We start from the raw sequence: 72,089 nt of genomic DNA, 5'->3' as shown, positions 1-72,089 counted from the left end.
CCCCGGCAATTAATGGATTTTCCCCCTCTTATTTCTTCTCGGTTTCCTTTGTTCTCGATCCTCCTCCCTTCGTTACGAACTGCCCCCATTTTCTCTCACAGCATGGGCCTTGACGTCAACTTTTCCCCCGTCTCTTTCTACTCCCTCGCGGCCTCTCCAAGTCCTCATTTCCAGCCCATGTACCCTGAGAGAAACCCGAAATCGCCTGAGTGCCGTGACCCCCTCTGAGCGAACATCTACTCTTATTACCCTCCGTCTCCATCTTCACATGCGCCATTCCGAAGATACTTCACAATGGTTTCTTTTCCTTAACTGCCTCCCAACTTCCATTCATGTGGCACCGCATCTGCTAACTCAGTATCTTTATAGATATCTCGCCTACGGAGCGACGTTTGTCGAAACATCATATTTGGTACTGAGAAAAATAACCGGCGTGAGATGCGTATTTTTTTCTCTCTCTCCGGACTCCTCCAAATATGTTCTTAAAGATTTTTCAACACTTGGATCGAAATTGAGATGGTGTTTAAAGATCGAATTACGTGTTCTAACCTTGGTGAATAATAACCGCGAGTGATACTTACATTTAACCTTAACCCTAATGAACCTGGGACTATGAAGTGCTCCAAATGTGAGGGTTCATGGGTTAAAACAATTTATTAGGTTCTTATTAAAGCAGAAAGCTGGACCCCGAGCTCATTATTTTTTAAATCTCTTGCAAAGATAGTTACGCATTCGAATGTTAACTGTATTGAAAATTTGTGAATGGTTTATAAAGTATTTAATTATGGAAAATGTTTATTTTTTTCCATTGCGGAAGTTTAAAAAGGTGTTTCATATAATTTGACCAAAATTTGATTACGCATAAATCCCGGAAAGTTCATATTTGTAATAGACTATCAAATGTTCTCAAATACTTTTGGTTTCATACCTTACTTACCCATTAAACACATGTATGATTCACTCGGATATACTACCTTGATCAAAAAGTTCCCGGAATAACCACCGTGTGGCGCTCCCATCGTTCCGATTTGAGTTCTGTTTTTTTTGTTAAATTGGTACATCTGTTGTTGATATTCCCTTTAAATCTTAGTGTCATAACTTGACATTTGCAAAAGTTACGTAGCCAAGAGTACATCTATCTCTGTGTGTGTTGGCGATTTTTTACAATTTCAGAAATGGATTTAAATTTGCAACAACGAACTTGTATTAAATTTTGCGTAAAAAACGGATTTAGTGGCGCACGGACGTTGGAAATGTTGGAAAAGTGTTTCGGCAACGATTCTCTAAAAAAAACGGTCGTTTACCAGTGGCACGAGCGGTTCAGAAGTGGTCGTGAGTCAATCGAAGATGATGAACGCAGTGGCAGACCATCGACATCGAAAGTCGGTGAAAAAATTGATAAAGTAAAAGAAATGTTGGTCAATAACCGCAAATTAACCATCAGAGAAATAGCGGAGGACTTGAACATTGCCTATGGATCCGCCCAAGACATTGTGGTTAATGATTTGGGTTTCCGTCGTGTAGCATGCCAAAAGACCTCAATTTCATGCAAAAAAGAGACCGTGTTGACGTCGCAAAAGACATGATTTGCGAGGCTGAATCCGATCCCACATTCATCAAAAGGATCATTACTGGAGACGAGACGTGGGTTTATGAGTACGACACGCAATCCAGACATCAGGCAAGTGAATGGCGTTCACCAAATGAGCCGAGACCAAAAAAACCACGTCGTTTTCAGTCAAAAAAGAAGGCAATGCTGACGGTTTTCATGGATTACAACGGTGTAGTGCATCATGAATTTTTGCCAGAAGGCCAGACAGTAAACAAAGAGTATTATTTGGGCGTTATGAGACGTTTGCGTGAAGCAATTCGCCGAAAGAGACCAGAAATGTGGGCAGAAAACTCGTGGATTTTGCACCATGATAACGCACCGTCGCACAGTGCTATCATTATTCGTAATTTTTTGACGAAAAATGCAACAAATACCATCCAACAGCCACCGAATTCACCTGATTTGGCTCCCTGTGACTTCTTTCTGTTCAATCGAGTTAAAAAACCATTACGGGGAACGCGTTTTAGCAGCCGAGAGGAAGTAATGGAAAAATCGCAGGAAGCACTGATGGACATACCGAAAACCGAATATAAAAAATGTTTCGAGGATTGGATCAAGCGCTGGCATAAGTGTGTTGCAGTCGATGGGGATTACTTTGAAGGGGACAATATAGATTTAGATGAATAAACTTGTATTTTTAATTTTCTGAATAAATTCCGGGAAATTTTTGATCAAGGTAGTATATTGCTTATTAAACAGGAAGCAAAAAGAGATGAAGAATAAGGAATATAGAAGTCTTAAAATTGGCAAATTGAAATTTGATATTTAAAAATTTAAAAATACGTCGTCAAACCAATGATCTAATTGATGAAAAAAACCGTAATTGACTCATTATAAATTAAATAAATTATATTTAACGCACAACTTCAAAAATTGTTTAGAAATATTAACTCAACGCTATGAAGTCCAGTTTATTGTGTTTTGATCTGACACGTGTTAAACTGTGTGTGTTATACGCATACGTAGTCAAATAGTATGCTTGTAGATTGAACCAATGCCGTAGCATAATAGTGGAAATAAAAAATAGACAGCACCCATTGTATGTACTTTTCATAGTACGGCTCTGACTTTCGTAATTTGTAAACAAAGCGCCCCACATTAATTCTTTGTTTTACGAGGAAGTTAATATGAAGAAGTATGAAGTGGTGAGATAATGATATGCCGATTCCGATGATAAACTTAGCATGACATAAATGCTAGAGTCAAGCTCTATTCTTCCTTTTCAAGGGAAGCTACTATCTCAATCGGCAGCTACCGTCTCGTTTCTCTGGATCTCTCTTACTAGTGAGTTAAATCTATTCTGCATAACTATGTAGACCAATGCGCATATCTTTTTTAGTGAAAAATATCCATATCCCCTCATGAAAAGTCAGTGAGACCAGAAATGAGATCGAACTGTAATTCAATATGTAACCGACGCAATACTTATCCTGCGTAGTATTCACATGAGAAACAAAATATTAAGAAAAATTCAACCCAGCATAGCCTTTCATTGGATGTAGAAAATACTTTTAGCACCTTTGATTTAATGAAATTTCGCCTCCGTTATGTATTCATTTCCAGAGATTTTCTCGGGAACTAGACGGGATATGGGTTGTATTCGCTTCTGCATATATTTCAAGAGTAGAGCCGAGATTTGATAGGTGTGGCCAAAGTTTTGGGATCATGATCGTCTCTCTATGACAGAAGCGATCTTGTATTCACCTCAGGTGAATTTATAATTACCAGATCCCCGGGGGTGCCCATATTCTTAATTATCATTAATGTATGAAATTAATGGTGGGAAACATTTTTATTAATTTAATCGAATATCGAGCCATTCACTGGAAATTCGGCCCCACGGCCGTAATTAATGACCAGTCATCTTGTTACACATTGCTCCATAGGTGCATACAAATAAAAAACTTTTATTGCTGTTTTTATTTTATAGACACTAAGTACAGGGTTCTTTAGGATATATGAAGAGCCTTGAAATTTCGCTTTGGAAAGAAAAAAATCCAGGATATCGAGGCTCATCATGATTCTTATTTAAATATTTGCATGTGTATAAGTGACTTGATGCAACGATTGTGTCTTGAAATTTTATATTTAATATTTACTTAATTTCTTCGGGGCACCAATGATCACCTAGCACTCATAGCAATATGGTAGAGCCTCAAAAAAAAAGACTGGCAAAAAACTAAAACAGTGCAAGTAGCATATAAATATGTTCTTTTTCTTTTGTTGAATTTTTGTAAATAATGAGTCCAGATTTTTAATAATGAAAGTATTTGAAATATTAAAGTATGACTGATATTCAACCCAAAAATTCTGACTATTATAGTTAAGAACTAACGTCCATTTTTAAGAGTAATCACGTAATGTTTATCTATATTATACATAATTCTCTATGTGTCAGTGTGTGCATTTTAAAATTCTAAACCATAAATATACGGTTTTCGTGGCAAATTTTTAAGTAAAATCAGTGACCAGAAGCTCCAAGGTTAATACGCTGCTCCTATGTACTCCGTTTTTTTGGAGCAAGTATCTTCAGTCCGTGGCAAGTCTTTGAACTCGAACAGAATGGCTGTAAGTATTCCATACCCTATTGTTCACATCTTATTTTCAACCTTCCTTTGGATTTGTTAGAACCATGGTTTCGCTCTTAATGTGTTAGTTAGACGAATGTTCAATAAAGTGGAAAATATTTGGAACTTATTTCGACTAAAATTAAACGTGATGTACGGTTCGAGGATTAGGTGTACATTTTGAAGTCAATAAATCAATTTTTATTATTATTCACGCCAAAAAGAGGAATTTTTTACTTCAAAGGAATGCCACAGGATTTTCCGTTTTGGGTTTTCACTAGCATTTACTTGAGCGAAAAGAGTAGACCCGAATCAAACAAGGATAAAAATATTCATGAGCAATCTCTTTTCTATCCTGCTTTCTGAGAGTGCCATTGAATTTCATGCGATATCAGAGGACCTTTTTTTATATATCCCTGCTACAGATGGTGTTCCCATTCTCGAATATTCTCAAAATGGAGATTTGCAAATATTGATTTCCACTTACTCGTAATTTTTTCAAGAGTAGTTTCTGTTGTTTTCCACTGCGCTCACATTTTTGGTCCCGTGTCCTTCGACCCAGGTTTATATGGTTTTTCGTCTGATTTGCCCAGTGTGAGAATTATGAAGGCAAAATATAGCGGCTGCTTCCGTTTTTGCAGGGAATATATGGATTCAGAAAACTGGCATCTAAAAGTGTATTCAACGTTTTCAGGCTTAACTTTGTAAAATCCATTATCACTGAAATAAAAAAAACAATATACAGGGAGCACCCAAAGTGGTAGGACTGATTTTCTCTGGCGCGAACGGAGCAGTGGAGGGGGGTCTGCCTGGCAGGGTAAGGTGGAGGGGGCTCTTAGCAACAGACCGACACCAACCTCAGTCGCCTGCGGGCTGTCGTTGAGTGAGGACACCGTTTTTAGGGAAGTAAGTTTTTTGTCCGCGTCGAAAAACAAAATGAATCTGAATTTAGAGCAACGTTATTCCGTGAAGTTTTGTGCGAAACTCGGGAAGACGGCAACTGAGACCCTCGATATGATCGAGCAGGCTTATGGGGACACTGCCTTAAGCCGTTCCACAGTATTTGAGTGGTAAAGAGGGTAGGGAGCTCGTTGAAGACGACCATCGGTCCTGACGGCCGTCGACGGCAAGAACCGACACGAATGTGGACAGAGTGAGGACACTGCTGAACACAGACCGACGCTTAATCAGTGAAGAAATTGCAGACCAGTTGGGTGTGTCTGCATCCAACATCCAACGCATTATTTCACAGGATTTGGCCATGCGCAAGGTGTGCGCCAAGATGGTGCCGAAAATTCTGCCATGGCGCGCTCGTCGTCAGACAGCTCCTGGCCAAATACGGCGTTGCCACGTTGCCGCACCCGCCCTATTCTCCCGGTCTGGCACCACCGGAGTTCTTCTTCTTCCCCCTGATGAAAAGACAGCTCAAGGGACGACGTTTTGACTCGATAAAGGCCGTTCACGAGACTTGGACGAGGGTCATCAACGGCATCCCCAAAGAAAATTTCCAGCGGGCGTACGGGGAATGGGAGCAACGTTATACTAAGTGTGTAGCAGCTCAAGGAGCATACTGGGAAGATTATTAAGTCGATGTAAGTATATCTTCAATAAAATTCTTGTAAAAAATCAGTCCTACCACTTTTGGGTGCGACCCTGTATATCTCTCCACCAATTTTATTAAGTACGATAGTTTCAATGCATCGGTGTCATCCTCAGGTAGCTCGTACGTACGTAGTAACTGAGGATGACGCCGATACGTTGAAACTAGTCGTACCTAATAATGTTGGTGGAAAGATACATTGTGGTATCCACAAGTAGAAAGTGATATATTTTATATATATCACCCGTCGAGGTGAATATAATCCTGTGTTCGTCCTTTAAACATGTTCCTGTCCCTTTTCCTTACATCTATTTCCATGTGAAGTAATATAAATATGTATATATATATATATATATATATATATATATATATATATATATATATATATATATATATATATATAAACACGATATAGTGGGTCGCGGTAGTCCAGGGGGTAGAGCACCTGCAGCTCCACCCAAGCCATGTGATTTTTCGGGTACCAGGTCTTCCTAGGAAGCCAAACCGGCACGGGGAAAGGAACTGGCTCCCCTACCCTGATGTGTGGATTCCACACGTCATCAGGCTTAGTACTGGGTGAACTCTACCACCACCAACCAAACCGACCTTCGAGTTTCGCAGAATAAAATTATATATATATATATATATATATATATATATATATATATATATATATATATATATAAGTTGTGATCAAAAAAAGACCGTACTGATTTTATTCAGCGAAAACCGTTTAACGGATCGAAACGAGACACAGCGCGCCATCTAGCGAAACATTTGACTACTAAAACGAAAGGCGTTGCGTTTGTTTACGTCTAGTCAATGCGCAGCAGCAGCGGTATGTGTCTTAACCTGTTCGTCGCCGCGTGCAACAGTAGCAATGAAGAAGTTAGAGGAACAGCGTTTGTCCGTGAAATTTTGCTTCAAACTTGTCGAAAGTCTAGTTAAAGTGCTACGAAGACATTTTAAATAATTCAACAAGCCTCCTTTAATGAAGCTATGAGTCAAATCCAGTGTTTTGAGTGGTGCAGTTGTTTTTAATCGGGCAGAACCTCGACAGATGAAGATTCGCGAACGGGGCGACCATCCACTTATACCCCAACCATGTCATGTTGGTGAACGATTTGGTGTGGGCTAATCGTCGTTCAAGTGTTAGGGAGATAGCCAAGGAATTGAACATTAGTTTTGGATCCTGTCAGATAATTTTGACTGGCATTTTGGGCATGACGCTCGTCCTATCGAAATTCGTCCCACGGGTGCTGACGCGGGTGCGGCGTTTTTCGCCAGAACGGGAACTTCCGTGATCCCGCAGCCCCCCACTCTCCAGACGTGGCTCCACCAGACTTTTTATTGTTTCCCAATTTAAAATCAACCTTAAAAGGACGTCAATTCGACTCTGTCCGTACATTAAAACTAATTATACGGAGGACCCGAAGAGGATCCCTAAGGCGGGTTACCAGGCAGGGTTCAAGAGCTGGAAGAAAAGTTGGTAAAGGTGTGTCGTCATCCAAGGCATGTAATTTGAGGGCGACAAGTTCGATTAAGCTATATCCGTCGAAATAAATAAGTTATAAAATCTGTTCTGTTTCTTTATGATCACACGTTGAACACAAAATCCAGCATCCTACTCTTCATCAGGTCCCTCTTCATCTCTGAGTACTTTCTTCCTCCCTTCATTCCGTCCAACATCCCTATCCTGTTCCTTCCCTTTCCTCGTTTGCCTAACATTCTCCCCTCAATTACAGTCTTCAACATCCCACTGCCGGTCAATACCCCCTTCATCCACTTTTCCTGCCTCCATAGGATTGCTCCCAACAAACCCCTCTCTTCGCCCACCGTACCAAGTACTTCCTCATTTGTTTTCTTCTCAGTCCATTTCACCTTCTCCATTCTTCTCCACACTCACATTTCAAAAACCTCCAGTCTACGTCTATCCTCCTGCTTCAATGACCACGTTTCCGTGCCGTGTATAGCTACGCTCCATATCAAAGTTTTTACGAGTCTTTTCTTAACATCCTTACTCAACGTCCCTATCATCAACTCCCTCCTCCTTGTGAAAGCCTCCTTGCATAGCGCAATTCTTCTCCTTACGTCCCTACTACTTTGACCGTGTTGGTCCCAAACACTTCCGAGATACGTAAACTGTTCTACCTGCTCTAGTTTTTGCCCTCCTATTTTCATGTTTAGCTAAGCCTTTTTCTTTTTGGTGAATTGCATAACTTTCGTTTTATTAATATTGATTCTCATCCCATATCTATCGCACTGAGTTTCCATATTCACTAAGAAATCCTTGCAACCCCTTGGATGACTGACAAACTAAAGGTTGGTTATCATCAAACCTCACTAATTTTACGAATTCCCCGCCCACTTTCATTCCTACCTCGAGTTCTTCCCATGCCTCTTTAATCATTTCCTCTGCATACAGGTTGAACAGTAACGGTGACAATGGACAACTCTGCCTTACACCTCTTCCTAACACTGCTTATCCGGACTCCCCGTTTCCCACCCGAACCTGAGCAGTCTGAGACATGACAAGGTTGCGGATTAGCCTCCTTTCCCTCCAATCTATTCCTATTTTCTTCAAAATACTCATCAGTTTTTCCCAATTCACTCTATCAAACGCTTTTTCGAAATCTACGAAACAGGCAAATACTTCCTGGTTGAATTCTTTATTCCTCTCGATTAATAATGTCATTACTGCAATGGCATCACGCGTACCTCTCCCCATCCTAAGCCCAAACTGATCATCCCCTAAGTAATCATTTGCCCTACTCTCTATCCTTTTGTTTATGATCCTGAGAACCACTTTAGCTACGTGGGATATCAAACTTATTGTCCTGTAGTCCTCACATGATGTACCCTTTACACACATACATACTCGTACATATATATATATATATATATATATATATATATATATACTCATTTATCTAGAAACAGATATAAAGAAAAGGGATAGGAACACATATGAAAGACGATATACCATATATGTAACATTTGGACCGCACAAGAGAACACAAAAATAAAACAGATAACATGTAAAAGGGCAATCAAATTCAAGAAAGTTTGAGCTTTCGGCCTTCTCTGAGGTCTTCTTCAGGTCGGACTGGAAGATCTCGGATAGGGAATCCGGAGTCTGGGAGGGGCGACGCAGGGTATGCTTGGAAGAGAATTGAAGATGTCGGTTAAGGGTTGGGAATTTCAAAAGACAGGAAAGCTAGGTAATGCTCACATGCGGATTTACGAGTTTTCATCTTTATATTGGTGACTTGATTGGGTAGGGATTCTAGGATGATCCATTCTGGAATACCTGCTCAATTGAGTCACCAATATAGAGCTGAGAACTCGCAAATCCAAGAATAAAAGTGCAGGTGAGAGATTTAAAGTTACCTGCCGTCGGATACATCAAATTGAATTACTGGATACTATAACAATGGCTGCAAACTGGTCGTTTGGGTCGAGTGATCAGGGAACCGACCAGAGGTCACAGTGGCTGTCAGTTGCTGGGGCCGAAGGAGAAGGGAACCCAATAGCTCAAATGCAGCTACTTAGCATATAAATCCGATATCTATTCCCTCAAACCTTGTTGATGATCCCTTTGAGTGTTGAAATCAATTTGGGAAAGGGTCTAAATGAGGTTTTACGGGTGAAAATTATTCAAGACCATTTTATGTGTCTATCTTATTGTTAGATGGCGGTGAACGTTATTAAAACGAGAAAACGTACTTATTGATAGGTAAGTAGTTTATTCCTTATCAGTTCAAGCGATATCAATTTCATAACGGTGAAATTTTGGTATTATTTTCTTCGTTTTCTACCGCTCCTGTGAAAAAGAAACCATGACTGTAAAAGTATTGCCGGGAACTGTCCCAGCCGAATTTATTCTGATTCCATTGACTTTCAACGGAAGTTATATCAAATTGGTCCACGTAGCGGGTTCATTCTGCTAACGGTGGCGTTTTTATTTGAGAGAAGGAGAAAAATGGACCCATTTTTCTCCGTTCCTAAAATCTCATTTGGCTCGCTGACTCGAAAACGAGGCCACCCGTCAATATCTCCGGTAAATGGATATAAATTGACCGTTCGAAATATCGCACAATTTCATTAGAATCCCATTTTAACCATCTCATAGTTAGATTCCAACCTAGACATTTTCTTGAAACTAGGCTGTAGTTCTTTTGTTTCCGATGACGTTATGATGTAATAGTTCAACGATGATACTCCACTTCTATTGTGTATTGAAACTTGCATAATGCCGAATTAAATCGCTCTGATTAATACGTGAGGTTGTGATTTATCATTTCCGGTGATTGAAACAAATTAGTCAGGTAACTAGGCTTTCATTGATGGGATAAAATGTCTTCCAGGAGAAGTAAGGGGTCCTTAGGAGAGTATGAGATAAAATTGGACTGTATTACTATTTTGATTTGTGAATCCCGTAAACTTTCCCAGATTTCAAAAAGTAAGCCATTATTTTTGGCACCTTTTCAATTCAATGTTTAAATAAAGAGCAAATAAACGCTTTATACATTGGGTAGCATTCGGTGGGCCTAGACTTATGGGCATGTCAACAATCGCTTTCGCCACTAAATTATAATTTCTTCTCAGCCCTGATTTCTTTTTGGTTCCAAAGTTTATTGATGTCTGGTTATTGAAACTTCCTATTCTTCTGATATGCCAATAACATTTTTCTCAAGTGTAGTCCTTTATTTTAAGCTGAATAGGAGTATATATTTCCATATATACTCCTATATGCGCATCAAGACCTCTAACTTATTATTTTAATATTTTAGGTTTCGAAATTGTTCCTGTTTTGTACGTATATTGTCTATCGTCAATAAATTAGCCGAATATGTATGCAGAATTTTTACATTTCGGCCAATAGGATGAGAAAAAAACTACTTTATAAAGACTTACTCTGAACGGATTGGTTTCGTGAATTATCCAGTAGGGGAGTAGTAATAATGACCGAGGGAGGCAAGGGTGTTGAGGAATCTGGCCTTTTTGTCATCCGCTTCAGGGACACAAGGGCGCCATTACTCCAATGCCTCTCTTTATGCATCATATTTGAACGCCTATTTAAAATGCAACATTTCGAATTGATATGAGTTCTGTAAGCTATACGGGAAACTGTTGGCGGAGTATAAAAGAGTACTTAGAGAATCTTTTCGTTACTTTTTTAGCGGAGACGGGGAAAGAAAAAGTTGGTTTCTTTGGTGAGTACCTGCATAAAGTATATCCCCCCCGCCGCAATTACGCCGCAGCGAACTGAAATTGACGCCCGATAAAATGTGATGCACTATGGAATGGAACATACACGTTTATGACGAATAACTGATCGAAGCTTTTTTCCACTTGATAATTTTTTTTATTTTACAACCGGGTTTCGATGTATTACATCATCAGCAGGTAAGAAACTGAAGTTGTATGCAGGCTTATATATATTTACGATTCCGGAAGGAGGGGGGAGGACCTGGTAGGAAACAAGGGGGGGGGAATGAGAGAGGGGGGAAAGGGAAAGGGGGAATGAGGGAGGGGAAGACAAGGGAGACGTTTTTAAGGAATAAAGGAAAAACAGTTTTGACCTTGTTTAAAACAGTACACATAGTTTTAGGGTGCGAAGTGGTACACTTGGGTAAATGGCGGCAGTCACCAATAAACCATCGGTAGCCGGGACGACGCCAGTAAGCGGGCTGGGGTTTGGTGGTCAAGGGGATTAGGCCCTTCTGGAAGGGTGGTGGCGGTATATCCCCATTTAACTCACACGCTAGGGGGGAGGTGAGAAAGCACTCAAGGACGGGGGCGGTTGATTCACGCTTGGTCAATGTTTACCAACGAAAGTTGATGGGAAGGAGGGGGGAGGAGGAAGTCAACTGCATGTCATTGAGGAGGGGGGTTCTCTTCTTTACTCGTTGGGCAATTTCCAATTGTTCTATCGCGTATCATTTTTTGCATTTATTCGACATATGTAGCACTTTTAATTTGAAATCACAGGTGTGGTTCGTCTCGAGTAAGTGTTTGGCGATCATTGATGCGGTGTTTCCTAAGATCGTGAGCTTGACGTGTTCTGTGATTCGGGAGGAGAAATTCCTACCCGTTTGGCCCACGTACATGGCATTAAACTCACACTGTATCGCATGCACACCACTCTTCCTTGTATTGTCGATTGTATCTTTGTATTTGCAGAGGAGTTTCGATATGTTGAAGGGGGTGTAAAAAGAGACTCTAAATGTGTCCTTCGGGAGTGCATTGGCTAACTAGTACGATGAGTTAAAAAAATATTATCAAGTGGAAAAGTGCTTCGATTAGTAATTTATTATGCTCGACTTCCACCACATCACGTATGAAGCTACTCAATTTCTTCTTAACGTTTATGACGCTTGGATATCTAAAACATGGGAGTGGAGGTAAGCATTGTAAATATTACTTATGTGTATCTACATCTTCAAAATACAAATATTAGTTTGGCCATGCACTCGAAAAATGTTTATCACGCGAAAGGAATTCCCTGCTTGTAACAATATTTTATAAAAATATACGTACATGCAAATCATGCTGTTTTTGTAAATGTGGGTCTATTATTAAAAAAAATAACATGCAGGATATCGACAAAATAAATAAACTATTAATTCTAGTTACCTCCTATGAGATTGCTGTCATGTATATTTTGATATCTAAACTCTATCCGCTCTACAATAAATCTTCCTGATTTTACGTTAGTGATCTGATCCATCATAGTAAGTCGGTGTCTGTAATATATCTTTAATATCCTCAGATAAGTAACCCGCCGCAAATATATGCAGTAAGTTTAATCTGCGGTCAACTTGTGGCTCCCATCCTAATTCTTCCAATAGTGTCGTGACACTGCTACCTTTCTCATAAATTTTCACAAACCTAGCTTCTCTACGTTGCATTCGATCTAGTTTCAAAATTAAATCTTCCTCATAAATATCCCAAACACCTGCAGCATACTCAAGATGGGGCCTAACTAACGTGAAACAATAAAGCTCCTTGACCATTTCATTTCAACACCCTAAGATCCTTTTATGAATCGTAACTTTTTTATTTGCTATTCCGCAAAGTTCACGAATGTGTTTCCCCCTGGACATATACGTAGTTATCATTACACCAGAGTATTTGACCGATTTTACGTGCATTATGTTGGTTCCCTGTATGGTGTAGGTGTTTTCGGATGAAACATCTTCTTCCAAAATTTCATCAAATTTATCTCTAGAATGGGTGTATTTAGGAGATGATATATTTCAAGAGAGGAGACAAAGGGAGCATTTTTATTTCACTTCTCTGTGAGACTGAGCCCTTCTGATTACAAGTCCAAATTTTAATATTTTCCCTTCAAATAAAAATGCTCCAAATTCTCATTCATGTTTAAGTCAGTGACGTACTGTTTAATAACCCTTAACTGCAAGTAGAATGAGATGTTGCCCCAATTATCGAGGTCGCTGCCACCTGCTGACCTCCTCCGGTCGAAGTTTCAACGTTAAAGGAGATCGCAATTTAGTTTCCGAATTACGGATAATTTGATACACTCATGAGATTTTGAACTACCTCACTCTATTATACTATTATATACTTACTATAACTTAATATATTGAACTATAGATGGCGTGTTTTAACTTAAAATACTTGTGAAATTACTCGAACGATGTAAAATTACTTGGCTCTGATTACATTTGGACTATTTTTGGACCTATATTCAGATTTATTTGAAAATGGTTTTTTGACGAGGTCTTTCTTGCTCTATGGTTTATGCCAATTCATCCTGTATAGCGAACCTGTGAGGCTACTTCTCAGTCGATGGAAACATATTACTGTTACGAAATGGGACGGTTAATACTCAGGTGTGGTTACTTATCTATGAAAGTGATACATTCAAAAGGTGTAAATTAGACTGGACTCATTGCATATTATACGTTGGAAAATTTAAGTCATTCAGTGAAACTCACTTCAACTTGCAGCCCACTTATTATTTCCCTTTGAATTCTTTCACAACGTACAATATATTCCTTGATCTTGCTAGTTTCCCTTCTCAATGTACGTATAAACTGATAACGACTAGCACTAGTGAACAGCCCTGCCTTACTCCTTACTTTATATTAGCTTCTTCCCTGCTTTCAACTTGGAATTTTACCACCACTGCCTGTTCTTTATGTAAAGCGTGTATCAGTCTCATGTCGTAGGTCATTCCAATTTTCTTAAGGGTTATCGTATTTCAGTCCACGTCAGTGGCTTTCTCCTGATCAAGGGATGCCATATAGTTCGGTTGATCTTCCTCTCGCCTCTATATTGAGTATGAGAGCGAGAATACCTGCTCCTGCCCCTTCATTTCCATTAAATTCGAATTTATCACCATCTAAATAACCTTTCGGCTACTTCTTCAATCTTTGACAGATTATTTTTTCCAGGATATTCGATGCGTGAGTTTTCAGACTGATAATTCTGAAATCTTCCCACTTTTCTGCTTTTTTTTAGTATTCGGACAATTACATCCTTCACCAATGCCATCGGTATTTTTGCTTACATATCCTTAATAAATATTAGTTTATTTATCTTCTTGTAAATTTTAGGTTTCAGGAAAACATTTTGCAACTCTCAGTATTAGATTCTATAGATGTATCAGAATCTTATTTTCCGCGGTTTTTCAACGGTGAAATTTCGATGATATATCCTCGATCCCTGGTGCCTCAGTAAGCTCTTAAATCTTTTACAATGGTGCCAACTTCAAGATTAAGGTCATGAACTCCTTTCCCATCATAGCCGATCTTATCTTCATCTTCATGTATTCTTGTACGCATGTCCTTTCCGCCATAAAGATTGCCCAAATACTCTTTCCATCTATTTTTTCTTAATCCATTCTCTCTCTCTCTTGATCGTCAGTAAAAATTTCACTTAGATATCCCCCATGATATTGATTTTTGCTCTACGTTAATTGATCCTGTTATCATTTTATTGTTCCGTGGCGGCGCTCTCAATTTTTTTATCTGCTGGTAAATGTTAGGTTTCAGTAAAACTTTATGCAACCTTCAATATTCTGTTATTTTGACAGACTCTAAATTAAATGTTCTTGTGTTTTATTCGAAGTTATTTAACATTTGTTGAAAAAATCGCGGTAACGTGTTGTTTTCCGTGTACAATACCGGTGCTTTTCTAATTTTAATTGTTGTTTGTTCTTTTGAATATGAATGTCTTACTTGTTGTTTATCTTAAAGTTATCAGCTCAAGATAAATATTTTATAAAGTTTTCTTTCATTATTAATATAAACTCAATGCGCAATATATTATTGTCCCAGGAAGGAATGGAAAAAACAGCTCCGAAATATAAAACTAAATAAAGCCCTAGGGCCGGAAGAAATTCCCGCTACTAAAGCAACTTCTGGAAGACCATCTTATTGATGTACCATTGTTAATAATTCGATATAAAAAGTTCTAAATATCGCGACTGGAAGTTAGTTCGTAGAGCCTCTCTCATAAAGACATGGATAGGGAAGACACTGGTATTTATAGACAGACTCCTTTAACATCGATATCCTGTTCTTAGTCCTGAAGTATTAACATATCATTGCTAGTAATATAATTGCCTTTATCGACATAATAAGTGCACTCTTCCACAGGCTACGTACTACTCTCTAAAAAAATATACCATACGTCGACAGAGCGTACATAATGGAATTTAGGAAAGCGCAATGAAAATATAAGAAAAAGGTGTTACTTTTTCTTTAGTTTTTCAACATTTAGAATACGTGGTCTCTATGATCCATTGCAGAAACGTTGATTAAATTATTAAATGAGGTGCATCGAAAATATTGCTAGGACGGTTAAAAATTGCTACGAAATCATGGTAGGAGTAGCGGGTACGTCGAATGAATAAGGTTGGTAATTAATTAATTCCAGAAGAGAGCAGGCAAGACTTTACCGAAGCACAGAACATCTCAGTTTTCTTGCGATACAGAGAATATTACTGTGTCCCCAAATGATACTGGTAAATTCGACCACCGGGATAAGATATGAGAGATGTAGACGTTAGGCACAGTCAGATTCAAGTACTTGTTCCTCCCCTACACGATACGCATTCATAACAAAATCGACCCTTTATTTTCGAAAAAGTTAAATTAACTTGAGTACTAAAATTAAATGATTAAGAAATGCAAAAAAATTGCATTATGTCTAAATGCATATATGTATTTTCAAGTAAACTTATGTGTCTATGTGCGCGAGTTTTTTTTGACCTAACATATATTCAACTGAACATATAAACTAATACTTTGGCATGTATGGCTGGTGCTCTAAATCCACCCACCACACTCCCATGCGATGGATTGCGGGGTACCTTGTGGATGTAAAAAAACCGTAAACACGCTAATCAACCCAAAGGTCGGTTTGGTAGGTGATGGTAGACTTCACCCAACGACTGGCGAAATTCACAAATCAGGGTGAGAGGGGGTTAGTTTATTTCACTGTGCCGGAAGGAAGATCTGGTACCCGAGAAATCACACAGCCTGGGTGGAGCTTATGATACCCTGAAGGGCTTGCCCAGGAATCGAACCTGGGCCCTCCTGTCATTAGTCCAGAGCTCTACCCCTGGACTACTGCGCCCAATTTTTGTGGATGTAGATGAAGATTGAACAAATGCTCCCTAAGTCAATATATTGGAATGAGAGCTGCCACCACCGGATTTGTCTTTAGGAAGAATAGATACATTTGCATAAACGAGATGTTCCACTACTATAATGGAAAAAATGCATAAATAATAAGCATATTACCCATGGCATAACTCTACTCGTTCAAAAGTAGGTAAAACTCGAATGTAGTCCATTTTTCCTGCCTTATTGACCATTTTTTTGACCAGTAATTCTCTGAATATTTCGAAAAAGATTTACTCTCAACCTATTCATGTTTTGCTAGATTGAGAATATTTATGGTTATCTTTGTTCATAAGTCTTCAATTCTTTCATGGAAAAAACAATAAAGTAGTTTATGGCTGAACTGTTTATAGTAACCCGAAGTGGGACAAGTTTGTCCTAATCTGCAAACCCTCTTATTGCTCCAACTGTGCAATGTTTGTGCATGAAAGGTGCTAAGCCTTCCGCCACCTAAAGTTCCTTTGAAGCTTTGGGGGTTTGATATGTATGCCATGAAATTTGCTGTTCGTATTTTCTTAAGAGTGTTTCTCATCTAATTGTACAGGGTTTTTTGCATATTAATTTCGCCGTTTTCCAAGACGTCTGTTGAAGGATCTAAAATTTCTGATTTCATAGACTTTGTATAAAGGGCAATGCATTTCGGATGTATATTTGAACTTAAAAAATACAAATGCTATCTATTACTCTGGTTTTTCCCATCGCAAAAAATGGAACACGAAAATATTTGCTCTGATGAAATACTCGTATCTGTCGGCTACTATTGCTATGGATATAACTGTAGGCATGAAATTTGTTCAACGATGAATGAATAGAATGAATTCGATGGGTCAAGGCTGAATAGAGTAATAAGGATTCGATAATTAGAATTATCGGGAAGGTAATAGATGACGTTTTCATGGATGAGGAACGAAATAGCATGCATATTTCTCTTGATTTTAAATGACTTCTGTAAAAAGAATCGGGAAACGTTTCAAAAAACAAAATTTATATCAGATATTGCTAAAATGCCTCAAAATTCTTCAAAGTGCATTTCTTGAGGGTCAACTTACTTCTGCCAGAAGCTTCTCCGCGACTCTAAAGCTCCCTGGTAGGCGGATTCTGGAGGTCCTTAACGGTACGCGTGGAAGTTTCTTTGATGGCACATAGGGTCCCAAGTTGGTACACTTTTGAGGGAGGATTTCAGTTTTGGAAATAGGAAATAGTGTAGTGGTGCCCAGTCAGGACTGTAAGGGGATTGGGGAATCGTTGCGATGACATTTTTCGTCAGGCAGCCGGTTACTGTGGAGTCTCAAGCGCTCAAGACCTTCGGGATCTTTGGAATCGCAAAATTTTAGTTGATAACGGTGCGCACTGTCATCTTCAATGTCAATACGCTCTGCGATTATGCGCACACTTAACCGACAGTCTGAAGACAGCCCTTCACGCGCACGTCAGAAAATAATTGTGACCAATATTTTTATGCAAACCTTGTATAAAGTCATTGACTCCAAAGGCAATGGTCCAATATGACAGATTATTAAGAATGGGTTGATTTTGATAAATTTGCATCCAAATTTTGTGGTATGACGTTGTTTTTCCTATGATGAAAAATCGAGTTACAACATACATGATGAATATAAAGCAAGGAAACCGAAGAGAATATAATGTTAGTAAGTACACTATATTGAAATTTGTTTCGGATAAGATGGTGTTTTTGAAAATTGGTGAATTGGAGGAATGATTGAGCAGGCTATCTATTCCATTTATTATTTTACTGAGATAAAAAACATGAATTTAAAGGTTTGGCTTGCTCACCGGAAGCTGTAGAATTGCACTATAAAAATAAAATCACAGGTTGCCAACAAATGGTGATGTCATTAGAAATTTTTGCAAATAACTGAAGTAGACCAAACTAAAAAATAAATTGTATGTTAGCTCTTTTTTATCAGATTGAGATAAATAATAACTTATAAATTTTTTTATAGAATGACTAGGTACTTGCTAGTGACTACTTCTCTTTTGATTTATAGGTACAGCAAGCTTAAAACGTCAAACATATAAGTTGTGTCTTCCACGCAACGTATTTCATCTAAGATAAAATAATAAGAAATTAGGAATTTTTACTGTAAGATGAAATCAGTGAGTATGAATACCCTAGGAATATTTCCGTTTTATTAAATATTGTCATAGAGCGTTCTAATATTTAAAGCAAAGAGTTGCGAATGATCGTTATTTTTCACAACCAATCCGTTGGTTTGAAAAATTCCAATGTAAAGAGCGATAGTTTCTCTGCGATTATTCGCTTTCGGACGAGGCGGAAAAGCGGGGATCAATGTTTGACATAAACTTTGCGGAAGAAAAATATGCAAAGCAGATAATAAAAATCATTAACCTGCGTAAACAACGGAATATTTGTCATTGTATCACGTAGCGTTGCCGCAGAGCAATACATTTTTATGTATGGTTAAATAAAGTTTTAGTTTCCCCTTTAAAACTCCTAAACATGTTCAGATTTTCTTTTCCTCTTGCATTTTTAATTACTTCGGCGTGAATGTTACACACCTCCTCCACTTCGTCACCATCATCAGCCCGTAAACTTCTCCCCCTTCAATATTTGTTATTATCGTTGTCATCTTCATCATAATGGCCCTTCTTTTTATTTTAGGGTGCCATTCATTCCCATTTAAAAACTTTTCTGGAATGCTATGCTATGCTGGAATGCTATGTACTCCAGCATTTCCACAAATGGAAACCTTGTGAATCAACCTGTGGTTTTCGCTGTGGAAGCCTCTTCTGTAGTGGCATTTAATTTCATTTATTCCTAAGATGTCTAGCTCCATTCTACGCATCTTTGCTTAATATTTTAACCTCCCACATGCCCGGAGTGATGGGACAACCATGGTCCCTATCCTAAATTGATTTGTGCATTTGGCCGATGTCCTCTCTCGAGTAGTCACCACCCGGAGTTCCAAATGGGGGACTATACTCCGGGACATTTTACTCGAGAGGGTCTGTTGGTTCTGTTTCTGGGAATGGTAATAGGACGGTTTCCCATTTCCTTCCACATTGCAGTGCCGCAGCCGTTAAAGTAAATGCTACTACCCTTGCAGTGAGATGAGTGCCATTGTACCGATAAATGTGGTCTCCACCTTCACACATATAAAGGAGAGCTGCTTCCACTATCCTGCAGTTAAATGGCGGACCATTGCTCGGCGGCAGCCACCTGCCAAGTCACTGTACCTGCATAGGTTTTCATTAAATATTTAGGCCATCTAACCCTAGGATTCCCTTCTACATCCTCCGAGTACCACCGCAAATTGTCCGTGGCAAATTATTCATTGGGTCAACTTTCATATTTTCCAGATAATCTTTACATCTAGAGACGTGTCCGACATCCGCGACCTCAGGCTCTGAGCATTGTAGTTGCCTCTTTTTCATGAACGTATCCTGGCCCGAGTTATTCTTTGCTTGATGATGGTTGCACATATTCGATCCCAAGATATATTGCTGCTCAGATAGATAAATAGAGTTTCTTGCAGTTCCTTTCGCTTTTCTAGATCTTCTGCAAAGTCATCCTGAGCACATTAATTCATTCGCCATTCTCCTTGAGTCCTTCGATGACCAATGCCTATGCTTCTTTTATCGCCTTTTCTAGGTTGTTAGTTATATGCGTTGAATGGTGCTGACGAGAAGTTTCATTCCTGCCGAACGCCTTTGTTTTTCTTTTTCTTCCGGTTTCCTCCTATCTTCCAATTGCTTCGGACACATTTCATGGCATGGAATCTTTCTAGAAATGTTTATGTAATGATAGCTGAAGAGAGAATTACCGCATAGGAAAACACGTGTTGATACCTGGAACGTGATGTGGGCATTAAAACAATAAATATAAATTATGCATCAAGAAGATAGGCAGGTGTTAAGAGAAGTTTGTGAAGAGCTGTATCTGCAAATCTTAGCTTTGATTATAATTTTTGATATTGAGTGTGGGCGCCGTCATAATTTTCATCCATCCCTGAATCTCAAAAGCCACCAATTTTCACTAATCCTCTCGCGTCAATGACCTTGTTTCTTGAAGAGATGACGCAATTCTCGTTTGACATCTTCGGGAAATATATTTTTACGTCTTAGCGTTGTCACCTTATGTTCTTCCCTCTCTTCTCGCCTCTTTTGCAATTGCAGTTATTCTCTTAATATCCTAAGTTTGAAGACCGTTTTCTATTTTTTATTCGATATATTCTCTCTTTGTGACCGTAATGCTAACGACATTGACGATTGTACTTTGGCAGACCGTTCTAAACTAAATGGACTTCATGCATCACCAAGTTAATTCCTGAGGAAAATCATTCCCAATCTCTTCCTTGTGTTTAATGTAATCTATGCCTCTTTCGCCAATTCCTCAACTAAATTAACTCTCAGTATAACCATTCCCAAGTTCAGTCCACCATCTTCCCACGTCCCCTTTACCATTTCCTCGAAGCTTAACTTCGGGGGTGTGAGCGATATCGAACAACTGTAATCTTGTTCTTATCCCTACCATCGCCCTTACGGACATTCCATCCTCTTATGCATATAATTTGCGCTCCATCATTCATTTTGAGATTCTAGCAACACCATGTCTCTCCTGAATACCGTTCTCGCCACTCTTAATGCCTTCTCAAAATGAATTATGCGAAAAAAATGGGTACTGCGCTCATCATTTTTACGTCTAATGATGCTCTCAATACGGTTATGATTCCACGTGGGTTTCCATTCCGTTGCTTAACCAAAATTTATTTCCAAAATAATCAATTTTGTTGGTATTTCTCTCCCATAAACACCTTTATTGATTGTTATTTCTTCGTACTACTATTTCGAAATTTGAAATTAGATTTACGGTCCTATAACCCTCAGTAAGAGTTTCAGTGGATGGATAGAAGTTACCTCGCCGTTGTCTTCCGGTCAAGGTTCTTTTATATATCTCGCGTAGTTTGGAAAGAACTGCATTCCTATTTTCCTTTCCCTTGAGTACCTCCGCGGGGATGTATGTCCTGCAACTACCATTCTTGACTTCAATTCTTAAGGCGATTTTTCCATTTCAGTATCAAGCAAGAGCTCAAGCTATCCTCTTCCATTCACTATCTACAAAGGTATATCTGAGCGTGCTTTCGCAATTAAGTTACGTAATCTTCTTTAATATATTCTCAAAACTATTGCTGAATCTCTTTTGTTGCCATAATGCATTTCCTTTTTTATCCCATTTAATATTTTTCTGGTAATATCTAAATTCCTTTATTGTGTCCCGATAGCTCTATTTATCTTCTTGTGTAGGTTAGCTATTTGCCCTTTCTTTTCATTCCTCTTGTCACCGTGAGGTTCTTGTCTCAATGAAAAGTATTTTTCGTCATATATTTTAGTTTTTAAAAGGTTTCAAGCCGTAAATTTTCCAAAAACTTATTTACTTATTGAGCTTAACCGACTACCATTTAATGTTTTAGAAAAATATACATATCTGATGATTTGTTTAAAAAGTTCAATTTCACAGCAAAATGTACCAAAATCATTTATTTCTAATGCATGATAATTCTTTTTTGGAGGAATTTTTCCTGTTAACTACTAAAATCCTTTTTAATTCTTGCCTGGAAGATCTTTTGTTCATAGAATTCGGAAATAGTTTGTAAGCATCATAACGGGGCTCTTTGGTTTACAAGGTATAGTTATTTTTGCAATACAAGATAGATATAAGGATGCCTTTAGGTACCTCAAAAATGTTTGCACCAAACGGTGGGGCACATCGGAAAGCTTCAGAGTGTAGGCGTTCGTGGAAGTGAATTTGGAAGCATGGACCGTAGGTGGTAAGGAGATGGGGTTATATGGGTGAAGAGCGAGTAAAAGAGATAGGGTGGGAGCCAATGTGGGAAGGAATGCTTCCCCTTTGAAATAAGAGAGATCCTGAAAATACACAGACCAAGGGCTTATTAATTCGAATCACGGAGTAGTTTACATTCATCCCTGGCAGCTGTTACGCCCCTCCTTCTGCCAACTCTATTTCGCAGCATCCCTCCGCCCTCCCTCTCATTTCCCTTCTCGAATCCACTTAGGACCCTGTGCACCACATCAGCCTACCCCGGCAAGTCTCTTTCCTTCCGACCGCCCCAATCTACTACTCCGCATTCGAACCGATGTCCCAACCTTGCTCCCTCTCCCACTTCCCTTAGTCGAGGGTCATCTTCGCTCCCATTCTCTCCTCAATTAATTAATCATCACATTTGACTTGGTCTCCATTTACATACAAGTATTACTCGTTGGAGTTTTTGCTATTCCGTGTCAAAGTTTTGGTTTTCTAGTCTTCCTGGAATTCCTTTGATACCTCGAGAAAAATAACAAAATTTAAGTGTAAATTGTAAATAATAGTAGAAAGATATTCTTTTCTTTTGAAATTAATGATGCAACTACGTGTGCTTATGCATTAGGTACATGTATTGTTATCAATATTTTCGGGCCCTCTGATAATTTATTACTATTAAATTAAGTGTTTTTTTAATATACCAATTGATAATACTCACAAGTTAAATTTATTGTAATATTACTCGAACTATTCATCTCTATATGTAACCCCATCCATAGTTATACTTTCACTAGTGATGGTCTTGAGGCTGCAGTAGGGGATTAGTTAAACCATTTAGTCTATTATGCAACGATAAAGCCTTTTTGAGGACTCACGATCATAAATATTGATTACATCTAAATCCATTATTTTTTAGCTTAAACATTTTTCACGATAAAATGCTTCTCCTTTCATGCCGGCCAAAATTTGGATTTCTTACCGTTTTCCTTAATTCTACTATCAAACCCGCATTACCTTCGCAGTTTTCAACATCCAATTGGCTAGCGGTATCGCTTGCATCCACTTTTCCGACGATTTATTACCTCGAGCAACTTTTTTCCTCTCCTCCTCTATAACCGCATAGATATTTAATCTTTATTTTGAATAAATTAACCGTTGAATTTATTGATACATACAGCAAAGATACACGGAAAAACGGATAATTTGAATGTAGATGAATCTCGATTCTCATTATTTTATTGGCTTATACGTTTCTCTATTAATTCGACCAATCGTCAGACTTCGAAAGACTCCCTTTGCTTAACCCATATTATTAAAAAATATTTAACTCCTTGTTGCCCTCTCCCTTGGTGCTAAACTTCTAGTTCAACGAATGGCACCAACCATGTTGATTTGCCGGATAATGTGGTACCTAATGTTCATTAGCCAAATCATTTACGGTCAGGATATTTTATTCTATGTGGTTATTTTGGCGTGGAAGAGTTACAAACCGTTGGAAATTTTTTTCTTTAAACCTTTTCGCGAAGTATTATTGCAACGAAATAATAATTGCTATGTCATTATTTTAATAAGTCAATTATGGCAATAGTATCAGAAACCGAACGCCTAGTATCTCCACAGATATGACTCTAATATACCTTGTATGAACTCTAAAATATATTTCTTTCGGAAATGGAGTACTAAGATATACAGGATACTATACAGGATATACAGGTACTAAGATATACAAGATATACCTGTAACTAGCTTAAATGCAATTAAATTCTTGTATCCATTATTGAAATAGAAAGAAAGACTCGTACTTTTCCACAGATTTTATTATACGGCACGACGCGTTTCACCGACTTGCGGCATCATCAGGTACAAATTTTGTAATATCAATTACTTCCACGAAGTGAAGCCTGAAACAATAGAATAAATTCTTGTAATTAGTATTTATCCGAGATCACCGAACAAATATTGGCTAAACTGGGTGTGACTTACACGTCTAAAAAATTACGTAATACAGTGATAATACTTTCTTGTATAAATAGATTGTTTTCTTAGGGTATCGAAAATACTTAACCCGAAATTTGACTGAATGTTTATTTGAATGCGCCAAATGCCACTTTAAAAATTCTCCCAGTTCTATTCGATGTTATAAGTGTCCTCAAAAACAACCCTGAAATTAGTAGTAGGTTACCTTACATAACTATTGACAGCAAGCCTTTAGAATGTGACCACCATTTCCAGCGATATGCAATGGACAGGGTGCGGCGGCATAATTTGCTAACTTGAATTGGGCGCACCCTTAAAATCAATAAGTAACGCTATCACGCCCTGTACTACGATGAAGCTAAATTTCTCGTTTATTATTTCTTTCTATGTAACTATTATTAAATATATCCAATCAAATTTATTTTTCGCGAAAACTTATGACTCGCCCGACTGATTATTTACAAATCATACTAATAGTCCTTCAGAAATAATATTATCTTTCGTAGCTATTATTTCTCAGGTACGCATTCGTGTTCAGGTCAATAGTAATTCTTAATTCCAATGATCCCTTACCTTCAGAGACCTCTTGAAATTATCCTATCCAGTCAAATATCTTCTTAGCAGCATATCTCACTTTGAAGACACTCATGCCATTCCACAATCTTCATTTATTTATTTAAATTATTAAACTATGCAGTAAAACAATGTGTAGTCCCATGGATCTTAGCACGATCTTGATTCTGTTTGTGTGGTCGATGTGAAATCGTTATAAAAATGATGAAACACGATTCAGTTCCTTTAAATGTTTTTTCTTAGGCAGCTACAACCCTATGGCGAGTTTCAGACCGTAGGTTACTGTTAAAGAAGCAAATTAGGAGGAGAAGATGCTATGATTATTTGCTTCTCTTAATTGGTCCTCTCAATCACTTCGCAAGGTTTATTTTTTGAGATAATTTTCCAAATTGCAGCCTGTGGAGAAACTCGAAACCACAACTGCGGAGAATTCTCATGGTATCGAGGTCCATCTTTGAGAGTAAGAGCCTTCGTATTCCACTAGCTCCCTCGAGTGTCGAGATCGGGTGAATATTCGTTTCCCTTAGAGGCGCCGGAGGAGCACCTCGGGGGATGTAGCTCCTACTCACTCCACCTCCTCGCACTTCTCGCTGCTTTGTGACGAATTGGAAGGGAAGCGTTTGGCAAATTCGCGAGACCTCAAGAGTGGGACTACGACGTGGCTTCGGCTCTCGATGGAATCGATTGGCGGGAGAGAGTTTCACCTCCGGAGACGTAAGGGAAAGGCATCCGAAATCGCTCAGTTGTTTGCATAGTCACCGTCCTACTAAAAAAAATACTCTAAGTTCGATTGATCCGTGGCAAAGGTATGTAATGGGAATTGAAGGGTGGCGTGCATAGACGTTTTACGACTGGGTTATTTAGTATTTTTAGTAAAATTGAATTTCATGGAGATGAGATCATTCGGGCTCAACGTTTGCGAAGCAAAAGCGGAAATTGCTGCCTTTCCTATTTATCGATAACATTCCGACCTGCTTACTTTGTACTAGTTACCTGCCGAATTGAATCGAATCCCCAATACTTGCGGGACAAATTTTCCGGAACTCGAATGTCGGGACACATTTTTTTAAATCTGTTAAGTGTGGTCCAAGAATCTAAAAAAATCTTTTTTTTATGATGCGTGTGAAGTAATTTCAATATGCATTCAAGGCTTATGTGAGAAATAATTTTAATCCTTGCCAATTATATCGTTTTAAGCACTCTCAATCCACAAATCCTCCTCCTCCAGCGTTAAGTTGTGAGAATCATTCATGTAGAAGAGTTCACGACTAAACAGGAAATGCTTCGATCCGAAGCGGAGTTCCTCGCAAGCGTAGTCTCAATACTTCAGGGGAACGCAGATGAAAGTGCCGATGATGCATTTCGGTTAGAACCACCGTTCACATTCCACTTGCCGCTCTTTCACGCCGCTGCTTTGACCTTACGGTATCGCGTGTTTGGGAAGAACTTGAACTCTGGCGCCTCGAAAGCGCCCAATAAAACAAACTGCGCGAATCAATACAGGAGAAAATCCCAAGAAGCCACTCAAAAGCGAACTGTCGTTCAGTGGATATCAGCGATGCGTTTTATGTGTGTTTGCTCGTTTCACTGGCTGCGGGTTACAACGCATTCCGTTTAAACCGAAAATGGCTTTCAGTCGACTGTATGTGGCGTTAACCTGATTATTTTTTCAATTGTAATGTAATAAATTTCGTAAAATTTTAAGCAAAAGGAAGGCAACTGATATAAGTACTAACTTTCATGTTCAAATTAATCATTCTAGGGTAATATAGAATTAATAAACTTTGCGAATGCAAATAGTTAATGGATGGACAGTTACGAAGTAGGAGAAATTTTCAATGCTTTTAATTGTAAGTAAGTAAAAGAAGTAAAAAAATATGGGACATTAAAGAAGCGGCTCATGATGGATGGTAAAATAGTAAAAATGGGAGCGGAAAGATTCCCATTGCTCTCAAATCCTTAATTCACAGTATATCACTTTTTTCTCTCATTATAGTGTTAAAACAACTCCACTGAGGATATTCTGTAGGTTCCTTGTTGTCCCTTATGTGTTCTTTGATGAGATAATGTTAATAGTAAGTAACTAATTAGAGATGTTAATGACATTTAGAGATCAAATAAATTGATGCAACAATCAGGCGCAATATATTTGAAAACTCATCTGATCAACATTTTTATGACATGATTTACTTGAATGAATGTCGCTGGTAGAGTAAATATCAACAAAATATTTCTGAACTTGAGACCGAAGTGCCAATAATATCGACTCATTTGATAGTGGAGTTAAAAGGTGACTCAATTAGTCACTAACTCAGTTCGACCCCGAGGGATTATTTACTGACTCAAAATTTGGTGTGACGTCATCCGGTGGTGTTGTGATATCTGATTATCCAAACCAGTTTGCTTTTCCTTCTCCTTTCTATAAACGTAGCTCCGGAGATGAACTAAGATCCACTCCTTAGAGTGTTCTTAACATTTAACCGCAGGGTTATTCTGTCGAACATTTTTCTGTATTTATTCACCAAGAAAAATATTAAAGAAGTATTAAATTTATTCTAATCAAATACGAATGTTGCCGCAGTAGAACTTCCCTAAAGGGAATAACTTAAGAGTTATTTTAGGAGATTTTTACTTGTTGAAAAATTGAATTTGAAATGGACGATGAGCAAAGCTAGCGAAGTTGGTAGCGCAGATGTTAATCAGGCTACCGGAAAATTAAAAATAAACGAAAGGAATCGATAATTTATTGGAGCGTAGTAATATCACTCCAAAAATAAATATTAAAGAAAAATAAGTTGGAGAAAGTAGTTATGAATGTTTGCACAAGAAAGAAAAATGAGGTTGTGAAGTGGTAGAGAAAGCTATACCGAGAGTTTAATAAATGAAGGAGATGGAGGAATGGAAGACAGGAAAAAAGAGAAGAGTTTTAAAGAGAAAGGGAGGATGGTGTTCCTTCACGTCCTCTCTCACCGAAATGTTCATTGACTGCCCGAACGGGCAATATAAACCGTCCCGGTGAGTGAAGTCTCGAACTCTCCTCTTTGAGTCAACCGAGGCAGAACGTGGATGCTGGTGCATGGCGTTGCGCTCGTTGGACCGAAAATTGCCCGAGATATGGATATTCCAAAGGCGAGGTGACGACGTAGCTTCAGTTTTTATGAGGGATTGGAAATGGAAAGGTGCCTACTCCCAAAACAAAGCCTCTTTTACCGCGATGGTACATGGAAAGATGAGTAAAACGTTTTCCCTTTTTAAGGTACATAATTTTTGGGAATCAAAGTATAATTTCACTATTAATTGGTATTATATATCATACGATGCAATTAAAGAGCATTATGGATGAGAAATTTTAGTGTTTTGTGTCAAGAGAAATTCTCTAGCGTGCATTTTTCTTTTTGGGAAGTACTATTATTTGAAGGAGCTGTTTTCTTCGATGATCGCCACCCCTCATCTGGTATGTACGAGGTCACTGGTCGATTCTACGTAAATTTTAGCCCAACAATTCATAAAACAAATGCTCGAGCAATGAAAATGTTGGTATTATTCCTGCATAAAATAAATTACCTACACCTTAATAAATACTGGCATCGATCCTTTGCATATTTTTGTGTGTCGAACTTATCGAATATAAAGGATTGAAATCTTAAAATTGTAAATAAAGTGATTTGATAATCTTTGTATTGCTAAACATTTTCAAAAATAAGCCTCTTGCTTTAATTTTGTGTAATTTAATTTTATATCAAACCACTCCATTGCTATCAAGATGGACGATGCTTTTAGGTAGCAGTTTTCTAGCAAACAAAATTCTCGAAGAGGTTCGTTCCAAGCAGATTTTTTGAAAGGTTTTTAATGAAGGTATATTTCCAACTCTCTTAGGTCATGTTATGGCAAAAACGCAGTCATGCAACTAATTCAAGAAACAACACCAATGAAAACGTTAAACATAAATGAACACGGTGAACTTTTAAAATATGAATGTGCCAAAGTTCTTATTCGTAGGATCTCTGTTTGGAAAAATATTTTGCAAACAAATTTTATTATTTTACTTACATCCTGTATCTTTAAAAATTTCACTTTTCTTAGCCAAATATTTATTTTCATTTGATGGAAACGTTTCCTATAAAACATGTTATTTCACCTGCTAGAATTTTTTAATAGATTATCGTTCCGAAGCTTTCATGCGGGAAAATTATAAAATATTGTTTTTTGTCACAGCTGATCTGCTTAAAGGTCAGAGAGCATTGTATCCTGACATTCCCGAGTTAGCATTCATTTTTCTTGGGATTTTAATATTAATATATTGGAAATATGCGAGGTCGCATCAAGAAATGATCCTTTTATTAATCCTATTTAGTGCAAAAATGGTTCAACATGGAAAATAAGATTTAAATAAAATAATGGAATTACTTTTGTGTGATCATTAGTTCTCATTCGTGGTGGCGTATTGTCTACAAATTCCCTCCAAATATAATATTTTGAATAACACAAACAATGGGCGATAATTCGGAAAGTTTTATAGTTTTAGAAAGATATTTTCCTGATTTAGAATGATATCACAATCTCTAAGTTAACATCTTAAGATATATGTAAGAGTCAATGTTTTCAATTCGTAATCATCCCACACCACATCCACTCTGAACAAATTGACCGTGTGATTAGTTTTATTTGAATATAGGAGTACTTGTATTATTTTTGACTTTTTAGAGACATTCATTTAAACCAACCACGGACAGAGTGGTTAATGGGGCTGTTTGGGTATCCATATTTAAGCTGATTGGTTGAAGATTTTGAAATTATTCTGACGATCCTATTTTACTGGCCATTGGCAAATAACAATAGCGAGAGTTAGCTACTATTAGAAATACCTTTGTGAAACATTCCTCGCTAGTAACCGAGTGCCTGTTGCGCAATTCCTGTTTTTACAGCTATACAGGATACCTATCTGCTTTTACCTAATTACAAACCTATCAGGTACCACTTTTTTCCTTCCACTTCCCTATAAACTGACAGATTTTTGGTTCATAAACCATGTAAAAAATGTTTTGCATTAATACCAACTCGGCCATCCATATGTCCTTAGATTATAGCAATTGGGTGTATAAGTCTTAGTTTTATGAAGTATTATTGAATCATGATAATTTCTTTATTTTATCAATCTTAGTAATAAAATCCTTTAGAGGAACTACAAATCTGGTGGTATCATACGGTCCTCTAGTGGCAACCATCGGTGATAAAAAGTATTCCATTTGGTTTGTCATTGGGAAGTTAATTTCAATGTTTACTACGACCGCAAACCTATTTAATCCCGTTATAGTTACAAATGTATATAACCTTATACCTTAAAACATTGGTAATGTAATGTAATGGTTTTAAGGAAAAATTTATTTCTCCCAGCTAAAATTAACACTTCCTTTCTCCATAATGCTCAGTGTGAACTAGTTGGAATTTCTTGCATATATGTGATATTGTGTCGAACCATAGTTGTCCAGCGGTCTAGTTCGGTTTCATGTTTGGTTCAAATTGAAAATATATCTCAGGATTCACCCTAGATGTGCTGTTTTTCGGGTCCGAGATCTCTATGGACAACCGCAGACAGTTCAGGGAAAGAATCTGGCCACCATTATTACCCTGATGATGTGAGATTAATACACGACGCGCTGTAGCGCTAAGGACGATGTGATCTCCCTTACTCTCGAACCAACCTTGAGTTGATTACTTATGGTTTTATCAGGGTTTTATGGGCTACGCGGTCATCTTGTGAGACATAAAGGATGAAAAGGACTTTGATGTTTCCAAATATGTCATTAATATTATTACTTGGTATTACGAGTCGGGTTTACCTAAGAGAATAAATGGATAACAATATATTAGTGTTAAATTAAATACTATAATCCTTACGCATATAGATATGCCAAACGAGTTAAGTTAAAAGATCACATTTATTCTTACTGTTAAAAATTAAGAATGTTGCTAGTACGGAAAAAGCAAAGAGAAGGCTATTATGTCTTGGTAATGAAATGGTTATGCGCATTAAGAGTAGATCCCATAGTGCAGGTAATAGGAATATTATGATTGACTTTCCCTTTGAATACTCTGAGAACTAGCTCATACAGGTAATTGATTGGATTTGATTAAATTTACTGAAATGAAGGATTCACTGCTATATTGAATTAGTAATTTGCTCCTGTTATTGAGCATCTGTCTTTTAAATCCAAGCTGGGATATACAGGGTTCGTCCGGAAAATAAGTGTACTGACTCCTGGGCTGGGCTCCAGGCGCGCCCAGCACCGCTCTGACGGGCTGCGATTGGAGGGGGGCATGTTGGCAAGCGACGCTGAAAAAGGCAGTCGGCTCTGAGCTGTGGTGTAGTGAGGAGCTCTGTTAACGCGAACCTCCACGCTCGACCCACGTCACGGAACGCGATGCCGAAATTTTTGGAGCAGCGTTATTCCATCAAATTTGCGGTAAAGCTTGGGAAATCGTCTACCGAAACTGTCGGTATGATTAACCAGGCTTACGGGGAGTCAGCCATGTCCAAAAACATTATCTTTCGGTGGCACAAGATGTTCGTGGAGGGCAGAGAAGAGGTCGACGACGAGTCTTCGAGAGGTTCCCGATGATGCCTTCGCGGGAGCGTTACAGGAATGGGAACGCCGCTGGAACAAGTGTATCGACTCACAAGGGTCCTATTTTGAGGAATATTAGCTTAAGATATGTAAAAGTGTAATAATTTTTTTTTCCTGAGCTCAGTACACTTATTTTCCGGACGAACCCTGTACGTAGAAATCTGTGTTTCATAAGATGTGAAATATACATTGTCCATTATGAAAGTAGTGGGTATGATTTTATTGTGACGCGACTATCCATGGCAGCGCGGTGAAACCGGTAGGGAAATGTGTTTGGGGGTCTGTCCTTTTAAAGCAATTGTTAACCAGCTTGCTCCGAGCAGTCTGAGTTGAAAGGCGTCTCCGCATCAAGTGCGTTTTTCGACTTGGTAACACGGCGTGATGGAGCGCCCAGCCACACGCCGCTTGCCCCCAGCCACACGTCCTTCATTGTAACCATTTTCCTAGCCCGAAGACCCTACCCAGTGGTCCAATTTGAGCCCCCTTGCATTCCCGACTTGGCTCTGTACGAAATTTTTTTCCGAGTGTAGAGAGCTGAAAGGAAAGAATTTTGAGACCGTGGAAAACATCCAATAGCATGTCATAACGTTCCTGAGGGGCATTCCCGTCGAAGAGTTTCAGGGTGTTTTCCAGGCGTAGCAGACAAGTCTCCGCAAGTGTATTGATGCAGGGGGAGGGTATTTTGAAGAATTTTAAGCATTTGTACAAGTGCAATCAATAAATCTATTTTTCCCAGAGAATGCGTGTTACTTAAATAGTGGAGCCTGTTTACTATATGTGTGTGTATATATATATATATATATATATATATATATATATATATATATATATATATATATATGTGTGTGTGTGTGTGTGTATATATATTTATATATATATATATATATATATATATATACATAAACATTTAAAGTGTGTGTGTACAGAATGAGTATAGGTTCCACGAATATTGTAATTAAGGTTTATTTTGAATGCACACAAGCGTTTCTTTTACCGCACTTCTTTCTCTTTTCCCCGCAGCGTTCCACGAAATCCAGCTCAGCTAAAATATATATCGCTTCCCTTTCATCCTTTCCCCGAACCGCCAACTTCATTCCCACACCTTCCTCCCTCGCTCTACTCCCACGTCTTTTTCCTCCCACTCGTCCACTCTACCTCATCGAAGCTAAACTTGCTTTCGTGCTCTTGTGCTGACACTGTACAAGACATTTCGGCCGTGCTATCGCTGGTAAAAAAAAGTCCTCTTGCTCCCTTCAATTTCGACGTTGTTGCACGAATAGATGCCGGGTAATAAAGTTAACCTCCTGAAAGACGTGCTCACGAATGAGAAAGGGTCCTCTGACCTTTCAAATGCATTTCTTTTTTTGCTCCAAAAACTTCATTTCTCTCGTCGTTCTAGTTTGAAAGGGAGAAATAATAATGGCCGAGTTTTTTCGATAACTATTATTTAGAAGCGAATGCCGTTTGAAATGTTGGACTTGTCAATCAGAATTCCTAGAACTCATTACCATGAAATTATTTTCCGGATGTGAAATTCAGCATATTATGAAATTAGAAGCAACTTATTTATTAGAAAATTCATTGTCAAATGAATGGTGGGTATATGTTGAAATCTGTTGTCTCCATGCAATAGCAACTGCCACGGTGTATCGTTGTTAAGCAACTCTTTTAACTTCATTGGAAAACAATGCCTCCCTCATTCATTGTTTTTACATGCTAATAAAAATGTCCCACTTGTCGTAGCTTGGTGTTCTGTTATGTGGCATTTGAGACTGCGTAATTACTATCCATGTTAGTGTAGTGAGAGCAGTTTTCCATAGAATCGGAAGCTGTTCGGATGTTATTCCTAATATTATTTGTAATATTAGATAATATAATTGATGAAGAGGATTCATTTATTCACAGTTTTTTACTTCGATTTTAACGTAGTTTAATGCTAAGAATTCGTAACGAGCATTTGATCGGTAGATTACATTTACAGAAATAGGATTCCTGTGCATCTAAGAATCACCTTAGGTGTAAAAATTGCAAAAATAACGGCCACTCAACAGAAACAACTGCCTAATAAAGAATGATGCTAAATCTTGGGAAGATGTTTTCATATTTAAATGTAAGTTTTGTGTGACCCTTTGTCACGCACTCCAAATACTAGCCCTCTTTTTCTTAAATTTATTCAGTCACCCTTCGTTTATTTCTAATTTTTATATTCATTGGATGTGTCACAAGTTCTGTCAACTGTTTTATTGTTATTATTAAAGCCGTTCATTTTCACTTAGATACTGCTAATTAAAGACTTTTTTCATGCCACCAAGGTTCAATGACTTTCTTTTAATATTTATTTTTAATGGAATTCTATCCTTTCGTTCTTATCACCTCTCTGCTACGTTGATACATACTTTTCTCTTCCTGAGACTTAAAACGCATTCTCTCTTCCGAGAATCTCTTTAGCTATAGTCAATCATGAATTTTTCATTTTAACCCGTACTCTTACCCCATTTACACTACTAGCAAACTTCTATTTGGTGATTCAACTCATATCCATTCTTTACACCTTGCCACACCAGCAGAAAGCACCTCTTTCATAATTGTCTCTTACAGATGAATCCAATTCACGCACTTCTATGACTCAGCCATTCCTTCCCATCCCGTCGAGTTGAAATGCAGATACTAATCGAGTGTCCCTTACCTAATATCTTTAGATAGTCTTTTTACTTATCCATGCATAATTTATTTTCGCTGACATGCAAAGAGATCAAGAGAAGTACTTAATTCCTACTGCTGCCATAGAGAAACTTATATTCATTCAAGAAACGCAAATACATAATAATAATTATCTAATAAGCTTATTTATTTTCTGTTAGAATTTCTTTTACCTAATAGTCGGCTTTTGGGCACATTACGTCATATTATTTCTTATAATTATTGTATTAAAGTTTCGAAGGATGGGTATTCTTGAAGTTTGTTGAAGTGTTTAGGAAAGGGAGTTGAAATGATATTTTTAGAAAACTCGAGAAATCCCTATCCAAGTTTACGAAACTCAGTCACCTGTAAAATTATCAAGAAAACGCACACCATTTCTCATCTCAGAACTTTGAGAATAACTGAAGATATTGACTAGGGCTGTTAAAGATTGTTGTAAATGCCGTAGTAATGATTTGGTTGCTAGACATGATTATCAATCAAACCCAATGGAAACAAAAGAAAGGTTGGTAAAACTGGGGCCAAATATAACTTAAACGATTATTATATCAATAAATTATTATAATAGTGTATTGTTGACTGGATATTTTTCTCATAAGTGTTTTGTGAAATATTTTTGGTCCAAGTTAAAGTAAGAAGAAATGGATGCAATATGTAGATTCGCCTAGAAGATGATCAAAATGGCTTTTTCATCATGCACTGAAAACATTTTTCCACGAAGTTTTTCTGCAGAATAAATATTGGATAAAATGACAATTTTAAACTCCCATGAAAGCGCCAATATACATTTTCCAACTTTTTCTCTGGAATTTGATCCTCTGAGAGTAATGAGTCTTATTCTAGATTATACTTATTGCAAATATATCGCAAAGATATTGGAGATTTTATCCGTAAAATTTTGAAAATAATCAAACATATGATCGATACTCATTTCTTTTTCCCTTCGTGTTAAATGATCTTTGTTTAACTAATTCTGTTAGTAAATACATTTATTAATTCATGCCTTTCTCATTAAGAAGCATGCTTTTCACGTATTCATTTTCATTCTATTTTTATCATGCCAAAATCTCCTGGGACACTCCCCATGGATATTCTGCAGGGTTACACGAAAGCATGTCCGCCACTCAAGTCGCCTCTTAGACTGAAGGCAGGAGGAAGTTAACTTTGCATAGGATTTGAAGGAACGCTTCATATCATTTTGAAATTTATATTCCACTTACTTTCTCTTGAATCTCTCAAAGTGGGAAAGCGAGGAGGCTATGAATCATTCGTTTCTCAAAAGTGGGTCATTTCAGATTTTTTCAGGATTTCATTACGGCTTTCCAGTAACTCCTTAAGTTCCCGTTATAAGCAGAACACCCTACCTTTCCTTGCCCTCCTGAACCCATTGCCCTCGCCTTCACTCATGCTGTACCCTTATACCCCCTTCAAGCCCTCGAATCCTTCACCAGGCGCTCAAAAAAGTTCGGCGTCTGGAAAATAATGTCTGGGCTAGGGAACAGGGGAGGCAAAGGCAAGACAGAGAGTGCGCATAATTAGGTTTTCCGGTCGAATGGCTCCTTTTCTCGGTCACTTGACTGACACTTTGATCCAACCGAATTTCCCAAGCGAAGGAAATAATTTCGATTGTTAGGAAACCTGATGAGAAAATACTGGCGTTTTCATTCCTTCGAATTTGAAAGCGCTGAAGAGGACTATTCCTGTATAAAAATGGTCCTAAGTTTCCTTTTTCTCTTTTACTCCTCTAAGGATTTCGGCGGATTCACATGGTTTTATACCTCTTGATTACATTCTGACCGTTTATCCGAAAATACAAGTATGTTCGCCCTTATATTGCCCCGCCTGAGTGGATCTATCTGAATAAGGTTTTGAGATAACGTGAAAACTACAAATCTGAGTCATTTTTATTAAGAGAGGATCTGATTAGATTCTGGCAATAAACTTCACTGGAAAGACATTTAAACTGAAAGTCATTTACCGAATCGGCTGGTTCAATTTAAAATAATGTTGAATTAAAAGTGCTATTTAGTTTATTTTACGAGGGCTGTCAAGAAAGTAACTAGACTCATTACGCATCCTGCTGTGGGAATGTGCAGACTGTGGTTCTTCTACTTTGCTCACTGCGACCTGCTTTAATCTTAAATAGAAAATCCCGCGAGTTGCGAAGTGTAATCTGTGATAAGCTTTTTCTGTCAAAAAAGCAGAAGCCAATTGAAATTCAAAGGCAACTTTGTGAAGTGTACGGAGATGGAATAATGAGTGAAGATGAAGTGAGGCAGGGGTTCATTTAGATTTAAAATGGCGGCAACAATGTTCACGACGAGGAGTGCAGTGGTCGGCCTAGACTTGTGACAGATGAACTAACGGATGCCAAGTTCTTGGACATCATGGACATTTGACCGTTCACTCTTAAACTAACAACACCAGCGACGCACAATACTGTCACTCATCACTTAGTCGGTGCACAGCACGAATTTCTCGACGAATGTCAGCAGCTTTGAAGTTTATTGCCAGCGAAAACCTTATCAGTGAAGGGATTTTACATTTGGTGGCATTTCCAATTGTATGATTCATTTTGACTCGCCACTGTAAACGATGGACAAGCGGCGCGGTCTTCCAAACACTGCAGTTCGAGCCGTATTGCCCTAGAGTGCGTGTCAAAACAGCAAACGTTTGGCTCCCCTCAACACTTCGCCCGATGCACGCAAAGTACAGTAAGGAACAGCCGTAAGTCGCTTTCTGGACAGTTAGTTCCATTGTATATTGTATAATAGCTGCATTGATATAGCATGTTTTTCTCTCTTCTCTACGCAAATAGGACATAAATGAAATCATCTCTACATCTAAAAAACACCCCGCGAGCCGCCGAAAGGGCGTGCAGCTCCCAGTGTTAACCACCCAGCCATGAATGCACAATCCTAATCATCTTACCTCTATACAAATATTAGTTAAAAAATGAACTCGAAAATTTTTTACCACCCGAAAGAAGGTATTTAAATGGTACGATATTGTATAGCAAGATACGTTTTCGCAAATTATGCTGTAGACCTGTTAAAAAGATGGGCCTATAAAATAAATTAATAATAACATATAGGGAAGAATATGCAGAATATCGACAAAATATGTACACTACGAATTCTAATTATCTCCTACGCGATTACTGTCATATCTATTTTGATCTCTTATGGTAGGAGGAATAAACGTCATTTTAATTCTACCGTTATATTATAAACCTCCCTGATTTTGCGATAGTACCCTGTTCTACCATAGCAAATCGGGGCCAGTAATATGTCTCTATCATCTTCAGATAAGTAACCTGCCTCAAATACACGCAGTAACTTAAACCTGTATTTAAGCCGACGGTCAACTACTACCTCCCACCCTAATTCTATATTGTATTAAATGCCCACTGTATCCAGGAACTGAAATAAATTTGAGAAGCATTTTTATGGGAAATAAAATTCTCTGAATATTGCCGAACTTGGAAAAAAAAATTAAAAATTGAGTTGTACGCAAAACGGGAGGGAGGAATCTCAATTCTTCCTCACGCGGCCGACGATCATGCTGGAGACCCCTGTAAGATAAATGTTGGCCCCTATTTATGGATTCAGACCTAATTTTCACTTACACCGCCTAACTGACAATCATATGAAGCAAAATTTACTGTAAAATATACACGTACAGAACCGCACCCAAAAGTGGTAGGACTGATTTTCTCTGGCGCGAACGGAGCGGTGGAGGGGGTCTGCTTGGCAGGGCAAGGTGGAGGGGGCTCTTAGCAACAGACTGACACCAACCTCAGTCGCCTGCGGGCTGTCGTTGAGTGAGGATACCGTTTTTAGTGAAGCAAGGTTTTTGTCCGCGTCGAAAAACAAAATGAATCTGAATTTAGAGCAACGTTATTCCGTGACGTTTTGTGCGAAACTCGGGAAGACGGCAACTGAGACCCTCGATATGATCGAGCAGGCTTATGGGGACACTGCCTTAAGCCGTTCCACAGTATTTGAGTGGCACAAGTTGTTTAAAGAGGGTAGGGAGCTCGTTGAAGACGACCATCGCTCCGGACGGCCGTCGACGGCAAGAACCGACACGAATGTGGACAGAGTGAGGACACTGCTGAACACAGACCGACGCTTAACCAGTGAAGAAATTGAAGACCAGTTGGATCTGTCTGCATCCAACGTCCAACGCATTATTTCACAGGATTTGGCCATGCGCAAGGTGTGCGCCAAGATGGTGTCGAAAATTCTGCCATGGCTCGCTCGTCGTCAGACAGCTGCTGGCCAAATACGGCGTTGCCACGTTGCTGTGCCCGCCCTATTCTCCCGATCTGGCACCACCGGGCTTCTTCTTCTTCCCCCTGATGAAAAGACAGCTCAAGGGACGACGTTTTGACTCGAAAAAGGCCGTTCAAGAGGCTTCTACGAGGGTCATCAATGGCATCCCCGAAGAAAATTTCCAGCGGGCGTACGGGGAATGGGAGCAACGTTATACTAAGTATGTACCAGCTCAAGGAGCATACTTTGAAGATTATTAAGTCGATGTAAGTACTACCTTGATCAAAAAGTTCCCGGAATTTATTCAGAAAATTAAAAATACAAGTTTATTCATCTAAATCTATATTGTCCCCTTCAAAGTAATCCCCATCGACTGCAACACACTTATGCCAGCGCTTGATCCAATCCTCGAAACATTTTTTATATTCGGTTTTCGGTATGTCCATCAGTGCTTCCTGCGATTTTTCCATTACTTCCTCTCGGCTGCTAAAACGCGTTCCCCGTAATGGTTTTTTAACTCGATTGAACAGAAAGAAGTCACAGGGAGCCAAATCAGGTGAATTCGGTGGCTGTTGGATGGTATTTGTTGCATTTTTCGTCAAAAAATTACGAATAATGATAGCACTGTGCGACGGTGCGTTATCATGGTGCAAAATCCACGAGTTTTCTGCCCACATTTCTGGTCTCTTTCGGCGAATTGCTTCACGCAAACGTCTCATAACGCCCAAATAATACTCTTTGTTTACTGTCTGGCCTTCTGGCAAAAATTCATGATGCACTACACCGTTGTAATCCATGAAAACCGTCAGCATTGCCTTCTTTTTTGACTGAAAACGACGTGGTTTTTTTGGTCTCGGCTCATTTGGTGAACGCCATTCACTTGCCTGATGTCTGGATTGCGTGTCGTACTCATAAACCCACGTCTCGTCTCCAGTAATGATCCTTTTGATGAATGTGGGATCGGATTCAGCCTCGCAAATCATGTCTTTTGCGACGTCAACACGGTCTCTTTTTTGCAAGAAATTGAGGTCTCTTGGCACCAACTTTGCTGCTACACGACGGAAACCCAAATCATTAACCACAATGTCTTGGGCGGATCCATAGGCAATGTTCAAGTCCTCCGCTATTTCTCTGATGGTTAATTTGCGGTTATTGACCAACATTTCTTTTGCTTTATCAATTTTTTCACCGACTTTCGATGTCGATGGTCTGCCACTGCGTTCATCATCTTCGATTGACTCACGACCACTTCTGAACCGCTCGTGCCACTGGTAAACGACCGTTTTTTTTAGAGAATCGTTGCCGAAACACTTTTCCAACATTTCCAACGTCCGTGCGCCACCAAATCCGTTTTTTACGCAAAATTTAATACAAGTTCGTAGTTGCAAATTTAAATCCATTTCTGCAATTGTAAAAAATCGCCAACACACACTGAGATAGATGTACTCTTGGCTACGTAACTTTTGCAAATGTCAAGTTATGACACTAAGATTTAAAGGGAATATCAACAACAGATGTACCAATTTAACAAAAAAAACAGAACTCAAATCGGAACGATGGGAGCGCCACACGGTGGTTATTCCGGGAACGTTTTGATCAAGGTAGTATATCGTCAATAAAATTCTTGTAAAAAAATCGGTCCTACCACTTTTGGGTGCGACCCTGTATTTGAAAACAGTTTTATACCTTGGGTCATTTAAAAACAACGACAATAATTAGAAGACTCCAAGTGCCGTATTTCTATTCTCTGACACGGTTGAAATGCTTGAAGATTTGACCAGTCGTCTTGTAGGTGTGTGGCTGTCTCCCTAAAAGCAGAAAGACGTTCAAGAAAATGTATGGAATTGGGTGCAGTAGCATGCGCCGATCAATGTGACGATACTTAAGTACGAGAACTTAGGCAATGACACATTATGGGCATTATGATAAGAATGCTCAAACCATTAGTCCCCAATCATATGTCTGCACTCATCCTTAAACTTATTTTCCCTCTTTATTGCTATTTACCATGCATTACTGTCTTGCTGACGGGGTTTTTAAGCGAGGGCGTCAATTTGGCTTGTTTTCAAGTTTCTTTTTAAATCTCATGTAACTATATTCTACCTAGATATGGCTTCCTATGTAATAAACTTGTAATGTACCTTGCTTGGCGTACTACGAAGTTTTCTGTATTACAATAGCTCTAAAATGACTGTTGAAGCCGTCACTGGCTTCAAAAGAATGGGCATAAATTATTTTATCGTTATGTTGTGCGTTTTATTGCGAAAAGAAAGCGAGTATTAGCAAAATTACTCCTTTGCTCCACGAATAAATTTTCATTTAATACGGTTCCTCTATTTTACATATTTACAATTACAGCAATTACTTAACCCGTATGCACATATTGTAATATTACTGATATAAAATATTAAAGTGTGACAGAATGAAATTTGGAGTTATTGACAAATATCAGCAAGAGGTTTGAGCGGATTTTGAGTGTAACCAATCCTTTATATATCTTAGAACGGAAGAGGAGAGTTCTTTTAACGGGGAAAAATCTTAAACGGTCTACACTAATCTGATGAGCAAACCGGAAGAGTAAGAGGCTTCCGACGATACTATTATAGGGTAGGGATGCGAACAAAAACATAGATAAAGTTAACTAAGAATGAAATGATGCTTGCATGGTTCCATTCTACTCCCATATGTGCCAAATGGTCGAAGATTGAGGGAGTTGATAAAACAGTATTGAAACTAGAGGAAAACGTGTATCATGCTAGGTTAGAAGAGGCGGATGTAGTCTCGGGAATCGGGAAGTGGCTAAATTTAGTCACAGGGAAATGGGAGGAAAACGATTTATTGCCAACGATTCTCATCATATTTACGAGGAAAATCAACGTCGTTGAATTTAGAATTAATATTAACGTTCTATATGTATTGTATAAATGATTGATATTTGACATTTTTTTCCAATTATTTTTCATACCATCATCCATTATAATCGGTGATACTTTTCCCTTCCTTTCATTAACAAAATCGAATAAATCATTTTGACCACTATGTCATTTTAGAGCATCATCAGGTCAATAGGCGAGGAAAATTAGCCATTGAAAATACATCGAGGTTCACATTTCCTGCAGAAAGAATGTTATTTTATCAATCGTTAAAGCGCTTTCATATTGCCGTTCGCATGTGTTATACGAATTACGAAAAACTTGCCAGAGAGTCATTTGTTATGAATTTAGAAAGCACATTTATCATCATCGGTCAGAATGTAGAAATAATACCTAACTATTAGACCTGTGGTAAAAATCGATCTAACCCTCATTTACAGAGAAAATCTTAACATGCTGCTATTAGATAGTATTTGTTATTTTAACAACGGTTACTAACTTTGACATTTTAGGTGTTGCTTATATTTTCTCTGATCTCTTCTTGACCGTAATCGCTACGCTATCTCCTTTAGTTTATAGTTTTTGGGAGCATTGGCTCATGCCGATCAAAGGATGCTGTTTCTTTCGGGAAAAATGGTCCCCCTAAATGTGATTTATGTTTCTCTCTAATGTAATAATTGCCATCGGTTGGTAGCATTGGTGGAGAGGAGTATCTGGTCGGATCGAAGGTCGTACTGGAGATAGAGTTACGATGTGCTGGGCTAGGACTGGGACAAGGTCGAAAGCGACGAGGCAAGATGAACTGGCCTGGCAATAATGGAAAGAGTAATAGAGGAGGGGATGGACCTGTATTGAATAGGGTGAAAAGAATTGGGGGATGGGTCAGGAGGTCTGACAGTATGGGTAATGGAGAGGGGTCAGTGTACCTTATGCCGGGAAGGTTGGGGATAGACGAGCGGCGAATGGGGGAGGGAGGTGGACAGTCTGGGAGTGGGGGAGATGTCACCCGCCATGTCCTCCCCCGCTAACCCCTTCTTTTGATAGCACTCAGTTTGTTTGGCTCCCTTCCCGTGTAATAAGTGGACGGTTTCACTCTGCTGGCCGGGACTCGATCCATCGTCTTGCGGGCTACCTTCTCTCCCTCTGAATGCCATTAAACAGTTAAGGGTAAGAGCGTTTTTCGGCTACGGTGGCTTAAGGGTTTTAAGGGTGCTCTTGTGGTAATGGTAGACTGAAGAGCATCCCAGAAAGGAGCACTTATTTATCTTCCTGCTACTCGTCATTTGGAGTCATTTCAGTAAGTGATTCTCTAGTAAGCGCACGCGGGTCACGCATGAACGTTTTTTCTGTAATTTGCATACTCCCTCCGTCGTGAAAAAAAAAACAAATTATCACGCTATTCTTTTCATATGGATAGCAAGTAAGCACTGGATATCACTCGAGTACATTTTTTTCTAATTTTATCAAGTACGAATCTTATAAGGTAAGAAGCAGGAAGACCTGAATTTTGTAAACCAAATATTATGTGTGGTCGTCAGTTTCGTTAAAGCAAATAACGTAATCTCTGCGAAAAATTCATTAATTAGTGGAGTTACTCCGTATCGTTGCAATGTGAGCATATCACTTTTTAAAGTAAACAAGATACTGCTCATTTAATAATGAAGAAACAGTTAAACTAGGTGACAAGTAAAAATCCCGGGTATTTATTTTTTTTATTTCTGGCGACCATCAAAAATTGATTGGCTGTCAGGAATTTACGTAGATGCGTACTCAAAATTCACTAACCTTGGTTAGAAATATGGATAATTTTCATTTTTTTGGAGGAATTAGTCAATCGTATTGTCTCAAGGATTATGAAACCAACGGTAATCTAATTAAACATTGGCATTATCATGGCTTTTGAACGCCAATATTTTGGCAGTTTTCTCGTAGTTTACGAGCATTTTGTAGCATCGTCAAGGTTGTTTTGCACAAAAAATAAGGTTTTTGCATTCCCTGTGTTCCTTTGTTTGTATTTCTAAAGATTCCCTTCAATTTTTAACATATATGTTAATATCGCCTGCAATTTTTTATCAATACCTGATAAACAAAATTAAATGTATCAAATTTATTGTTTTAAATAATACTATTGGGAATGGTTGGGTAATTCCACAATATTTAGGACATTGAAATTACGCTGTCTGTTCTATGAGATTTGCCTTGCATGATTACGTAGAGAACAACCTTTTTAGAAATACGCCTGCACAAATTTAAATTAAATTTCCTAACCATTCTCTCCATAAGATTCGATTTCTGTCGCAAGAAAAAAAAACTGAAAAAGACTAATGTTCGATGTTGCATGGTTAGTGTATGCAGATGAAGTGCTGTTGAAAAAAACATTAATGCAAAATATGTTTTAAAATAGAATTTAATGATTTAATGCGGGTCGCGTTTCTGTTACTGGGCTCTGAGGATATATTTTATCATCGAACTTCCTGTTTTCATTGCTCTTTCTTCTTCTTTTGGGCACAAACTATTCAAATCTCTTTACTTGGGTCCATGATCTCCTGCAGTAATTGTCTCAATGATGAATATAAAGGAAGAAACTGCAAATCACAACCAAAAATAGGATACAACGTTTTTTTGTGGAGCACAGATTTTCTTCGTTTATTTCAATCGCCCAAATATGCTGCCCTACGCAGATACCTACTTTTACTTGTTTTTTTCCTTCGCTCTCACAAAAGAATGAGTGAAAAAAAGTGGACGAATAAGTAAGGGAAAGCGCCAAGCCAAGAGTAACGTACACTTTGCGAAGCTCAGGGATTCTCGCCTTGTTCTTTTCACACTCGCAAGCACTTCGTATTTTTACCATTTTTATTCGCATCTCCGCTCTCGCTCATCATTTTTCCTCAGTTCCCTCTCACTTTACCAGAGGCAGTGGTTCAATGAGAAAAGGTCTAAATTGAACGCCTGCTTCGTAAATCTGTGCGTGCCTCCTTCCTTAACCGTGGAAAAACCTATATCCTACGCTAGTCGGCTATAGGCAATTTTTCAAGTTAGCATGCGATGATAGTGTGCTTTATCAGCTAAACATTTCAAATTTTATTATTTCTTAGATATATGGAGCAAAAGCAGGGTACTTTTTCAACGTTGAATAAATCACATTGGTTAATATTCCCTTCGTGTGAAATGAAGTATATTGCACGGATATTAGTTCTTTTCTAAGCACATATTGCACCACTGTTTTCGGAATAACACACATTATATTATTGTTCAATTTATTTCTTTTATGACATCCATAATTATTTATGCGTTTCATTAAATCGGTGGCCATTAATATTTCATTAAACTCGTAATCATTAATTTGTTTTATTTAATCTGTAATAATGTTTGTATCAAATCATGCCTGAAATTGGTGCGTCGCATCCTGCTTTCATTTATTGATAAACTACTAGGTGAATGATGTAGGACGTAGATTATTGGATTATATTAACTGTGAATTTATATGGTGTAGCCGCAGATAATGTTTTTCATTATTTTTAACTTATTGGAATATATTATATATATGCATATAATATCACTGATTTATATATATATATATACATAAATATATATATATATATATATATATATATATGTATATATACATACATATATATATATATATATATATGTGTATATGTAGATATATACATATATACATGTATATATATATATATATATATATATATATATGTATATGAATATATATATGTATATGAATATATATATATATATGAATATATATATATATGAATATATATACATATATATATATATATATATATATATATATATATAATGTATAACACTTAGCACTAGTGGACACAGACAAAAACACAGAAACACACAAAAAAAGAGACTCACTATTTTTCGAATTTTCGGTGGTCGTTGCCACCTTTATCAAGGAAGAGAGGGACAGAACTGAAGGGAATACTCTATTGAAGGGAAGGGGTATTCCCTTCAGTTCTGTCCCTCTCTTCCTTGATAAAGGTGGCAACGACCACCGAAAATTCGAAAAATAGTGAGTCTCTTTTTTTGTGTGTTTCTGTGTTTTTGTCTGTGTCCACTAGTGCTGAGTGTTATACATTATTATTCACGTCCGTGAGACTTTCAAAAAGTGTTATATATATATATATATATATATATATATATATATATATATATATGAATATATGTATATATCCGGAAAATAAGTGTACTGAGCTCAGGAAAAAAAATTATTACACTTTTACATATCTTAAGCTAATATTCCTCAAAATAGGACCCTTGTGAGTCGATACACTTGTTCCAGCGGCGTTCCCATTCCTGCAACGCTCCCGCGAAGGCATCATCGGGAACCTCTCGAAGACTCGTCGTCGACCTCTTCTCTGCCCTCCACGAACATCTTGTGCCACCGAAAGATAATGTTTCTGGACATGGCTGACTCCCCGTAAGCCTGGTTAATCATACCGACAGTTTCGGTAGACGATTTCCCAAGCTTTACCGCAAATTTGATGGAATAACGCTGCTCCAAAAACTTCGGCATCGCGTTCCGTGACGTGGGTCGAGCGTGGAGGTTCGCGTTAACAGAGCTCCTCACTACACCACAGCTCAGAGCCGACTACCTTTTTCAGCGTCGCTTGCCAACATAACCCCCTCCAATCGCAGCCCGTCAGAGCGGTGCTGGGCGCGCCTGGAGCGGCGGGAAAAAATCAGTACACTTATTTTCCGGACGAACCCTGTATATATATGCATGCATCAGTGTTCTTTGATTTCGTAGAATAAAAGTTCTTAATTACACTTGTCTCCTTTCTGCTCCCCGAAAGTTTTTCTTTGATTTACAGTTATTTTGTGTTTCAGTAAGACGAACAAAATTACACAATAAAATTTATATTTGAGGGGTGTAATATATTTAAAACTTCCATTATCACGTTCAGAATATTAAAATTCAACCAATTAGGACCGTGCAGTTATCAGCATAGAGTAAAAGTAACAGAGAAGTCAACGTTTTGTAATGTGCTGGATTTTATTAATCTTATTGACTAATACCTTACATATATTAATTAAATATGACGAATTTCAGTCCAAGCATTTTTTAAATAACTGTATTTAATCACCTTTCCTTGTATTCAAATAATATATTACTCTTACATGCCCAGCTTGTGATAAACACCCCTGACAAATCGTTAGTTCAGTAGAACTAGAAGATTCACAGACTCCCATAAGTGTATTGAAATTGGTTTTTACATTCGAGGTCTGTACAAAAAGTAACGCAACTTTTGAACTTTGGCGGGTTACATATTTTTAATTTTCGATTTTTATTTGGCGTTATGTTGGTATTTATGTTTCTCACTTATACCGAAACGTTCGGCCATTTTGAATGCTCAGTTAATTGTTGACAGCTGTTTTGGTTGGACGTGTTTTGGCTTGTCATCGATTTTGCCTGTTCCAAAACATGGATCAAAGAATCTGTATCAAATTTCGTGTCACAAACGAAAGTAAGTGCGCGGACGCATTCCGAATGTTAACTGTGGCATATGGAGAAGCTGTTTTCGACCGAACAAACGTTTATCGGTGTTACAAAATGTTCTCAGAGGGCCGAGAAGATGTGAACGACGAAGAGCGTGCCGGACGCCCGAGCACGTCAAAAACAGACGAAAACATTGATGAAGTGAAGGATATATAGTAGTATTGGCCAATCGTCGAATACCAGTAAGAGAAGTTGCTTAGGACCTAAACATATCGATTGGGTCTTATCATTCGATTTTTACCAATGATTTGGGCATGACACGAGTCACCGCGAAATTCTTACCCCAATTCGTGCTCAATTTTTACCAAAAACAGCAACGCAATAACATTGCTAATGAAGAGTTAGACTCTGTCTGCGACGACCCAAATTTGCTCCAGGGGGTCATAATAGGTGACAAAACATGGGTTTATGGCTATGAAGTGGAAACTCCCAAACTACGAATCATCCCAATGGAAGCTGCAGGACGAGCCAAGACCGAAAAAAGGACAAGTTCGGTCTAATGTGGAAGTTTTCTTAAAATTTTCATCGATTGCAGAGGCGTGGTGCATCATGAGTTCTTGCCACTGGATAGAGCAATAAATAAGGAATATTACCTGCACATCATGTGCAATTGTAATGTGCAATTTGCGCGAAGCAATTCGCCTCAAACGCCCGGATTTGTGGAAGAAGAAAAATGGGCTTTTACACCATGACAACGCCCCTGCTCACACATCGTTACCTTTGCGTGAATTCTTGGCTAAAAACAACACACCGATGATGCCGCAGCCACCGTATTCCCTGGACCTGGCACCGAGTGACGTTTTCTTGTTCCCGAAAGAGGCCCATGAAAGGACGACGCTACGCTACGATTGACGAGATAAAGACTTCATCGAAGGAGGAGCTGAACAAGATCACAAAAATGATTTTTTGAAGTGCTTCGAGGATTGGAAAAAACGTTGGAATAAGTGTATAATATCTAACGGGGATTACTTTGAAGGGTGCAAAATAGATATTCATGGAAATATAAATAATTTTTGAAAAAACGCAAAAGTCGCGATACTTTTTGCACAGACCTGAGTATTCTTTAGCTGTTATTTTTAGAAACTATTCATCAAACCATACCATACCATACCATAATTTTTTTATGTTCAAGCTGCGATGGGAAGTAAGGAAGTACATACTAGTCATTGCAGTTGTCTCTCAGTAAAGGTTAATAGGACCTTACGTGCATGAATTATTTCAATATATTAAAACATATGGCGTACTTTTACTAATGGAACGTTTAGAGATAATTACGAACCTTACAGAATTAAAGAATTATGAACAAAGAACAATAAAATGATCATTTAAAACCTCTTTAAAATAATGATAGGCGAGCATAGTTATGTTTGGAGACTTGTAGAAGACCAAATGAGCGATAACTGATTGCGTGAAATACTTGAGTGTTACCATCATATTGTATCTAACTTGAAGAAAGTATGCACCATACTATATCGCTGTTGAGAAGAATTTGTATACATTTCTAGAATGTATAGCTGTGTAATATGAAATTAAGTAAGCTTATTTCTTGTTAGTTTAGGTCAACATAAAATTTATTGCGAGCAATTGCAATCATATAAAAACACTATATTCAAATGTTACTGAATATGCAAAACAATGGAGTTATTTAGGGGTAAAAGCCGTTGGACACTCAAGAATCGACCAATTAAGGGGAATTACAAAGGTATCATGCGATTTCAATAGAAATGCCGGGAATTTTCTCATTTAGTATGAAATCTAAATTAAGCAGTAACGTTGTAAGGAATAAACTACATCAGATGAAGCAGTTCGTATATTTGGGCAATATTTAAGAGGAAAATGGATGCCTTAATGGAGGTATTAGAAGAAGATTTTCTTTGGTAAAAGAAGAATTTGCTAGAGGGAGTGAGTAGAGTAAGGACTTAAGTGTAATCGCTGGTGTATGGGTGTCAAACCTGAGCTTCGGGGAGGGGAACGACCGCAAGCTTTTGCGATGTGGGTGTGCGGAAAGGAATTACGTAGTGCTGAGTTGTTTCACATTAGGTGAGACTTAAAAGTGTAGCGGTGGTTAATCTGAATACATCCAACATATTTCCCATTTAGCGGACTAACATTACCAGCATTAATTTACAAAAAATGTAATTATCCTGAATTTAAAACTTTATTGCTGCAGTGAATGCATTAACATTTGTGGAAATCAATAATGTAAAATTGAGCGGTGGAGAAACATGCTGAACATGAATTGGACAAATAGAAGGCAAACCAAGTAGCTTTAAATATTAAATTTCTTTACCGAATTTATCAGGGCGAGATTGAGACTTCATAGTCCCTTCTTCTACCTAACCCCTGTGCATTACATTGAAGACAGTTACAAACCCCCAGGTCGTAGGTGAAGGAAAACTCATCTAGGAATCGAACCCGCGACCCCTTGGTTGGCAGGTGAGGACAACCCACCGCCACCGAGACCGGCAAGTGACACACATAGTTGGTGAAGAGAGAAAGATAGAAGGTGGAATAAAAAATCACAAAAATTGTGGCTGAAGTAAAAATTGAAAGGTTTTGAGATAGAGAAAGGGCCGTGAGAGGAGGCCTATTATTGTCCAAATTGCTGAGTAATGGGTTCATAGTGAGCAAATTATTTGACGCATTAATTAGGGTACATTACAAAAGATCTAAGCCTAAAACTCGAAACTTGATAATAAGGATATAATGCATTGGATGCTTTATATTTTACAGGATTTCTTGGGCCGTGGCATTGCTTTTTTTAGGGTTACTCACGTTGAAAATATTAATTATCTACGGGAGTGTTATTATTAAAGGCATTTCCGTCAAAATAATGGCTATATGTTGTTATTTTAGAATCTACCCGCTTTTTGTCAGTCAATTCGAGAATTAAGAAAGTTTGAAACCGAAACTCTCTGTACATTATTTATAGACTATTAATTAATATGGTTCTGTCTAAAGTGAATGCCTTAGAAAACAAAAACATACCTTATTTGCAGCATCCTTTCTTCTCAGCATCAATTGGCGTTCATTAATGAAAAGGAAAGTAACTTAAAAAAAGATACACATATTGTATTTCGTGGTGTTATATAAATATGACTGGTGTGAAAAAATGGGATTACGGTTTTTAGTGGAACAAAATACGTAAACAAGCTACTAAACATTCTTTGTAATTTAATTATCGTTTGCAAGACCGTAGTGGATTAAAATACCCTTGACAAATCTTAATTCCAAGTGAAGAAAAAATAACTCAATGGCGGTGTATGTATTTTTCAAATCATCATTTGGAAATTTCAAAGGTTAAGTGCAATTTTTTCAGTGCAGAAATGCATTTCGATGGATTTATCTAATCACAGAATCTCCGCAAAAACATGGAATCTACTGATCCGATGTTTTCTTATATATGCTCCTTTTCTTGCCTAGGATTTGGTTCGCTTAATATTCACTGCTTCATTATTAACTCTTTCATTTTCGGTACATGAACTAGGAGATTCCAAACATCCTCGCGAAGTTTTGCCACCGTGCAGGTGAAGTTGACGGCACGGATATTTTTTTGTCGTATGAAGCAAGCGCATGAAACTTTTACGTACGCTGCTTTATTGTTTCCCTCCCAACTAAATCAAACTTTTTTTGCTTATCCGTTTTGGTCTGCCTTTAATGGATGGGAGACAGATGCAAGTCCCTCCTCTGCTCCCTTTGTGAATCGTCGAGATATAGACTCCATCTTTTGACATTTTGACTCCGGGAAATTTTTGGATCTCAATATTATCCTCTTCAGCGGTAGTGCTCTAACCTAATAAAGGCTAGTGCTAATTCTTTACAACCGCTTTTTTTTTTGATAAACTCCCAGAATGCTCAGCGTTTTGTGACGCCAATGCTCTTCCCATGTTATTTTAGAATCCTGTATGTCACTCATTTCTGAAACCGATGGACGGCGATCCATTTGGCTGATAGCTCAGTCGCTTCATGGGCGGCTAAATTGCCTCTCAGTTATGTTCAGAATTGACTACTCCATGTCTACTGACCGGTCAGCAAAGAGAGGAGTTCTTCTTCTCTTTTTTTTAACGAAAACTCCCCACGGACACGAAATGATTTCTTACCTTCTAATTTTGACCGTATTTGAATTCTGTAAATAAACTGATACTCCCGTGTTAATGCTGTATATTTTTACTTACAATATTTGATTATATTTAAATACGTTATGTGTTTAAATACTACATTTACCTCCCGAGTATAGTCATACTATCCGTAAAAAGCACAATGTTTACATCACCGTCTTTCCTCGCATCGATTTATCTCGTCCCAAATCTTCCTCCATACGCTCGAAAATGAAGGCCTTTGGCATTTTCCTTCACTGTCACTTTCGATGAAAAATGCCCATCAGGTTCAATGTCAAACTATACTTCAATTAACTATATCAGTCGCATGCCAAGTTTAGATCACGCTGGAAAACTCGTATCACATACCAGGCTCCAACAACATTTAGATTCCCAATGAAATAACTTCCGCTGCGAAATAGATGAGTAGATTTTCCACCAAATATAGAACCTTTAGGCTTTTGTTCTACCCACAGTTGTAAGATATTCTGGGGAAAGGTCGCAAGGAACGTGTCTTTTGGCTATTCATTCCGCACCCCAGCAAGAGCCCCTAACCATTTTCCATCGTAAAAAATTCCTTCTGGACAAAAAACTCAAAAGAGATAAAACATCTTGGCGTGTCTCATTTTTCTGAGTGGAAGAGGCTGAATCATTCAGTAAATGCGAAAGATGGAAAAGAAGGAAAATATTTGATTCAGTTCTCATAAAAATTGGTTTGAGAACAATCTTAACCGTTTCGGTAGCGAATAATATATACTTGATCAAAAAGTTCCCGGAATAACCACCGTGTGGCGCTCCCATCGTTCCGATTTGAGTTCTGTTTTTTTGTTAAATTGGTACATCTGTTGTTGATATTCCCTTTAAATCTTAGTGTCATAACTTGACATTTGCAAAAGTTACGGTCGGTTTTCGGTATGTCCATCAGTGCTTCCTGCGATTTTTCCATTACTTCCTCTCGGCTGCTAAAACGCGTTCCCCGTAATGGTTTTTTAACTCGATTGAACAGAAAGAAGTCACAGGGAGCCAAATCAGGTGAATTCGGTGGCTTTTGGATGGTATTTGTTGCATTTTTCGTCAAAAAATTACGAATAATGATAGCACTGTGCGACGGTGCGTTATCATGGTGCAAAATCCACGAGTTTTCTGCCCACATTTCTGGTCTCTTTCGGCGAATTGCTTCACGCAAACGTCTCATAACGCCCAAATAATACTCTTTGTTTACTGTCTGGCCTTCTGGCAAAAATTCATGATGCACTACACCGTTGTAATCCATGAAAACCGTCAGCATTGCCTTCTTTTTTGACTGAAAACGACGTGGTTTTTTTGGTCTCGGCTCATTTGGTGAACGCCATTCACTTGCCTGATGTCTGGATTGCGTGTCGTACTCATAAACCCACGTCTCGTCTCCAGTAATGATCCTTTTGATGAATGTGGGATCGGATTCAGCCTCGCAAATCATGTCTTTTGCGACGTCAACACGGTCTCTTTCTTGCATGAAATTGAGGTCTTTTGGAACCAACTTTGCTGCTTCTCGACGGAAACCCAAATCATTAACCACAATGTCTTGGGCGGATCCATAGGCAATGTTCAAGTCCTCCGCTATTTCTCTGATGGTTAATTTGCGGTTATTGACCAACATTTCTTTTACTTTATCAATTTTTTCACCGACTTTCGATGTCGATGGTCTGCCACTGCGTTCATCATCTTCGATTGACTCACGACCACTTCTGAACCGCTCGTGCCACTGGTAAACGACCGTTTTTTTTAGAGAATCGTTGCCGAAACACTTTTCCAACATTTCCAACGTCCGTGCGCCACTAAATCCGTTTTTTACGCAAAATTTAATACAAGTTCGTTGTTGCAAATTTAAATCCATTTCTGAAATTGTAAAAAATCGCCAACACACACAGAGATAGATGTACTCTTGGCTACGTAACTTTTGCAAATGTCAAGTTATGACACTAGGATTTAAAGGGAATATCAACAACAGATGTACCAATTTAACAAAAAAAACAGAACTCAAATCGGAACGATGGGAGCGCCACACGGTGGTTATTCCGGGAACATTTTGATCAAGGTAGTAGTTTACACTTCTACTTCGTAATTGGTGACTTTGAGCGGTATATGGGCAAGTTAAATTAAATTAATATTGTTATTATTAGGCTCTCTAAAATTAAAATAATGATGAACTATAATAATTCTTCATTACAATATAATACATGTTTGATTGACTAATATTAATGTGGGAAATTAATCCAAAGAGATCCTGAAATTTAAACAGCCCTTCTTTATTGAATGAATATTACAAAATCTACGAGCTTAATCTACAGTATCGCAGTAAAATAGTGAAATTATAATGTTCCCAGGAATAAGATTTTATCAGGCTATTTTATTAATTAAAAATTAAAAAAGAGATTTTTTTTCTTGAAAAATAATTACCGGAAATTTTGTAATGGCTCTCTCATTGCAAAGTTACTAAACTTTTACCCATACTACTTCCTTTAGTTGAAGCTACCTTGATAAATACAGTTTACTTGTATTTCATAATACTTACATGTCATGATCAATAAGGCTTCGTCAATAGTCAAGGTACACCCACTGAACAAAATTATCTACCCCATGAAAAGGTGTTGTTTCCATTAGCTTATACATGTGTGAGAATATATATGTATATGTGCAGGGGATAATTTTTACTCTATTGAGTACATGTATGATTATTAAAATAATAGTTCAACCGTATCCGAGATGGAGCAATTAAGAACATTTATTTCATGACGTTTTGAATTTTCGGTTCTTAAAAAGTCTTCAAAATCGTTTATCCTCATTTGTCGGTTGCCTTATGCAAATTCTGATTCATATAATGTTCGCTAATTAGGTCTCTTTTTAAGAGTATGTCATTTAGGTGGACAAAAACTTGTGTGGAGATTCTGAGCTAAATGTTTTAAGTTTGGAGGAAAAGTGGAATGGTCCAGTTAGAAAATGAATAAACTGTACAATTACGCGTAATGGGACTTAACATCATGAGATATAATAATTCTTTCAAATAATGCTCAACATTAAGTTTCATTAAAGCGCACGAGACGCATTCATGTCTTGACTTTTCATCAAAAATTTCAGCGTAAACTCAAACCACAACATTTTATAGGGTTTTACTTCTATTTTGTGACTAATATGTATATATCTTGAAAAAAAACATTTTATAAGTATTTTGCCTTCGGTAAATAAAAAAATATTACCATGCAAATAATTTAAATGAAAATTTCTGATGGGACGCCTCGCAATGCTGGTTTCAAAAGGGAGCGAACGCGTGAGTTTGAGCGTATCAACACAACATGCTCGACGGCATGCTCAGCACATTCGCTAAGTCAGAGAGTTGCTGTGTGGAAGGGTGATTGATGTATAGAGAGCGGGGATGGGAAAGGCACTGGCTGGATCTTCCCTCTTTGTGTAGCTGCGTGGACTTTATTACACGTTACTCTAGCATGTACATGTCTAACAATATTCTCTCTCTCCGCAGCAGACTAAGCTACGTGTCTTTCTCTTTGCGTTTTAGTTTCTATCATTTACTTGCTTCGAACGCTCTCATTTTATAAGCTTTTTTACGTATTTTGTTAATAGTTCATAGAAAGAGGGTTCATATTTTAGGTAGCGAGAGATGGAAAGACGTGGCAAGGTATAGTTTCTACTTTATCTACGCTTTCAAGCTCTCTCAGGCAGAAAAATTTTAAAATATCTGAACTTGACTTTGAACATTCAATTTGGCACCACCTCTAAAACTTTAGGCATAATTAAATCTCCTCGGCCGCTTATTAGCCTATATAGGTATGGTTGTTCGCCTACTTATTCAATTAAAATATTACGCGGTTTCATCTGGTGAACGGAAAAATAATCATGGCTGGGTCATGTTTATTAATTCTCGATGAAATTTCTTGAAAAAAACCAGCTCTAGCAATTTCCTTCAAATCTCTTAGTCAGTCAGGTGGGTGGAAGCAAGTTCGTTACGCAGCGGATACCAATATGCATAGATACTTGTATACCCTTGGATATTCCTGCCTGTCTCTCCGTCGTTTTATTTGCTCTTCGTTTCGTCTCACTCTCTCTCCCTCTTTCATCCCTCTCACCACACCCACTCATATTTTCCTTCCGAACTCTGTCTCCTCAAATCCCTCCCCGAGTTCTTCCCCCTGTCTCCTCCGAACCGTTCTTCATAGCTTTTACGTTCGCCAGAGGCCATGAGACGGCAGAAATCCTCTCCCCACAGACAATCCTGTCTCTCGAAACCCCGGCCGAGGGTGGGTCGCCTCAGCGCTTGCGAGAAGTTAACCAGACTCCTCATTCCTCTTTTAACACCTCCCGTCTCCCGACACACTCCGCTCCCTCTAATCTTCCCTCATTCCCCCCTTCTTCCCCCACCATCCCATACATCGACCCCTCCACAGCCACAGCGCTTTTTTTCTTCGACGTCTCCTAACCGAGGCGCAGCGATCCATTCCCTACGTCGGAGGTCATGAACCCTACTTATCAGAAAGAGCGCCGTAATTATCTGCGGCAAAGGGGACTCTCCGCTATATCACGTCGGCAATCAGGTTCGGCTCCACTAATTTCACCGAATAGAAAAAAAACCACACCCAAGTTGAATTCAGACGATATGTTGTCATCATGAGCGCATCTGCGTTATTACAAACTTAATGGAAATGAGGCAAAACTTCTTGGGATTCAAATTGTCTTTGATCAGTTTATCTCAATCAGTACGATCACCTGGGAGCTACGTGTACGAATAGGTATTTTTTCTTGGCCTATTTATATTTTTAATTTTCAACCGATCCTAGTTGTGAGTAAATGAAATTATCTGGCTACCTATAGTTAATATGATCATTAAACTTATGCTAGAAGCTATATTATTTTAAGTTTTATCAAATCGAAAATGAAATACGTGCTAAAGAATAATATTAGTTTTCGTCTCCTCAAATTTAGATCAAGGGCGCTATATGGAATGCATAAAAAGTAAAGTAATTATCAATACTGCTATGGCTTTACAGAAAACAGAAAGAAAGAGAAAAGAAATTCGAACTAAGGATTAAAGTAGGTAAGGGATTACCAGAGAAGTAAAATTATATAATTCCTTGAAACCCGTGAACATTTTTAATTGAGATATGAAGGCCGTGGCCTGAATGTATGGAGAATGGGTAGGTAAACGAAATGTATCCATTACGTTTCGTACGTTGTGTTAAGAAAGAAGTACAGTATGTCAGAGTTCTGTAGCCATGAAAAAAGCTCCAAAAGTTTTTATGGCTCTAGCAGTATTAGACGTATACCACTGAATGAGGTCATCACATTTAAAATCAAAATAATCCACCCTCTGCCGTTTCTCTCTTCTCATTCACGAAAATGCCTTTCATTACTTATCCCGATACATCCTCCTAGTACTCTCAATCCGCCCCTCATGTCAAAATATTTGCTGGAGTAGTATGAATAGGCGTTGGCCATTTCCTTAAAAAAAATTTCTACTCCTTAAATCTGCAAATTGGGGCCAAGATCCATCGACAAATGGTGTTGGAACGGGTCTTGACTTTTTCATAGTCCGGTCTAAAATGTAGAATTAATTTCCTATACCCTGAGGATATTTGCTCCCGTTTAAAATATTTTCTACCATTCCATTTTTTAAGACCTAATACCGTTGGAAGAGGATTTTCTAATCAGAAATTTCATCCGCAGGAAATGGATTTCCAGACCAACTATATCTTCGTACGGAACGTCTATTCCGTGATCATTTGCCTTTCATTAACAATGAAGCTTGGAATTCATTGATCATCATTAAAGCATATATTTTCTATGTATTTAATATAAATAATTTTACGTAAATTTCTAGCTTACTATTGAACATTAAAAAAAGAATTTTGAAAGAAGAAATTCATTCATAACCTCAACAATAGGTAATTAATATTTCGCCGGGATAAGTCGTTGTCCACGACATTATCGAATCAAATAATTAAATATCTGGTCAAAATAGCTACTTTATGATCAGAATAATTTATCATATGACCTGATACATTCCAGGATAATAATAAGGTACTCTGTGAGATTGGTTGCACCAGACGCTTTTCAAGACCGACTTCGCTTAACGGAGAGGAGATACCCCTTGGAGAATTTCATAGAAGGTACCCTTTAGGCCTCTGGAATCGGATTCCTTCGACTTGACTCATCATTAATACCAATAGCATTCTCTGGTTATTATTCCTACATCAAATACTGCTCATTTGTTGAATTACAGAGGCATACATAGATGAAGTATTATTCATGGTAATCGGAAATGCACGTACAAATATTGTGATTCAACTCGCACGACGAAAACGGAATTGCACTTTATCCATTTGAAATGGCTATTGCTGGAATTTGACCCATTCATCCCTAATGCAAGTTCAAATGCAGCTTATAGCGAAAGTAAGTATAGTAAGTCTTTGACTTACCCAAGGTAATTTACTCATGTTCGTATTTCTGTGTCATCATAAGCGGATGATGCGTATGTCGACTAATCTACGTGCTCAGTTAATATTCCGTTTAGTTAGGGCGAAATTCATGGCTTCTGAGAAGTCTGTTCCCAATGCCTATATTTATGAGGAATGTCCAAACAGGAGGAAGTAACCAGCACTACTATAAATAAATATAACTTGCAATTTCCGCTAATTAAAAGTAAATTTGATATTATATGGCCAAGCCTTTAATTCACCTTGGGGCCCCTTTTTCTTTAGTTTCAAGTTAATAGTTTTTAATTTGTGCGCATTATTCATTAATATATGATAAATATAATTGGTCCCAAAGTATAATAAAGAGAATTGATCCCTTTAGTGCACCACTTATTAGACAACCTGGTTCATTCATGGTATAACCAATCGAAGCCTTTGCGGAACGTTTATTTAGATGAATTTAAACCAGTTTAGGATAATCCCTAGCATTATCTATTTTTCCAGCTTAGGTATCATCATACCAGTAGTATCAATGACTTAACAAAATCAATATATTATCAAGTACAAGCAAAGTTTTATCTTAACTATAATAAATAAGATCAGAAAATTTATATAAGTGTTCTTTGGTAGCCCTACTTTGCACAAAACCAAATCTTTTCTTTCTTAACATAAAATTCATTCAGAAAATTTATTTAAAATGCAGCTATTTATGTATATATTCGAATATTTTATCATTGCAGGGTAATATAGATGATGGCCTATAATTATTCAAATAAGTATTTATTCTATCTTTAAATATAGGATTAGCGACAGACTCTTTCGTACCACACCTGTTATTGAGCTAAAATCAATAAGCTCAGGTAAAATAAATGTATCAAAATATGTATTTTAAGTCACCTATCCGAATTTTATCCCAATCTGGTCCATTTTTAGGTAAGTTTGAGAGAATGTTATCCATATAATACTTTCATTATTATGCCATATTTTACCAATGTACCAACTTTTTCAAAAATTATTGTCCATTTCAAATGTGCATTACTAATTTTCATAAAAGTGATATACATTGTGTGAGTCACTTTGACCAGTTAAAGGTTGAAATTCACTCAAGATTTCTCAAGAATTGTTCTTTTCTCTGATAAATTTATTCTCATAAAAAGTGCTCGTTGCCCTTTTTATCTCCCAGTTTATTTCTCTATTTCTTATATTCATTTTCATTATCTATCGTATATAGGTGGTCAAATTACTCCATTTTTTATATTACAAATCCCTAGGGCTAGTCAATATCAGCAGGTTCTTCACCATCCTCGTTTTTCTAGGAGAAAACTTTTTTTTTGTAGCTTCCTTAATGTGTACATTAGCAAATATCCTGACAAAGTTATCAGGAATTTTATTTGAGCAATCAAATTCTTTAAGGACCGGTATTATGGCTCCATGTTAAGGCCATTGTTAAGTTTTTGCTACCTGGTGAGCATAAAGATTTTATTATGACTCTCTTATATAGAACCGTAGATACTGTAAAACACCCCCACCAATTTATTTAGTTCTCGGATGTAGCCCCTAATAAGAACTTAACTGAAAGTTAGAAAATAAATATGGCTGTGCTCCGTGTTAGAAATTTGAATACAGTATAAGAAAATTTAACCAGTAAATATTAGTATTTTATTATATTAATATCTCATTTTTGCCATTAAAATCTTAAATTAGGTAGGTAATTAGCTAAGGATAATATTGATGATTCTCGTCGAATAACTAGACGAATTTACAAGTTGAGCAGCCACCTATCTCTTAATAATCACTTGAGATAAATGCTATCTAATTTTCTTTGCTGTTGTCGTATTACGTCGAATGTTTACTTGAATTTTCTTAAATTCTTGCCAGTTAAGATCTCACATCCATAACTACACCACAAGGGCTAAAGCGAAAATAAATACTACTTATTGTAGTATGTCATAAATTTACAGTGCATTTGATGATGTGAACATACGACTGTATAACTGTCTGCCTGCTCAGTTGAAATTGGACTGTATCCAGAGTTTCAAGAATAGGGTATACACCTGGTTACTTGCTCACCCACTATACTCATTTGATGAATTCTTTTGTGACAATCTTCATCACAATTAAGAAAATACGTTTATATATGTAGGTATATTTATATTGAAGGTATTTAATATGGTTGTACCATTTTCAAAATGAACAAAGTATTATAATTACTATTATTATTCCGCAGCCAGAATATTCTAAAATACGCGGGAATCACTTTACTATAGCTGGCCTCCTATCTCCCGTGAGATCTAGTTATGATTTCTGCTATAACAAGGGAGTCTTCCGTTGTGGAAATAAATGTTTACTGTATCCATCATTCATTAAATATCATCACTATCCGATATTGCTAATTATAAATTATTGTATAACATTTAAGTATATTTTAAGTTTATGATTTTAATGATCAAAATATGTTGATGTTCACATTTCAGAGGCGATTTTGTTTTTTGTATTGTCGCAGCGTTGTTTCTGCTTGTGTGATTAGTTCTGTGTGTAATAGCCTTAATATACCTGTATAAGTTGGTTACTTTCATTCCATGCTAATACATCATTACGGTAAAGTAGGTATTACTGAGCGTGTTTACTCAACGCTTGAGCTAAAGATATCCCCATTTTCAACGCTTATGAACTAGTTGTATATCATTGGATATTAAGCGAAGTAACCTTAGGAAAAGTTATAACAATGATTTATAATAACTATTGCGTCTATTTACGTAAGAATAAGGTTGATCTACTGTTATGCCCTTGGAAATTGTGTGATTTCACGATAAGAATATGGTATTCCAGTGAAATGTAACGTACTGGGAAGCGAATTAATATCATAGCCATTACTTTTTAATGCTGTAAGCATCAGCATAAAAAGATTGCGGTATAGGTTATTTACGATAACAAAGAGTTAGGGAGTGTATTAGGTATTGCTTGACAAATTTATACAAGTTGAAATGAAGAAGTTTGCTTGAAAAGCCAAGCATTAAAAGGCTGTGTAAGGCAGATATATTCTTTGTCAGTTATATACGAATTTTCTTCGGTTGCACTAAAATGCAATTTAATGGCTAGAATGAATAGTTTCCTATAAGTAAACGAATAATAAATGATTGGAGATTGCCATATGATGGCATTTATGCCATCCTTCACAAGTTTTGTTCTGACGGTCACCCATTAAAGGTACCATTGCTACTGAATGAAATAAAATTTCGTCAACTTCTTAGTCAATAACCAATTGGAAAGAAAGCAGTCACTACGGACCTTTTAATTTCAATCATAATTTCAAAAAAAAATAAACTTTAGGGGTATTTTTATTTCTATCATATTATAACATTTTTCAGTAAAATAGTTCATACTGTCCCGCAACGAAGGTTGACTTCACTGTACTAAATATCCTGAGACCTAAGTACCATTAATTGCGGTTTCAATGAGCGATTAACTCCTTTCTTTGTGTATTTGAGCTTTCTTTCACATAAATCACTTATTTTAGGTCATTAATCTTTGCAGAAAAGGTAATAATATTTGAAGGCAGAAAGGACTTCATTCGATATTTTGCGAACACACACACACACTCAAATTGCTTGAGGGCACTTTTTTCACGATTGACTTCTCTTGAATGAGCCTTTTACAGAAAACGGCATTATTGGAAATGCAAAAGAAACATCCGAACTCTGGAGGCCATCGCTCAAAACTTAAAAAAATTTCATGTACATGGAGAAAAGAAAAAATATTAATATATGTATTTCGAGTTAAATCTTCTTCTTCGTTTCTTATGTATTGAGTGGGTAGTTGAAGATAATCAAAGAAGTTTTCCTTTTCCGAGAGATGTTAATTTCCATGTAAATTAGAGCGCGATACATTGGACAAAATAAGGACTTTATACGGAATAGCTATCTGGGAGCGAGGTAATTAACACTGAGTGGAGGAAAATGGAGGGCTTCAGGAACCAAACTTAAAATGTAAATACTAATGATGATGATGATATGTATCATTTTCTTATACAGTTCAAATTTTAATAAAATGTTTTGAGGAAGGAAGCTGTAATAAATTTGGGATTTTTATTTGTTAATTTTCAAGCTGAGCAATTATTTAATAATCACATACAAGTATAGTAAAGATATATAAGGTGGAATAACAATATTAGCATTGTTATCATTGAATAGGGTTCATAGGTAACTACCTATACAATTACTGATTGAAGAATTATTGATACAAATTGTTATTACTGTAAATAATCCTCTATGGTCACAACCTTGGGACGAAAAATGGAGTGCTTCGCATTGTAAACGAGGTGGAAACCTATTTCTGCGATTACAATGGATTTAATATTTCCTTTTCTGTATTGAAATCATTAAAATGCTGTTACCTGCGAAAAGGCATGAGTCGTTGTGGCAAGCGTTTGGTTACACCTGCGTAGTGTAAAAAACATATCGTACAGTACAGTGCCCTTAATACAGCAACGGTCGTTTATAAACAAGGGTACCCAAAGAATTTGCATTGCATCAATCCGAAATATCGAGGTGAATCCCGCTGTTATTAGATTCCATAGCCGATATATAATTTTGTGATAGATTTTGACGGAATTAGAAATATTCTTTTAATTAGTTTCGGCATTTATTGAAAATTGCTCGCCATTGGATACAAAGATTAAATATCAATTGTGTATATTGATATGTAATGGCATTTACAATGAATTTCGAATTTAGTATAAATAGGAATATTACCCCTGCTGGTAAGTACATTTAGATGCAGTGGCATTGCAACTTGTTCCTTCTTACCACGGATTTCGTTCAAACATATTAGTTTTAATCTAAGTTATGACCTATTGAATATGAGGTATAAAACACGACGCTCTCTCATTCATGTAAATATATTTGTTTGTTATATCCAATAGGGAATAATATGAAGTTTGTGGTTATTTATAATGTTACATAAAAGCATGCAATGTTAAAGACGCCTTTATCTTTCTCCTAGACTCCCTAATTCCCGTATTATACCACTCTAAGGTCCATTATATCATTTTCATTATGTTTTTCTAATTCGCTTTGGGGTTCAAAAGTTTCATCTCTCCGGTGAATTTACCTTTCCTCTTCCTTTACCAACTCGCAGCTCTTAAAGGACCCCGCTACTTACTTTTAAAGCGGGGTTGCCTTCGATTGCAAATTACCTTGAGGAATCTCAACGATTCCAGTTGCCCCTGCCTTCCAGATAAACTCAATTGCACGAGAACTAAAGGGGTCAGGAAATTTTCGAAATTTTTCTTCCTCCCCGGCAGCTGCCACCGCTAAGACTGCTCTGTGGCAATGCGATTAATGCGTAGACCCGGAAAGGAAATCCAGGTCAATGACGAAAAGTTAGTCTCCGGGATTCTGAAAGTTAGGGTATTTGCTACCAAAGGGAAAAATGGGTGTTCAAAATAAGTTAGAGCAAATACATTTTCTTTTGTTTTTATGAGAACAGGATTTGTAATCTTTGTCATTTTACCATTCATTTGGGGAAATTTTTATGGCTGTCAGAATCCTCCAATGCAACATTTATTGTTAATTTAAGTTAGTTGATTCTTGGAAACGTAATGGATATGTAATATAATATCATAATTTTATGAAAGTAGAAAAATATTCATACTGATAAACTGACAAATAAAAAATAGAATTTTATAACCAAATAAAAACATCCTAAAATTTCAATAATAAAGATATTTGTCACAGAAAGCGCTTTTATGGTATTTCATAATTATTAATGGGCACTTGAATTAACTACGGTAAAAATTTGACGAAAACGAAATCACAAACACAGCTCACTTCGGTATTTCGGTGGTCACAGGTCATAAATAGTCCCTGAAGTCACGATATTTGTCAACAAATAAGTAGACAAACATTGAAAACAATTGAAATTATAAATTTTTTCATAATGACAATTTTTACTTACCTGAAAGTAAAAACTAAAATCGAAACACTTTTTTCAGCGTTAATCAAAAGTCAATGTAAGATAAACATGTCATGAATGTCATCGTAGGGTGATTTCGTATGATCTATTACTTCTCAAGTATTTCGTATTAATAGTTTCCAGTAGGTTAAATTGTTTTCCTGTGATTGATTTTTTTGCCATTCCTACCAGTTGATAGATCATATGCACCCTACGCTGACATTCATAATATTCTTACTTTACATTGGGTTTTGATTAAAGCTACAACAATTACAACAAATAGCATTTTTTAAAATTTAATTATTTTTCATTTTCAATTTTGAAAAAATCATTAAATTTCCAGGGGATCGAAAGGTTTGAAAGAAGAGAGTATTTCAGTCAAATATCTCTTAAAAAAAGGAATTAATAGAACTCTACTTCCTCATATTTTCAATCTGATGGTTCTTATAGTATAAGTTCAAGTGCTAGACTTGTATGTATGACACAAACGTATCTACTTTACTTTTGGCAACCTTTTTCCTTCAGTGTCTTTAACGCCTCATAAAACTCTTTCCGGATTTCAAGATTTTATTCTGTGCTTCACCCCGAGGTACTCCAGGATAGAGACTGCCCAGATAATACCGTGCACCGCTTTTTTCCTCCGTATAAAGCATATTTGTTTTCCCTTTACCGAACGGTCGATCCTGGATTTTGACCCCGGGGCATCATCCGCTTAGTTTCACAATGGTATCACCTGGCGTGAATGAGTAGATAAGTATAAGCGCTCATGTATGAGATGGTTGCAGAAAATCCGCATTAAAAATTACTAAGTGGTATTATCCTTGAAAAATAACATTTTTTTACAAAAACGGTATGTTGAACCGTGATTTATGGATATCTCTGGTGAACTAGTTCAAGCATGTGAGGCTTTGATAAGGTTTTCCGTATCTAGTATTGTCCTGGATGAGATTTTTACCGAGTTATTGTGATATCATTCAATGGCAATACAAATATACATCATATCCTACTGTGACTTTAAAGTTGTATTGTTCATTTTGAATTTAATAAGTAGTACACGTAATATTCTCCGGATCGTATTAAATATCAATTTGTTGTACTCGGCACCTCTCTGAGAGACTAATTCTGCGATACATTATTACTATAACATATCTCCATTCAATGAAGTTTAACCTCTAAATATAAATGATGTGTTAATTCAATCGGAATTATTTTTTCAACCAGGCTTTGAGCCAAGTTTGGCTGCGCCTGTTAAGCTGTTTGTCGACGAGAAACAATGAGTCATGTCTTCCCGTGTCTTTCGGAAGTTTCACAAAGAAAAGCCATATGACTCCCGAGTCGATGGTCACAAAAAGTATTTCAGGCATTTTCTCTTTTCTAGCGCTTTACCCATTGAACTGTCTGAGGGATTCGAAGAACTACGGGATATACCGTGGCAGTAACTTTCAAAGGAGTTATCCGCTAATATGCATTGAAATGAAGCAACTATTTCAAAGTGTAAAAATCAATTGCGTTGACAGGGATATGACAAAAATGAAATGTCACAACTTCGAAGTATACTAGTGGATGAATTTTGTCTACAGTAAACACCTCCGTGTTTAAATAGTAAGTTTTAACCTTGTGGACTGTGTCAACGACTACAAATACGTGTGGCATTTTATGCACCGTATTTCGGCATAGCATATTGCTCCTTGAAAACCTGCAAAGTTGAGTAAGATTACGTGTATGCTTCGGTAATTTAACTGGATAAAGCCCTCGTCCGGACATTGAGGGAGTTCGAATCCCGGTCAAGGCGAATGATTTTTACGATTTGAAATTGTTGAATTTTCTGAGGGATGTTTTAAATTTTCGTACGTGTATGTCTGGGTTTGATTTACTGGCTAGCATGATTGGTAGTTTGATTTCGATGGCCCGGACTTTACTCTTGTAGTTGAGGAAGTTAAGGTGGTTTTGCGTGACACTGAGTAGGGTCATAAAGGATTGATTAGTCAAAAAAATATTTTCCCCATAGAGCATAGATTCCGAAAACGTAGGCTACGGAAGGGTTGAGATTGAGAACTTTTGAGATATGGGTTTGGGAAAACATGGAAAAAGTAAGCTGAACGGAGGGAGTGTATAACGAAGAGGTGTCGGATAGACTTGGGGAAAAGAGGGTTTGGTTCATCTACATATACATCAAACCCTGTTAGCCGTCACAAGGGGGCATACTGTCTGGTACTGGAAATTCTGTGAAGGTATGGAAAGCAGAGGAGGAGTTATGGAAAGTTAGCAGGATTTTGAAGCCCTGACAAGTAATAACCTTCGGGAAGGTGAGACAGAAATGAGGAAGATGATAGGCACTTTGCATTTCTGGTATGATCAATATGATGAGGATTTGTAGGAGGTAGACCTTTTCGGCAAGTTTGAATTATTTCTATTTCTTACTAATATAATAAATATTAAAAATGTTTATTTGTTTGTTCCACTCTTAGGCCAAATTATGCTAAGTTTACGTTTTTATTGAGAAATTTATTGCTGACTGAATTGTACTGCAACTTTTTCAAGACATAGGCAAACTAAATTTTAAACTCATTGACCAGATTCGAATCCAGTAATCGTAATGTTTTTCTGTGGAATTTAATGGGATAAAGCGAAGATTTTCCTTGCAGAAAAATATTCATTGACGTAGTAAAATATAAAATTATTTGGCAACAGTTAGATGCCTCTAGCGAAAATTCTGCTCATTTTTTCTAATTTTGTTGTTCTAATGTTTCTAAATCGACTTTTGGAAAATATTCCATTACAAAGTGATTGTTTTTACGATTTTAACCCACTTTCCCGAGACTTTTTCATGGCAACAAATTAATTCATTCGGAAAATTAGCACGTCATAGAATGAAAACGATGGGCTTCGCTGTTTTGAATTTTCAAGGCTCAGCTAGAATTTTGATAATTCGGAAATCAGACCAATTATTACATCTTTGGTGGTTTGATTCCAATAGGTCATAGAGGTGATTGATTGTGTGGATACATCTTAAACTATTATTCTAAGCTTTAATAGGGACTTGTACACCCCATTTTCCTTTGGCATATTGGTATTCATCCAGATGATCTACGGAGCTGAAGTATACATGTGTAAAAGAAAATCTATATTATGTTTTATAGGAAAAAGGGATATATCACCAAATAATTTTTTAGGTTTACCGCGATGTCATCATTGAAGGGAATAATGACAGAGATACAGGAGAATATTTTTTTATTTATTTAAGAATTTATCGTTCCATTAGGCAATTGTACTGGTGACAATGGTGAAGTCTGGTCAACTGTCAGTCTTACAGTGAACATACATACATACGCTAGAAGAACACATAGGAGACAAAAAAAAGCTCTTATATACAATGGCACTTAAAGGTTACAAACTGCGCCTTTACCATCACCTACGGGCTGGGTTAGCACCATAGGAGTACATGCTACGCACCGTCCATATAGAAGGTAATGTTGTAATTGAAAAAATATAACCCGATAGCTAAATGAAAATATTGATGAAAGTAATAGGAAATATATGTATTTGGATAGATTGATAACTTGATTGATAGATTAACCCATTGGTTAATTAATACATGTTTATGGATACGAAGAATAGAAATCAAGCTCGAGTGAGGATTATTAGAAAAATAAGTACTACATTAAGGTAATAAAATAGTGGAACACTTGTTATTGTAAGAGAAATCCGTTTATAGTATATGATTTCATTGACGAGGAAATATAAGCATATTATTTCTAAAAAATAAGATAGGTTTGAATGGATTAGAAATTATGAACAATACCTGTTGCTTGGGATGGATAAAGTTAACTAAGGAAGCAGATATATTCTGGCAAGATGGAGTGAATATGTGGAAAATCGGCATAATAAAGCAACTATGATTGATGTATATAAGTATAAGTACCTGTATATTGAAGCAGATATTCTTTAATACTAATACTTCTAATACTTTTTGATATTGGACAAATGCATTGGACTATTACCGCTTGATATTGGACAGTAAAAAATTAAAAACTTTGTTCGTTACATGGTCGTTATCGGTTTAAAAAAAATCGTATTTGCGTGAGAACTTTTGGTTTCTAACGAGTACCTCCAAGCATTTAACTTCTAGCTTCATTCGCTATAATAGCTGCTGTTAAATTCCAATGGATTTAATTATTTTGTCGTTTCATTAGACCTTGTGTATCACGGGCTCTTAACAGAGAAATGCCAGCATGTAGATTTACTTCATGGACTTGCTTTGTACCGCAGAGTAAATTGTAATTCCTTAATCCACGTTGCTGTGTTACACACACTATGAAGAATTTAATGAGCTTTACATCGGTTGGTATTTCGGTCCAACCGATGGTCGGATTCGGTCCTGCTCTCTTATCTTTAGAACAAACTCTGCTCTTTTTACACGTAATGAAATCAATAGTAATCATTCATTCCTAAGTCTCTAATCAATTTCACGAAAAATGGCCCGTAATATTCGTACGCGCCTTATTTTGTTAGAGATCATCTTTATTTTTTATTTATATTACCAATAATTCACGTTTGAATCACAAATTGTATATATCGTAGCCTTCACCACCATTAATGGACTCATAAGCTCAAAATTTTTGATTGAATTATTTGCAAAAATTAGTTCAATTAGAAATCCAAACCTGTACCGTAAAATCAATGCACAAAGTAAAACAACGATTTCTTAAATTTATCAATTTTTGTTTCAAAAGTCATTGAGACCATTTTGATCGCTTTTGAACGATTTTAACGTACGATGCTAATTGCATGCAAAATGCGTTTTCTGTCTAACTCGTCAAAAATCTGTAAATTATGTTATTCGTATGTTTCTTTTAACATCATACTGTATCTAAGTATACGGCACATCAGTCAATTAAAAAAACGAAAAAAGCAAAAATAAGCGTGTTAAAGAGGATTGGCGTGCATTCAGAAATTGGTATAAATGTTATTTTAAAAATGCATGGTTAAAAGCTATACCTCATTGCACAGTGTCCTCTTTATATGGCGATTTCACCTCCATCGTCTCGTATGCTGTTTTGTGATGTTGCGTTTGGTTTTTTGGCGGAAACTGCGATATTCCCAATTTGTAAAGTAATTCAAAAAATATTATGGACTAATTTCTGTAAATTCTTCAAAATAACCCTTGTAACATTAGTAATAAATTTATTTTATAGGTTATTCTTTCTCGGGAAGCCTTGAGGTTCAATTTTTCAATCAATGAATCAACGTCCTCTCAAATTTTAGTCCAGAGTAAAGTAGTTCGAGTAAAAGTCTCCAATAATTTAAGTCTTGGCCTTAGTGAGTTTGTAAACACAAAAAGTACAGTAACACGTAAGAAACGATCCATTACTCTTTTTTTAGAATTTTAGTATTCTCGATCACTTTCATCTATGTATAACTACGACGAATTCTCTTCCAGATAATGACCCATATTAATATAATAAACGAGAATGGATCTTATTACGTGTATTCAGGACAGTAGCCGAAAATACATTACCGTTTTGGTAGAGAACAGTGATTCTCTCTTCAGTTGGAAGCTGGGGTAGTTGCTTCAGGTAGGGAAAGGGGGATTGTATTTTAGGCCGTGGGGGAGGGAATAACAGTTGCTTTTCGTAATCGTTGGGCCTGCTAACCCTGTCTGATCAAAAGCTTTGATCACCCATACATGCGTATTTCTCGAGTTCTCCCTTGTATGATTGCTTGCGGATTGACAGCCAGCTATGAAACGGTCGGCATTGGGGAGCAGTTTGTTTTGGAATGTGATGGTTGTGATATGAAGGCATACGGGATATTTTGTTGAGTTTCCAGTGTTATTACTGCGCATGGAGAGAGTGGCTTTGAATTCACCAAACTGCTCAACAAGAGAGACAGAAATTACACGGAGAGACGTTAAATAGGATTTCGTGATGAGCAGGTGGTTTATGGAGCTCATTCGGAAGTGAATGCCTTCGGGCGGAAAAGGAGGCGGCACATGCATATTGGACGGTTTTCAACTTAGTCATTTGGTAGAAAAGTAGCGATAAGGTGATGTAGAGGTCTCATTTTCAGCATATCTTGAAAGTTTGCGCAACCTTTGAATGATTCGACAAACGGTTTGTCAGAATATATGTATTCCTCGTTTTTTTAGTATCTGATATGTGGTACGTTCAAGTTTTAAGATCTAATTTTATGTAGACCCGATGGTATCAGCATCACTGCATGGAAATTCATTTTCAAATGACAGAAGAATACTAGGTATTTTCTAGAAAAGAAATACAAGGTAATTTTACGTGCCTGAGGATGACGCCTATGCTTTGAAACTAGTTGTACCAAATAAAAAATTCTTGTGGAAAATGCCTGCATGAAGTATTCTTCTTTCATTCTAGTTAATATTTTTCTGTAAAACTAATTATAGCTGAATAAATCATTGTTACTTCTCAATATATACTCTCCCTGTAGATGTGCACATTTTCACGTCGACGCCGTAATGAAATGGCCGCCGAGAATGCTTCTATAGTGGCCTCTTTTTCCCTCTGGAAAAACCGGTTGTTCGCGGCCGCGGTCTACATGGGATGTTTGCCACATAACGTTTGGCCTTCTTTGTATTCTCACGTCCGCAAACGCTTATTTTACACAACATTATTACCGCATATCTCACTCTGTGATGATGGAGCTCGTTTGGTGTTTAACCGTGCAATTTTGAGAAAACGGATGATAACGCTATTTCTGTGCTCAAAACTGAGGCATTTTATGCATTGAAAACCCTTCTCACACTGGTGGCAGCTATTCCAATCCGATGCGCTATACAGTACAGTCGTCCATAGCTGTATCATATACGAGCAGTATTCACAAAAAGCGCTTGGGTATTATAGTCTTAACCACATCTAATCGTCTACTCTCAGTTCCGAGGAAAAAGTTGGGTGATGTAAATCGTGAACGCGCCTCGTATTTCCCGTATTTTGTGGCTGCCGAGAAAGATAATGGCGATGAGATTTAAGTCATCTGGCTAATATATTTTTGCCAAAGAGTGTAATGTGCATTGAGATGGAAAACAGCTAGGTGCTGTTGTGTAATTGGTCGAGGAAGACGCATATTCTGAGGGAATTCCCCACGCATATCTGCAAATTCAGAGGTCGCCAATTGTGAGGGAAAATGAATGAAGAGTTCCACGTATTATTGATGGCAGCTGTTGAAGAGGAGCTTTTGTTCTTTAGTTGATTTCTAGTGGGTACTGGTGGTAAAATTTTAGTTTTCAATGTGGATGTCGATATCTTAAAAGATTTTGGTGGAGTTAAAATTAGAGGGAGTGATTGATAATTAGCATTGCAAATGAAAAACAATACTCATATCCATGGAATAAAATAAGGACAAATACGGGTACAGAAGAGAGATTTGAGATGTTAATTTCTAGGAATATTTTCTTATGTTGGCTAATGTGAAGGGTCGGTTTAAGCTGCCCCACTTGAATTCCCATGGTTGTGTTGTTTATCCGTGAGTAATAGTTTTCGTGAAATATGAAGGGGTTTTTCGCTAAGACTATAACTTCCAGGATGATAAATAAATTGATTGGATGAACATGTGATGTTGGGCGAGGTGTTTTATGAGGCATTATTGGCCTTCTTTGCGGCGGATGGAGGGAAACTATTTGCAATACCTTTTCATGGTTATGTTTTACCTTTCTGTGACTATTCACCATTAATCTGGGAGAGTGTGTGCGTTTGCATATATTTTATTCATTTATGTAACTAAAATGACTACGTATCCCAAAGCTACTGAACAAAGTTTCTTTATGAACATTTTTACAATTTAAACTCTATTAAGTCAGTTGTAAATACTCGTAATGGATAAGGGTTATACTGAATTCTATGGTCTCGGGCTCAACTTTGTGGAGGTTCATGTTCGTTTAAATGAATATACTTTGTAACTTCCACACAATTTTTATTCGTACTACCGGTTTCAACGCAACGGCGTCCTGATGATGACGCCGTTGCGTTGAAACCGGTAGTACGAATAAAAATTGTGTGGAAGTTACAAAGTATATTCATTTAAACGAAGGGTTATACTATTCAAGCTAACTATTATTGTGAGAATTAAAAACCGAAGCAATAACTTATTTTTGTTTACATGAAACAGGTGCCCCTTAAAGAGACCACAAAATTTATTACATCGACTGAATTCCCGTATATGGAAGAAACTCCCAAAATGTAGTGAACCAACAGCTATAAATAATATGACGTCCGGAATACGGGCGCCCGATAGTTGTAATCCGAAGTAGTAATTATGGTATCGGCAATTCCTATGTCAGTCAAAAATTGCTGTTTCATAAGCGTTTTGAGTAATTGACCATTACTGTAGGCGGAAGTAAGCGGTGGCACCGGAGCCGAGAATTATGGGACATGGATTTAATTCGAGAATGGAATTGCCATGTACTGGCCGCCGAAGGGAAGAATTGGGGCATGGGTCGGCGAGAGTTAGTGACCGATGCTGTGAATAGAATTCGCGATATGGCCGGAAAGCGAGAACGGAGAAGGAAAAGGGAGCAAACGGAGTGATGTGGGGAGAGATAGAGAGAAATGTGGATACGGTGTAGGGGATGACTTGAGCGTGTGAGTGCTAGGGATAAGGGATCGGGGGACGGGTAGAGTGAAAGATATGACCCTCGGGCCAGTGCGGGTGGGGATCAAATGTGGTCAGTGTTTGCAAAAGAAAAGACTCGAGAGGGTAGAAGGCTGGTCAGAGGGCGAGGGAGAGAATGAGAATCTCTCGCTTCAGAGAGAATA

Source organism: Hetaerina americana, unplaced genomic scaffold (assembly GCF_022747635.1).
Source record: "Hetaerina americana unplaced genomic scaffold, ioHetAmer1.1.p SCAF_1, whole genome shotgun sequence".
In the NCBI taxonomy this organism is placed as follows: Eukaryota; Metazoa; Arthropoda; class Insecta; order Odonata; family Calopterygidae; genus Hetaerina; species Hetaerina americana.
This window is presented reverse-complemented; position numbering follows the sequence as displayed.